The 70,375-nt window shown below is 36.5% G+C and overlaps 6 protein-coding genes and 1 long non-coding RNA gene across 24 annotated transcripts in view; 4 read left to right on the top strand and 3 right to left on the bottom strand.

The window, feature by feature from the left end:
* LOC121967772 (dual specificity protein phosphatase 12-like) overlaps positions 1-2,374 on the bottom strand; it is a 4,853-nt gene extending 2,479 nt beyond the window's left edge. The window contains exons 1-4 of the mRNA XM_042518202.1: positions 1,849-2,374; positions 382-434; positions 161-225; positions 5-83 (exon numbers count right to left, since the gene is read on the bottom strand). Coding sequence (XP_042374136.1) covers positions 5-83; positions 161-225; positions 382-434; positions 1,849-2,255 — 604 coding nt within the window. The 5' untranslated portion in view covers positions 2,256-2,374. The remainder of the gene's footprint in view (positions 1-4; positions 84-160; positions 226-381; positions 435-1,848) is intronic.
* Positions 2,375-35,071: 32,697 nt separating this feature from the next.
* LOC121967771 (G2/mitotic-specific cyclin S13-7-like) lies at positions 35,072-38,041 on the top strand. Its single transcript, XM_042518201.1, has 10 exons — positions 35,072-35,359; positions 35,868-35,979; positions 36,059-36,094; positions 36,188-36,242; positions 36,336-36,560; positions 36,642-36,767; positions 36,849-37,097; positions 37,170-37,328; positions 37,401-37,579; positions 37,658-38,041. Exons 1-10 carry the CDS (start codon positions 35,317-35,319, stop codon positions 37,821-37,823), a joined length of 1,350 nt encoding a protein of 449 aa, XP_042374135.1. The 5' UTR covers positions 35,072-35,316; the 3' UTR covers positions 37,824-38,041.
* A 1,038-nt stretch (positions 38,042-39,079) lies between these two features.
* On the bottom strand, positions 39,080-42,445 carry LOC121967770. 5 transcript variants are annotated; one of them, XR_006107847.1, is made up of 7 exons: positions 41,743-42,445; positions 41,588-41,667; positions 40,657-40,724; positions 40,532-40,582; positions 40,386-40,459; positions 39,584-39,661; positions 39,080-39,512 (listed from the first exon to the last, which is right to left on the bottom strand). It is a non-coding gene; the product is annotated as an uncharacterized LOC121967770 (long non-coding RNA). The 5 variants fall into 5 exon arrangements; XR_006107846.1 differs by having other exon boundaries at positions 39,080-39,507; XR_006107849.1 differs by having other exon boundaries at positions 39,080-39,457.
* A 231-nt stretch (positions 42,446-42,676) lies between these two features.
* On the top strand, positions 42,677-46,442 carry LOC121967769 (proteasome subunit alpha type-4-like). 2 transcript variants are annotated; one of them, XM_042518198.1, is made up of 2 exons: positions 42,677-42,830; positions 45,480-46,442. In XM_042518198.1, exon 2 carries the CDS (start codon positions 45,489-45,491, stop codon positions 46,239-46,241), a length of 753 nt encoding a protein of 250 aa, XP_042374132.1. In that variant the 5' UTR covers positions 42,677-42,830; positions 45,480-45,488; the 3' UTR covers positions 46,242-46,442. The 2 variants fall into 2 exon arrangements, with proteins under 2 accessions (XP_042374132.1, XP_042374134.1); XM_042518200.1 differs by having other exon boundaries at positions 42,686-42,830; positions 45,488-46,442.
* A 386-nt stretch (positions 46,443-46,828) lies between these two features.
* Positions 46,829-52,447, top strand: LOC121967767 (KHG/KDPG aldolase-like). 6 transcript variants are annotated; one of them, XM_042518196.1, is made up of 10 exons: positions 46,832-47,062; positions 47,441-47,495; positions 47,585-47,641; positions 47,710-47,754; positions 49,497-49,580; positions 50,181-50,246; positions 50,497-50,535; positions 50,722-50,799; positions 51,654-51,944; positions 52,032-52,447. In XM_042518196.1, exons 1-9 carry the CDS (start codon positions 46,902-46,904, stop codon positions 51,672-51,674), a joined length of 606 nt encoding a protein of 201 aa, XP_042374130.1. In that variant the 5' UTR covers positions 46,832-46,901; the 3' UTR covers positions 51,675-51,944; positions 52,032-52,447. The 6 variants fall into 6 exon arrangements, with proteins under 6 accessions (XP_042374126.1, XP_042374130.1, XP_042374128.1 ...); XM_042518193.1 differs by having other exon boundaries at positions 46,836-47,062; positions 50,700-50,799; XM_042518195.1 differs by having other exon boundaries at positions 46,838-47,062; positions 47,585-47,620; positions 50,700-50,799.
* A 1,703-nt stretch (positions 52,448-54,150) lies between these two features.
* Positions 54,151-60,216, top strand: LOC121967765 (protein ABA AND ROS SENSITIVE 1-like). Of its 3 annotated transcripts, XR_006107842.1 has the most exons (9): positions 54,154-54,503; positions 55,325-55,424; positions 55,578-55,728; positions 56,304-56,862; positions 59,169-59,244; positions 59,359-59,405; positions 59,495-59,790; positions 59,912-60,004; positions 60,074-60,216. XR_006107842.1 is itself a non-coding variant. In XM_042518185.1 (7 exons), the coding sequence occupies exons 1-7, from the start codon at positions 54,421-54,423 to the stop codon at positions 59,679-59,681; spliced, it is 1,203 nt and encodes a 400-aa protein (XP_042374119.1). In that variant the 5' UTR covers positions 54,154-54,420; the 3' UTR covers positions 59,682-59,826. The 3 variants fall into 3 exon arrangements, 1 of the variants encoding a protein (XP_042374119.1); XR_006107844.1 differs by having other exon boundaries at positions 54,151-54,503; positions 55,325-55,429; positions 59,495-60,004; XM_042518185.1 differs by lacking the exons at positions 59,912-60,004; positions 60,074-60,216 and having other exon boundaries at positions 59,495-59,826.
* LOC121967766 (basic leucine zipper 23-like) lies at positions 60,086-61,674 on the bottom strand. 6 transcript variants are annotated; one of them, XM_042518186.1, is made up of 4 exons: positions 61,574-61,674; positions 61,418-61,474; positions 60,480-61,326; positions 60,086-60,393 (listed from the first exon to the last, which is right to left on the bottom strand). In XM_042518186.1, the coding sequence occupies exon 3, from the start codon at positions 61,130-61,132 to the stop codon at positions 60,503-60,505; it is 630 nt and encodes a 209-aa protein (XP_042374120.1). In that variant the 5' UTR covers positions 61,133-61,326; positions 61,418-61,474; positions 61,574-61,674; the 3' UTR covers positions 60,086-60,393; positions 60,480-60,502. The 6 variants fall into 6 exon arrangements, with proteins under 6 accessions (XP_042374120.1, XP_042374125.1, XP_042374123.1 ...); XM_042518191.1 differs by having other exon boundaries at positions 60,480-61,177; positions 61,574-61,654; XM_042518189.1 differs by having other exon boundaries at positions 60,480-61,177; positions 61,243-61,326; positions 61,418-61,647.
* Positions 61,675-70,375: the final 8,701 nt, after the last annotated feature.

The raw sequence follows: 70,375 nt of genomic DNA, 5'->3' as shown, positions 1-70,375 counted from the left end.
CCACCTAATACTTTTAAGCGGAAGCGCTTATAAATGGGGCTTTCGGTATCAACTTTGAAACCCATTTCTTCAAATAAACTTAACTGCAAAGAGTTGCATGGGATTTAGTCAAAGGCTTTTCTAACACCAGAGACAGGCTAGCATCCAAAGTTAATCTAACCTGATCCAGAAAACCATCATTTGGGCTTACAACTTCACACACTTCACGCAAGGATTCAAGTGCATCTGTAACACAACATGCATCGTATTAGCAAAGATGCATGAGAATAAAGGTCATAAGATGTCACCTCCAGAACATGTGTGAATGGTTGCTGGCATGGAAAAAGTATACATCTAATGATAAAACAAACAAAGAACAAAAAGTCATCCAAAGTTGCAGACCTTCCAACGATTTCTGTTCTGTTTTCATTAAATATGCAGTTATTACAGCAGCACTGCAAAAACAAAAACAACAAATTGGCATTTAATCCATCGGAAGCCCTGCCATAAGTGAAATTATATTTGACAATCATTATTTCAACAAATAATAAGAAATGACACTCTAGAATGGATAGTTCACCAACAATAAGATTTAGAATGCTAAAAATTGTTTCTGTGGCTCAGGAAGCAAGTTGCTTGATAAGGGTTTTTAATTTTATGTTTAAACCTAACGTTCGAATGTTATACAGAATCAGAATACAGTATTCACTATGTTAGGGAATGTGATATTAAATGGTAACCTAGATGCTCACTTTTTTAGCTTGAAAATTTGATGTAATTGACCTCTTCCTCATCACAAAGCTGCTTCTTAACTCTTATACTTGTACGAAGGTTTGTCAGTGTTTGACATGGATGTGTGTTCTCTTTGGTGAATTTATTAGAACATCAAAAGGCTTCAAATGTCATTAACTGTTAGAATGTTTAAGACAACACGAGCTGTATACGTGAACATTTATGCTCAAAAGTGGTGAATTCAGATGAACCTAACAGGATCCTAAATATCCCTTGAATTTCTTCTGTGATTTGTTTTGCTTATACTGCTGTGATCTTCTCCTTTGTAGTAACTAGTTTTCACCATATGATAAGTAATTATTGCAGACTGGATTGTGCCATTCTTTTAAAACAAGGAGTCAATTAATACATCTTAAACAGGAACAGTATCATTTTCCAAGCATCAGGAATTTCACATGATATGCAAGATGACGACATGGCATGTTTTGCAACATTGTAGAAGTTGATCCATGCAAAGGCAGCAATAACTAACAAGAAAAAACAAAGAGGATAATTGAATTTAACTATACAGATTACAGCAGCCAATTGTTTTTTCTGCAATTCTATTTTTTCAATGGACACTCGTCGCTCTACCATTGCGAAGTTACAATAGTATAATCTCGCTTTATTTTCTTCCTTTGCTTGCCAGAGTTATGGTCCCCATAACAATTGAGCACTATTCATTTGCATCCATTGAACAGAAAATTCAAGGCCTTTAACAATAGTAATCTTGAACACTGACATCATTGTTCTAAAGAGTCATTGCAAGACAAAAAAATGACAAAATGATTCAACCTTTGTTTCTTATTTTCATCAATTTTTAGATTTCTAATTTTGAACAAGAACATATCTTTTATAGAACAGAACATATTTATTCTATTGTATCGTTCCACCTTAATCCCATCAAACAGTACACAATTTATTGATTCAACACAACTGGTAAACAAGACATACAATGAAAAAAATGTATGTTAATACAAATCTAAAAGAGAACAAATGGAGAGATCTAAAGTCCAATAGTGTATTCCTATCAAAATGGATAGCACATGTTCTTTGAAAAACTTAGGCAGACGAGCAATCCCAGAAGGAAAGGCATACCTTCGCGAAACACCAGCGAAGCAATGCACCAAAACCGACCCCTCCTTCCTCCCCTGGTCGATAAAATCCAAGCACACGTCTAGGTAGTCCAACAGGTCCTCGTCCTCCGTATCCCTCAACGGCACCCCCATCCTCACCAGCTTCAGCTCCGGCCCGGCATGCTCGAGCGAATACAGGAGCTTCCCCGGCGTCAGAGACTTCCTCCAGGATCCATCAGCGCCGGCGTACACCTCCTTAATCTTCTGAGTGGGGATTGAGATGTCGGGTCGCCAGCCGGAGAAGAAAGAGATGGAGGCGGAGCTGAGGAGCGAGAGCACGTGAGTGACCTCGGCGCTCCCCTTCTGGAGCACTTCGGCGGCGGCCTTGATGTCGCCGAACAAGAGGCGGTTGCGGACCACGTAAGGCATCGTCGGCGATCCTGCTCCCTCTCCTCGCTTGAGGTCGTATTCTTCCTTTTGCTCGTCCAAAACCCTCGCCTTTCGATCGAGAGACAAAAAAAAAAAAAAAGTCTGTCGTAGAGGAACGAGCTAGCTAATTAGATTCCATTTTACTATTATTAATTTTTTTCCATTTAACTTTTCCATACTTTTATAAAAAGAGTTTTTTTAGTTGTCAAAAAGAATATTCTTTTTTATTTATTATCAAAATTATTTCTCATTTCACCCGGAATATTTTTTATTTTGAGATGATAACTAATATAATATAAATATTTTAATTTTAATCGACACAATATCATATTATAACAGTTCCGAGTTATAATTTGATTGTCAACATTAATCAATAGTAAATATTATGATTTTTATCTATTAAAAAAAATATTTAATCAGATTGGATAACGTCGAGCCTGAGATGATCGGTTCGGTCTCACGAAAATTTTCCACCGACCACCAGAATAAATCGAGAAGCACTCGCAGTGGACAGCTCAGTAGTCCAACATCCTTTAGTTGCGTACCTTATATGGAAAAAAAATTCTTATAAATTCGTCATAATTATTATTCGAATAATGAATGTCTAGATGACAATCTGAATACTCTCTCACTACACCAGAATCCGGTGACGATTTTTATCTATTACATATGGTAAAAGGTGATTCGTTCGTCCCCAACGTTCTTGTCAATTTATTTTTAAGTCAATATGAAAGAGATAAATCACGGATGACTACTAATTATTAGTACAAATGTTATGTTAGGTTTACAGATCCTAGGTTGTGTTGATTTATAAAAAAAGCGTTGCTGTTAATAGGTTTAAGAATTAATTGATTCATACAAGGAAAGTATTACAAATATATTTGGGATGAATTGTCTACTGATACGATTATATTATATTATATTATATTATAACAGTTATGAATCATCAGTATTACAACGTAACCTATATAATTTATTTCTGATAATAAATGAAAAGTGTCTTACACCATTTTAATTTTACTCATATAAAAATATCATATATTTAGAAAAATAATCCTTTTATATATATATAAGAAATATAAATTATTATACTGTCGTCGAATTTTAATCAAACGATTGGACTAGTTAAAGTATTGATTCGATCGTGATAGACAAGCCAATTCAGTTTTAAGACATTGATTTCTAGGAGTTACATCATTAATTTGAGTTTAATAGATCAATAAAATTGTTTGGCATTTACTTGACTTGGATATGCTACCCGTGTAGGCATCCGTGCACATTTAATGTAATTTTGTTTAATTTAGATTTTATATATATATATATATATAATATTTTTATAATTTTATATACTTATATAGGTACTTATAAAAATTGAGGTGGGGCAACGTATAACTGTCCCATTAAAATTATACATGGCACCACTCCTGATTATATGTATGTACAAACTTTTCTTCATAAAAAATTAATTTAATTCTTTATATCATATATTAAACTGATAAGAACAAATACTACACTTAATCTTAATCAAAAGGTCACCCATAAATTAGGTAAAGATAAGGGTGCGCTAGATCCATGCAGTAATGTAATGCTAGGATGATGCTCGAGAATCCTCACAATAAATTACTGTAACAGACTCCTCCTTATAAATAATTAATTTAATATCATATTTAATTTTAGTCAAAAAGTCAAGAAAAGTATGATTTTTATACCTATACCTAAGATATTTATAGAAGCTTGCTTCTCTGCTCACAGTGTTGTCAATTCTAAGATGTGTGACTAAAGGGAACTCTAGATTTCTAATTGATTAATGAAAAAATTTATCAATAATACACCACAGAGTTTCGAACTCTAGATTCTTAATTGATTAATAAGAAAAATTCTCAACAATACATTGTAACTGAGTCTCGAACTCTAGATCATTGATTGATTAATAAGAAAAATTCTCAATAATTCACTATAACTAAGTCTTAAACTCTATATCCTGATTGATATATTTGTGAAAATTACTAATAAATTTTAAAATTATTTTTGGTGTAAAAAAAATATTCATATAAAATTATTTTAGACTCCATCAAAATTAATTAGTAATGCAACATATTTTAATAAAATAGTAATATACTAAATACTCATTCGTGCGTGATCACCAAGTACTAAAAATTTTTTATTTTCATTTCTTTTAACATAAATCCTAAATTATAAATCTTAAATCCTCAATTTATTTTGAAATAATAATAATAATAATAATAATAGATAGATAGATAGATAGATGCTTACCAAGAAATTCAGTGTACCTATCATATAAATTTTATAATTAAAAATATAAATTTTATAATTAAAAAAATATCCCAAGTTATGATATAGTGATAGGGTATTCAGATTATCATCTAGATATTTATAATTCGAATCCTAACTAAAATAAATTTGTAAAAAAAATTTCTTCAAATAAAACGCGCAATTAAAAAATACTGAAGTCTTGGACTGCTCCTGAGCGCTTCCTCGATGAAAAACTCCATGCAAGCACTTAATTTTAAAACATTCTCCTTGGGACGGTACATTGAGACATGTAATATTATCATTGAAACTCCACGTGTTAAGCATATCTTTTTCTATGCATTAACCACTTGTATTAATAATTCATCCATAATTTATCTTTTCTAACCACTTGTATTAATAATTCATCCATAATTTATCTTTTCTATATTACTCTGGAAGACGGATTCCAATCACACGCAACTACACGCCTTTTCCAGCCCATCGCCAAATTGGAACAAGTCCTAACTCGGGATATACAAAATGCCACACCGCTTTTTTGTTTCGTGTCAATAATTAAGATTCCAGCCGACACAACTCACACTAATTTCAATATCATATCGACAAATAATGTGGTTGTATATTCTCAAATGATTCTCTTTACCTGGGACTTTCTATCAACTAGCTGATTACCTTTTGGCCCTTATCCTTATCTCAGATTTCGGTGCGTAGCTAATTTCAATGGAACCGAGCGCCCAAGAAAATTGATTGGATGGCGGTGGTTAAGAAAAAGAGGAGATAGAGCTTTTGGCATCGAGCGTGATGCGAAAGGAATGCCACTGCTGCTCCATTCGGCGATGATAACGTGACTGCCTGTCTGGTCCAGATGAGTCGTTGTGTGGCTGCTGCTACTTGCCAATTTGTCCATTGTGTTATGTGACTGATTGCGAGATGATGAATGTCTTTTTGTTTCCATTTCCTACATAATCTTACTAGTTTGCAGTGTGAGCGTGACCTTAGCTTTGCACTTGGCGATTGGTATATATATATCTCCAAGTCGGCAATGATGGCTCTCCCTAGTTTGTTTTGAGGGAGTTTTGTCGGGCGATTAGAGTAGTCCACTGGCTGATATATATATAGGCCGTCAGTCCAATTAATTTTGGATGTGGACGGATTGGTCTTACAAATCGACCAATAGGTAAATTCAGAAAGCCGTAGGTGGATCTTATCATGACACCAAAAAATCAAGAGTTCTAACACCCCCGTCTTCTCTATTTGAACGCAATAACAAAGGAGAGTAAGGGAAGACACGTGTGCCCACTGCTAGGCAACGTGTGCCCACAACCAATGCATGTCCACTAATCTCTCATAATAACTATTATAACTATTATGTTAAAAATATATTTAATATATTCAATCAATATAATTATTCATAATTACATTTTATGGGCTCAATAAAAATATAATTGATCGACCAATAAATAAATATTAAAGATGTAAATTTATTTTAATCTTCTTTTTAACTATAATTCATTTATTTTAATTTGTTATTTTCCTAGTCATGTTCTTTAGACCGAATTATTTATGTTATTAGGATACATGTTAAAGTAGCATACCCTGATTAAAATTTCAAGTAGATATTTAAATAATCAGTTAGGGTAAAATTAATATTAACTTATAATCTCAAAGAACTCACATAGTGGAGAAGTGAAAATTCATTCTCCTACTACTCTCATTGTCGCTATAGCACATGTGGTATGAATCAGATGATACAATATTTTCTCTTTACTAATAAAGAGTGTATGTTTTTTCTCAAATTTAACAACGTACAAATTTTGATATAAACATTCTCAACACCTAATCTTGAATTCAACTCATGAATTCTAATCTAGCCTCCATCAGGTTCAATAAATGATGGGTACATTTACTCAGGTCATTTTCAATTCATAAATGATCTCATTTTGCTATAACTATCAAAACGACCCTAACTTACAGATATGTCTCTATTTACAGTATCATTATTTGTCATATAAATAATGATCTTGCTTCTATTTATACTTAACAACTAGAGATGATTATCCATATGAATAAATTAATCTTAATCTACCACTATGCTCACCAAGACATTACCCAAAAGGTAACAATGACATATAGAATCCATCATGGCATTTCACATTTCTTATTGTCTTTACAGTATGTTATATTCTTCAAAGTCTCAAAAACTTTACATGTCTTTGAATTGATTTTTTAGTCAATGACTTAGTAAAAGGATCGGCAAGCATAACACGTATAGGGATATACTCAAGATTTATCTTTTTCTTATCAATAATATCCCTTATAAAACTATACTCAATAACTATGTGTTTGCCGTTGTTGTGATATTTGAAATTCCTAGAAAAAAACTATAGCAAAGTGATTATCATAGTACACTTAACAGGACTCTCACTATCCTCAATAATTTTCAGATATTTTAGGAACCTTCCTAACCAGACAACTTCTTATACAACTACTGAACATGCCACATACTCAGTTTTCATTATCGATAATGCTACACAAGCTTGTTTTTTGCTGTTCCATGAGTTGACACCACCATTTAGCAAAACCTATAGCTAGATGTAGATTTTTTATCATCAAGGTCCCTTACCCAATCTACATCTGTATAACTTTTAAGGCTCATCTTTGTCCTTGAAAACAAATATAATAATCTAATGTCCCTTTGAGACATCTTAATATCTTCTTTACCGCTTTCCAATGTCTTGATTCTGGATTTAACTAAAAACGACTAAGTCAACAACATAGTTAATATCAGGACGTGTACACAATATAATATACATTAAACTACCAATGTCATTGACATATAATTTTTTCTTCATATCAACTATTTCCTCAAGAGTCTTGGGATATATATTTTCGCTCAAAATAGTATTTTCCACTACAAGTATTTGTTCAATGTTGCAATATGACATATTGAAGTGTTATAATATTTTAGTGATATAAGCCTCTTGAGATAAACCAAAGAGCTTTTTTGATCGATCTCTTATGATCTTTACTTCTAAGATACACTTAGTTTCTCCCATATCTATTATGTCAAACTATGATGTAAGTCATGTTTTGACTTCTATTACAGACTTTATGTCACTTCCAGCTATTAGCATATCATCGATATATAATGATAAGGTGACAAACTTTTTTTTTTTCTTATGTAAACACAATGATCCTTATTGATCATTTTGAAACTATAAGATAAAATGACTTCATTAAATCTTATATTTCATTGTCTTGACATTTTCTTTAGACGATTTATAGAATTTTTTAAGTCTATATATCTTGGACTTTAGTAATGTAACATTCAGTTGTACCATATAGATTTCCTCGTCAAGATTACCATTAAGAAAAAACTATTTTTACATTCATCTAATGTAATTTCAAGTCAAAATATGCAACTATAGCTAAAATGACACGAATTGACATAAATTTCACAATATGAGCGAATGTCTCTTCAAATTGTTGGTGTGGGAAGCATCCGACGATTGCACCTAAGTTTTTGATAATGACAAATGGTTCAAAATTAAGGTTATTTGTGGTCTAATGTGTTTGAATGAGTTTTCAGGAAAGTCCTAAGTGTATTTATAGCAAAAGTCCTAGCTGCGGATAGGCAGGTGGAAAATCCTAGAGGGTGATAACCTTAGGTCCTAGGGGATGGTAACCCTAGGCGGAAAGTCTTGGCGAGTCGAGGGCTTCGGGCAAAAACCCTAGAGTCGGGGACTCTAGGTGGAAAGTCCTAGTGGTCGCGAACCAGGTGAAAAGACTGGACGGGTCCTAGAGCGAACGTCCAACTGAAAGTCCTAAAGCCTCGGGCGCTGAGCAAAAGTCCAATTGGTCTGGAGGACCGGTCTGACAACAGGTAAACTCTCCTGAGTGGAGTAGGTGAGGACGCATTTCCCGGGGAGGGAATAGTAGGCGTTGGTTCGACCTACGATTTTCAGATGAAAATTCGAAATCAGAACCGAACAGTTGGGAGACTGTCAAAATGACTTATTATTTCTTATATACTATTGTGCTAAACTCTTTTGCAGGATATAGTTTGTATTTTGGACTAACACATTTTACAAGGATAAAGCCTCGGATGAACAGTACCCAATGCACCCTCCATGGAGCTTGGAGGCGCCTCGGGTGCGATGCTTGAAGAGTCCATGCAGCAGAGTAGGAGGCTCCCTCCAGGGGTGCTGGAGGCCCCCTCGACGCTGGGTGGAGGGCACCCTCCATGGTGCTCGGAGGCGCCCTTAGGCGGATAAGCAGTGGGTAGTAGGGGTGAGCAGTCAACCCACCAAACCGACCAACCCACTTATACCGACTCGAACCGAACCAAAAAAAAAAATCCGCCGGATATAGGGTCGGATGTACGGTCCTGATATTACATTATCTGATCTAGTAAGACCGGATTGTTTTTTATCCCAATAACCGAACCAACCCGATCCGCGATCACCCCTACTTGTCGCAACTACTGTCGATAAGTTGTTACACGTTGTAGTAGCTACTGCGGATAAGCTACTGCACGTTATAGTAGCTACTGCGGATAAGCTGCTACACGTTATAGTAGCTATTGCGGATAAGCTGCTACACGTTATAGCAGCTACTGACGATGCTGATAAGTTAGAATCTCGTACAGAAGTTCGCGTGTTTGTAGGATATCCCAAAGGAACGAAAGGTGGTTTATTTTATAGTCCTAAAGACCAGAAGGTCATTGTTAGCACCAATGCCCAATTTTTAGAAGAAGACTATATAATGGATCACAAGCCCAGTAGCAAAGTTGTTTTGGAAGAACTTAGAGAGGGCATGTCTACTTCAGTACCAACAGTACAAGATGAAGTACCACAAGAGACTGCAACACATGTCACACATGATACACAACCACAGACAATGCCTCATCGTAGTGGGAGGGTTGTAAGGCAGCCTGAAAGATTCATGTTTTTGGGAGAGTCTTCGGACTTGATCCCGGGTAAACATGAACCTGATCCACAAACATATGACGAAGCACTCCAAGATATAGATGCAGCATCTTGGCAAAAGGCAATGAATTCTGAAATAGAGTCTATGCACTCTAATAAGGTCTGGGAGCTTGTAGAATCACCTGATGGTATAAAAGCCGTTGGATGCAAGTGGATCTACAAAAGGAAAAGAGGGACAGACGGGAAGGTAGAAACCTTCAAAGCGAAAGGGTACACTCAGAAAGAGGGAATCGATTATGAGGAAACCTTTTCACCGGTAGCCATGCTTAAATCTATCCGGATACTCTTATCCATTGCTGCTCATATGGATTATGAGATTTGGCAAATGGATGTCAAGACAGCTTTCCTTAATGGAAGTCTTGAAGAGAACATCCATATGAAGCAACCAGAAGGGTTCATTGAAAAAGGCAAAGAGCATCTAGTGTGCAAGCTCAATCGGTCCATTTATGGACTAAAGCAAGCTTCAAGATCTTGGAACATCCGGTTTAATGAAGTAATCCAGTCATATGGATTTATTCAAAGTCCGGATGAGTCTTGTGTATATAAGAAGTGTAATGGAAACGTGGTGGTATTTCTTGTACTATACGTAGATGATATTTTGTTAATTGGCAACAATGTCAAGGTATTATCAGACGTAAGGGTATGGTTGTCCAAACAATTTGATATGAAGGACTTAGGAGATTGTGCACACATTCTTGGGATCAAAGTTATAAGGGATCGTAAGAAAAGAATGTTGTGTCTATCCCAAGCTTCATATATAGATACAATCCTTGCTCGTTTTAGCATGCAGGATTCCAAGAAAGGTTTCTTACCTTTAGACATGGAGTAGCTCTATCTAAAGAGATGTCTCCAAAGACATCGAAAGAGATAGATGACATGAAAGCAGTTCTTATGCTTCACTGTAGGAAGCCTAATGTATGCAATGCTTATGACGAGACCGATATCTGCTTTTGCCATGGGCATGGTCACAGATATCGAGTAACTCGGACAAGGACATTGGAAAGCATATATTAAAGTACCCGAGAAGGACTAGAGATTATATGCTAGCTTACTGCACGATCCGCCCCCTGGGTTACACTGATTGATTTCAATCGATAGGGATAACAAGAAGTCTACATCGGCATGTGTTTACTTTAGAGGTGGAGCCATTTCATGGAGGAGTGTTAAGCAATGCGTTTTGGACTCAACCATGGAAGTCGAGTATGTGGCAGCAGCTAAAGAAGCAGGATGGCTCGGGAACTTTCTAATGGACTTAGATGTGATTCCTGGTTTGCCCAAAATCATCACAATTTATTGTGATAATAGCGGTGCAGTTGCAAACTCGAAGGAACCACGAGCTCATAAGGCAAGTAAACATATAGAGCGCAAGTACCACCTGATACGAGATATTGTGAAGCGAGGAGAAGTTGTCATCGCCAAGATTGCATCAGCGGATAACCTGGCAGATCCTTTCACTAAGGCCCTTCCGGCAAAAGCTTTCGATCGGCATGTGGAGGGAATGGGAATCAGATGTATGGTAGAAGATATGGCAGCTTAGTCATTAGTATAAGTGGGAGATTGTTGGAGTGTATACTAAAAGCCTAAGCTTTGTAAACATTCATTATGAATAAAGAATCACATTTGGTCAAATTGTCTACATTTGTTTGTAGTTGTTCATATAATTTATATTGTAGATAACATAGTATGTGGTGTCACATGCAGAAGATGATGTTATCAGTACCTTATAAATTATAAACAGTAGCTCACGACTAAAATGGAAAGGAACAAACCATTAGAAGGTCGTAGTGTAATTAGGTATTAGTTTATCTTGACTATATAATTACACTAGTACACTCAGAGTGTATTGAGTAGGACCATTAGAGGTCGTTTCTTTTATACTGACTTTGTAAAGGAACAAAGACCTCAGTTATTATGGAAGTGTGTGCTCTTAATCCTAATATAATAACAAGCACATATGTTTGATATTTATTTCTTTAATTTATCAATGGGTGAGATTTAGTTCGATGAATCAATAAACCCGATAAGTTGGGAAATGGTATCACTTATAGTGTGTGTTGTTGATTATAGAAGGAAACTGTGTCCTAGAGATACTAGGTTGATAATGTCCTCAAGAGGAGCTCATAAAGATTGTCATGTTAAACCCTGCAGGTGGACTTAGTTCGACATAATAATAATGTTGAGTGGTACTACTCTTGGACTTAAATATTAATTAAATGAGTTGTCAGTAACTCACTTAATTAGTGGACATTCGATATCTTAAACACAGGGAGACTAACACACTCATAATAAGAAGGAGCCCAAAAATATAATTTGGGATTGGTGCGGTTGTTCAATGATAGTTCTCTAGTGGAATGAATTATCATTGATAAAATTAAGTTGTGTGTTCGGGGCGAACACGGGATGCTTAATTTTATCAGGAGACCAAAACCAATTCCTCCTCTCGGTCCCTATCGTAGCCTCTTATTTATAGAGTTCTATACCCACCTATACCCACCTTCTATATCCACCCAATAGGGGCCGGCCTAGGTATAATATTGGGTGGCCGACCCTAGCTTGAACCCATGCTAGTAGGGCCGACCAAAATAAATTAAAAAGAGTTTCAATTTTAATTTTTATTATGTGGAAGAAATAATTTATTAAAGAGGATTTAAATTAAATTATCTCTCTTGTAAAATTTACAAAAGATTAAAGAAAGAGATTAGATCTCTTTCCTTATTTGTAGATTGGTGAGATATTTTATTTTCTCTTTAAAATTATTCACATGTTGTAAAATTAAAATTATGGAAATTTCTTTTATTAATCATGAAGAGATTTTTGAAGAGAAATTTTAATTTTAAAATTACCGGAAACAAATAAGGAAAGTTTTAATTGTTGATTGAAACTTGTCCAATTTGCTTCCCATTGATGTGGCCGGCCATCATTGATTAATTGGGGAAATATTATTTTATTTTTCTCAATTAAATCATGTCAAGGGAATTAAGGAAATTTTATTGTAATTAAATTTCCTAATTTGCCTAGGCCAAGGAATATAAAAGAAGGGGTGAGGGTGCCTTCACAAGATACAACATCTATTATTTCTCTCCCTCTTTTGTTCCTTGGTGTGGTCGGCCATCCTCTCCCTCTCTTCCTCTTGTGGTGGCCGAACCCTTCTCTTCCATTGGAGCTCTTGTGGTGGCCGGATACTACTCGGAGAAGAAGAAGAAGAAGGAGAGAAAGCTAGCATCTCTTGGAGCTTGGTTAGTGTTTTGATTTTCTTCCTTGGTGAAGCTTCCTCTTTGTTGGCCGAACCTAGCTAGGAGGAGAAGAAGGTGATTGGTGGTTTCTCGTCTTGGAAGATCGTTGCCCACACAACGTCCGAGGTTAGAAGAGGAATACGGTAGAAGATCAAGAGGTTTTTCTACAAGGTATAACTAGTAATTTTTCTTTCCGCATCATGCTAGTTATTTATGAAAATAATACCAAATACAAGAGGCTTACGTTCTAGAATTTCGAATATGTTTTTCGAAGTTGTGTTCTTTTGTTTTTTTCTTTTCCTTGTGATTTGATTGTTCTCTTTGGTTAACCTAAAGTTATTTTAGGAAATTAAATATTATCTTTCTATAAAAAGTTTTGTCTAGTCGGTGGTGGTTGCTCCCATATCCAAGAAGGCCATGTGCCTCGCCACGTCAGTACTGGGAACCAATTATGAAAAATAATATTTAATGGAATTAATAACTTAAGGAGACTTGGGTCGAACGTGTTAAGTTCCGCAGGAGATCCAAGTCAAAACCTAAAAGAACAAATAGATTAAGTTTTGGATCAAACGTGTTAAGTTCCGCAGGCGATCCAAAATTTAATTTAAAAGAACACATGGTAGCTAGGAAAAGGTTCAGACCTTTGTACAAAATTTTTGTACAGTGGAACCTATAGGTTTTCCGAGTAGCAACCAACAGAAGGTACAATCAAGTCCGAAAGTGAAGTTCGAGGTAACCTGTTACGGCTACAACCAAAAGGGGCACGTCAAAGCTAACTGTCCAAACCAAAAGGAAACAAAGAAGTAAAGGAAGAAGAAAGCACTACAAGTAACGTGGGATGAGTCTTCCTCAGAAGATTCCGATGAAGAGCTTGAACAGACGAGCTTTCTTGCACTTACGGTCCGGGAACAAGTCAACGAATCGAAAATCGAGAGCAAATTGGAAGCCGAGTTCGAGAGAAGCCACGGATCTGTATCCATTTCCGAAGGCCCTAACCCCATTGTAAGAAGTTAATTGCATAATTTAGTTAATTATCTAATGCACAAGTTAGCTAAATCCAATGTCCGAGTTAAATCACTTCAAAAGGAGATAACAACCCTTAAAGAAGTGACTAACCCTAGCTCCTTGACTGACCTTGTTCAGACTGGAACCTCAACTCAAGTCCAAAAGCTTGAGAAAGAGAATTCTAGCATGAAAAATCAAGTCAAGGAACTAAAGAACACGTTGGAACGGTTCACTTTAGGTTCCAAGAATCTTGATCTGATTCTTGGAAAACAGAGAGCCGTCTACAACCGATTCGGACTTGGATTTAAGGCTAAACGAAAATACAAGTCTTATTTATCAATTATAAATAGAACAAATAGAAAAGTAGTCTAAGCATGGGTTCCCAAGTCGAACTTGGTTAATCAAGTTGGACTTGGACAATATTGGGTCCCCAATGATCAAATCCATTACCTTGATAGACCTTATCGAGGCTATGATCTAGGGGGAGCCAATAGAAAAACCATCTTTATTTATAAATAGAATTGTTTGATGCTTGTCTTACTGCTTTTATTATACATGCTTAGATTAGGTTAGATAAGGACCTAGATGTGATTTACACTTGACTAATTAGACCTAGGGGTTTAAAAAAGAAAAATTAAATATCCAATTTCTTTGAAATACTTTGTCTAAAAGTAATGGATGATCTCATACCTAAGAAGGCCTAGTGCCTCGCCACAGCCTGGAAGTCAATCTTTGAAATGAATATTTAAATTGAAAAACCTGAGTCTAACTCAAATGTAACTCAATCTTTAGATAATAACCTAAATCAAAGATAAAATTAACCATATCACAAAAACCTATAAGATTCACTGATTGATAATTTAGAAAAGGATGAGATGAACTTAGGTAAAACTTTAGATTAATCAATTAATAAATCTAATTAATCTAATTAATCAATCTAATTAATAAATCTAATTAATAAAACTGATTAAATTAATTGGATTAGCCCAATTAACCTAATCAATTAATAAACTTAATTAATTAACCTAGTCAACTAATAAATCTAATAAATTAATAATCAATTAATTAATCTAGTAATCGAATAATTAATAAATTAATCTAATATTAAATTAATCAAAACAATTAATAACTTTTATTAAAACAAATCAATTCAAGTCAAATTAAATTTAAATTTAACTTAAATCAATTCAATTTAATTTAGCCTACTTAATTTCTTAATTAATTTAACTTAACTAATTTAATTCCAAATTAATATAACTTAAGTCAACTAAACTTATTTAAAATTAACTTAAAATTACTTTAAAAATTAAATCTGACTTAAAATCAAACTTAAACTTAATTAAAAACCTAAAACTTAACTTAAATTAAAAACAAAAAATAAAAAAATAAAAACACCTTAGGCCGCCTCCCGAAAGCGCCTCCAAATGAAAGGAGGTGCCCTTGGGAGCGGCGGGAATTTCCCGCCAAAAGCTATGGAGGGCGCCTCCCACCGATAGGAGGCGCCTCCCATAACGCGTTGAGGGCACCCTCCATGCGATTGAGGGCGCCCTCAACACCGATTTTTCCAACAAATAGAGACTCTTCTGTCCGTGTTTTTTCATGATTCTAGTGATGCCGAGGCGCCCTTTCAACCCGACCTTCTCCCCCTCAACCCCATTAACACCTCAAGATGCCTCCTAAGTATACCTCATTTCATTATACTGCTTCTGTATTTATTTTCTGTGCATTTTTTTATGTGTGCGTGTATAAAAATAGGAAAAGACAAAATATAGACCCTACTTCTAGTAGTACCCCATCCACCAATGCTAAATTCCCTACTAAGCGGCATAGGCTAGAGTTCATTAGGCATACAATTTCTCTATTAAAGTGTTGATATTTGAGTATATCCTTTTTTGCTAAATATTGTACTCCTATTACCCAGATGATTGAGCATTACCAGCTAGATAAGCTGGTTTACTGTAGTCATGCGGTTAATCATAACTTGTGTGCTCAGTTTTATAACAACCTAGATAGAGTAGATGATCTGACTTACTCCACCAGAGTTGATGGAAAGAATTTTCAATTTTCTCCCACCCTCTTATGCACTAGTCTAGGACTTAGGTCATCTACATGTTCATTTTTGTGTTACCCTAGTAGTGATCTGTCATTTGGTCAGTCATACTCCCATATTACCTTAGATACTATCTATATGTATCTTTTTGGAGAGGAGAGACCACCTGTAGTGACTGAATTCAAGTCACTCTCTCTTAGGGTTCAAGACTATATCATGTATCGGGTCCTGACTGCCTACATTTTGCCGATCGCGTCTCGGAACGTTCTGACAATGTGACATTCTCACTCCTTCTTTTTGTATACCCTCTATCAGCATTTAGATAAAGATATAACATTGCATATGTTTCATAACATTATACGTGCATCCGGTCTTATCATTAAACTCGAGGTCCACATGCCCTATTGTCATATCTTGACATATATCTTTTCGACCTTAGAGATAGACACGACCCAGGGGAGGGTTACTTCCCTTAGTCCGTATGACGAGTTCGGTCAGCGTCAGTTTGCTTTAGTGCATATAGACATTACCGCTCAGGGGGTACTTGTTGGATCGTGATCGTCGATAGAGGGGGGAGGGGGTGAATATCGATAACAAAAAATTGTCGAGTAAAGTACGCAGCGGAAAAGTAGAAACAATGCTAACACAGGTCGATTTACTTTGTTCGGAGCATGTGTCGACTCCTACTCCAAGGCCCGCACACAAGGGTACTTTCGATGGGTAGTTCACTAGCAGTTCGAAAGTTATTACAAACTAAGTACAGAGAAATGCCAATGAAAAATTAAAGTAATACCGACAAAGTAAGAGACTAAAAAAAAGATCAGCGCGTTTGTCGGAGTTTCGTAGTGTCGCAGGAGCACAGGAGAGCGAATTCTGAGTTATGTTGGAGCTTTAGCCTTGACCCTCCTTATATACGAGATTCGGGGGTGCCTGGAACCTTCAGGGCGCCCCGGTGTGACGTAGCTGACCCAATCAAGAGCCTTCATATGGCGTTGACGCGAAGGGGATAAAACTTTGCCTCTGGGCGACCGGGTACCTCCCGCGCGCCCGGACCCAAGTTTTCCAGCAGACTCCTTCCTGCAAGAAACACGTTAGTCCGAGGCAATTATACCTTGCAAAACAGATTATTAGCACAATTCGTTGTTTAACAGAAATGAGTATGACTTAGATTCCGTCTTTCCGAGACTGGAATCTAGTCACGATCTCAACTTAGATTTCCGAAATAGATATAAGTTGGTTCGACACCTAAGTTCCCTTCCCGGGAACGCATCCTCACAGTCACTCCCCTCCAGTGACTTACCTTTACTTACCTGTCAGACGTCCGGTCAGCCCTTCGACCCGTCTGGACTTCGTGCCAGCTATCCGGTCAGCTCGTCGACCTAGCTGGACTTCGTGCTAAACGTCCGGTCAGCCCGTCAACCCGTTTGGACTTCGTGCCAGCTATCCGATCGGCCCGTTGACCTAGCTGGGCTTCGTGCCAGACATCAGGTCAGCCCGTCGACTTGTCTGGACTTCTCCTACACACTCGATTAAAGTGTTAGATCAACAACAAAACTAACTTAACATATTTTGTCATTCATCAAAACCTGGGTTAGACCGTTAGTGTTAACCGCATCAACAATCCTAGCCTGGAGAGGTGGGTCGCAGCCAGCCGCTCCAGTCGAGGATGAGTTTTTTGCTCTAGCCGAGGATGTTGTTCCAGCCGAGGGAGCCGCTCTAGCCACGGGAGATGAGTTTTATGTCCCAGCCGAGGGAGAGGAGTGGTTAGAGCTTACGGATGAAGAGATCTTTGGGCATCCTCCTTCTCTGGCACAATCCTCGACTTCACTGTCTGTCGATGATCGATTCACTCGTCTCGAGGAGTCTTCCGCGCAGTTACAACGGTCAGTCTCGGATGGTTTTAGCACACTCTGGGGGGAGATGACTACTCCTCGGGATGACGTGACTACCAGACTTGAGCAGATCCTTCAGACTCTGCGGGACCCTGAGCGGCCACTACAACCACCTACTGACGATGATCAGACTTGATTAGACTATATACATTTCTATGCATTGTATATGATTGACATGCTATCTATAGACAATTTATTTTGATCTGTTTGATGAGCATACTTAATAAGACTAGGATTTTAACTTTTCAAAAATACTTTCAATTTTTTTTAACTTCTAGGAAAAATATTTTTAAATACCAATTTTATTAGTATTTCAAAATTTGGACTTAGCCTAGGTATCTACTCTCTAGAAAGCCTGTACCCTTAGGTTTCAGCCAGAGTATCTCACACGCACACTAGGATTATCTTGCTTGTGTACACTTAGAATGATGTGAAAGGCATAGGGTATTGTTTGGACTTCAGAATGCTTATATCTATGCATTAAATACTAAATTCATATTAATCAAATTAAGTTGTCCATGCTTAGTCAAACTAACTGAAACACTTATTTGATTTGACTAACTAAGTAAAAATTATTACCTCATAGTAAACAACTAATAACTAACGGCAATTTACCAAAACACGTACTACGGTTAATGTATTTACCAAAAAACGCATCACAGTTTTGTATTTACCAAAAGGCGGAGTTTACCAAAATCAATCCCCAGATTACCCCTCTGGCTAACCTGGCAACCGCCTTTTTCAAACACATTTTTCCAAGCATCCAAGCCGAAAGTAGAATAGAAAAATAATTTGTGGTTCGGATACACGTCTTCTCACCGTCTCTCTCCCTTCGTCCCTCTGTGTGGTGTTATAAACTTGAAAGAAAAAAAAATATGAACCCTGCGCTTGCCATTACTGCTCGTGGTGGTTGGCGATTGCAATAGACCAGTTAGGTTTATGGCATAATTGCGTAAGAGTTGCTAGAGGAGACCAATGACAAATTAAGTTAAGAAGGTCAGCCGAGAAGGACAAACTTCTTGCAAGAGGGAAATGAATAGAAGCACACATTTAAAGATTTAGACATGTATGTATGGATTTTTTTACTGTAAAATAGGGTAGTGAAGGTAAATAAAAAGTACACCATTTGTCTGTGAAGGGTGGCAGCAAAAAGTGGTATTATGGTTAATTTTGGTTGTGTGGGGAATAATATTCAATAACACCTGAATTATGATGTAATAGAAGACTTAATCGATTTAATTCATGTTAGTTTTTGACGTTGATAGTTAAGTTTGGCTAGGGTTTAGTCAGTGGTGGTCCTAGTTTACAAGAAGTATCTGCTTCAAAAGTGGCTTGATATCTATGATATCAGGCCCACGTAGAGCCTGATATCGATAATGTGTTATGTGGTTAAAACTTTGCTTTTACATCAGACCGTTCCTAGTTTGAGCAAAATTACAATTTAACTACAAAAAATGATTATGTAGTTGCAAATTTACTAAAATAGTTTTTTAATTTATTTATCAGGGATGATCATATAACTGACGAAATTCTATATGAGATATGGAATACTCTTGATGCAACTTCTAGCATTGGACATGCAGATAATGTAGGAGAAGTATTCAGAACAAATATTCCATCATCTTCACAGTATACTTGTGTGCATAACACAAATAGAAATACGAGCAGTAATTTCACATTTGATCTAAATGAAGAAGCTAGTATTCAAGAAGATGAGGTTCTGAACCCGTGTGCAACACTTGTTGATTACTATGAGCCTAGTTGGAGTGAGGAGGAAGGGTATTATAACCGAAATGGAGAGGAAATGCAATGCAATACAAATGTACAAGAATTCTTTGCTGATGATATGCAGATTGAACAATATGAAATATCTCAAGAGCAGTATAGTGACTTAGAGGAGGAGTTCCCAATAGCTGATGATCCATATATTCTAAATTCTCGATTGCTCCAAAGGCCAATTGAAGAGGCAACAGATCAGCATGAATTTTTTGTAGGACAGATATTTCAGTCTCGACAAGAGTTCAAGAATCAACTTGTGAAGCATGCCATGGTTAAACATATGAGATATAACCCAGTTGACACTCGGAAAAATAAATTAAAAGCTGTCTGCTTCAATCAACCGTGTAAGTGGAGAGTAGTTGCCAGGGGGGATGTCGAGTTCATTGTTACGAAATATATAAAGGAACACCAATGTGGCACCATTAGGGAAAGTGCTGATCATCAAGCATGCTCTTCATCCTTTGTAGCTTCTTTTGTTGAAGAGCAATTTCTTGCTAATGAACAATACAAGCCAAGTATGATTATAGCAGATATAAAAGCCAGGTTCGGAGTGACCATATCCTACAGAAAAGCTTACATAGCTCGAGAGAAAGCGATGAAGAAAGTTGTTGGAGATTATGATCAAGCATATAGAGATCTTCCACTATATCTGCGTGAGTTAAGAGTCTGAGATCCCGAAACCTATGTTGCACTACACAGGAATGGGGATAATCAGTTCCAACGATGTTTTGGGGTTTTGGAGCTTGTAGGAGAGTATTTAGGTCTTATCTGCGTAAATTAATTGGAATTGATGCCACACACCTAAGAGGCAAATATCCGGTGTGTTGTTGATGGCTACATCAATAGATGCTAATGACAATGTCCTCCCAGTAGCCTTTGGAATCGCTGAAGTTGAATGTGGGTCTGCATGGGAGTGGTTTCTGGATCATACGAAGAGATTCTTTAATGTTGATCCAGAGTCAATGAGTATAGTATCAGATAGACATCGTGGCATTATAGCAGCAGTTAGGAAAGTATACCCTACTGCCCATCATGCTTTTTGTTGCCACCACATGTCTTGTAATATGGTAACAGATACTGGCAGTAGGTCAGGTTTAGGGTTGTTTTGGGCAGCTGCTCGAGCAAACACAACACTACAATATGATCTCATAATGCAGTCCATGCTTGAAAAACATCCAGATGCTCATAAGTGGCTTCAGAACATTGACCCTAAAAGATGGGCCAATGCACACTTTAGTGGGAGAAGGTACACAATGCTAACCACCAATTGTGTAGAGAGTTTAAATGCTTTGTTCAAGGAGACGCGTGAACTTCCGATAAACAGGTTAATTGATAATACCAGAAGAAAGATAGCTCAATGGTTCTGTAACCGTAAGGAGGAAGCGTCGAAATGGTATGTAGCGTTGACACCTCATGCTACCAAAGAAATGCAATCAAGGAGAGAGAAAGCTAGACGATATAAAGTCCACCCCTACTCTCAATCCGAAATGGAAGTAGAGACATGGGGTGCTTCATACATTGTTGATTTGGAGAGTAAATATTGTAACTGTGGGGAGTTTCAAATTTCAGGATTGCCTTGCTCACATGCAAATGCCGTCATAATTCACCGGAACATGGATACACTCCCATATTGTGAGCATTACTTTCATTCACATAATTGGAAAACGACATACATGGATCGTATTTACCCCTGTCGAAGCAAAGAATTTTGGCCTAGGGGTGTCAACAACATTATAGTGGCCTTGACACTTATAAATGGCAACTGGCACGGAGCCATACTTCGAAATCCATGGTGTATAAATTATGTTTGACACCATAAATACCATCTCCCCACCAAGACCTTCATAGGGGACTTGATTTCATGAAAATCCAAGTAGGGGAGGGCTATCAGTGGGTTTTGGTCAAAACCCACTGATGGACCTAGACACATCGGATTGGACCCATTTCAGCGCTAGTGGTATTCTGGAGTTGCAAGGACTCAGAATCTGGTGGCTGTTGGAGTGTATACTGAAAGCCTAAGCTTTGTAAACATTCATTATGAATAAAGAATCACATTTGGTCAAATTGTCTACATTTGTTTGTAGTTGTTCATATAATTTATATTGTAGATAACATAGTATGTGGTGTCACATGCAGAAGATGATGTTATCAGTACCTTATAAATTATAAACAGTAGCTCACGACTAAAATGGAAAGGAACAAACCATTAGAAGGTCGTAGTGTAATTAAGTATTAGTTTATCTTGACTATATAATTACACTAGTACACTCAGAGTGTATTGAGTAGGACCATTAGATGTCGTTTCTTTTATACTGACTTTGTAAAGGAACAAAGACCTCAGTTATTATGGAAGTGTGTGCTCTTAATCCTAATATAATAACAAGCACATATGTTTGATATTTATTTCTTTAATTTATCAATGGGTGAGATTTAGTTCGATGAATCAATAAACCCGATAAGTTGGGAAATGGTATCACTTATAGTGTGTGTTGTTGATTATAGAAAGAAACTGTGTCCTAGAGATACTAGGTTGATAATGTCCTCAAGAGGAGCTCATAAAGATTGTCATGTTAAACCCTGCAGGTGGACTTAGTCCGACATGATAATAAGGTTGAGTGGTACTACTCTTGGACTTAGATATTAATTAAATGAGTTGTCAGTAACTCACTTAATTAGTGGACATTCGATATCTTAAACACAGGGAGACTAACACACTCATAATAAGAAGGAGCCCAAAAATATAATTTGGGATTAGTGCGGTAGTTCAATGATAGTTCTCTAGTGGAATGAATTATCATTGATAAAATTAAGTTGTGTGTTCGGGGCGAACACGGGATGCTTAATTTTATCAAGAGACCCAAACCAATTCCACCTCTCGGTCCCTATCATAGCCTCTTATTTATAGAGTTCTATACCCACCTATACCCACCTTCTATACCCACCCAATAGGGGCCGGCCTAGGTATAATATTGGGTGGCCGACCCTTGCTTGAACCCAAGCTAGTAGGGCCGGCCAAAATAAATTAAAAAGAATTTCAATTTTAATTTTTATTATGTGGAAGAAATAATTTATTAAAGAGGATTTAAATTAAATTATCTCTCTTGTAAAATTTACAAAAGATTAAAGAAAGAGATTAGATCTCTTTCCTTATTTGTAGATTGGTGAGATATTTTATTTTCTCTTTAAAAATTATTCACATATTGTAAAATTAAAATTATGGAAATTTCTTTTTATTAATCATGAAGAGATTTTTTGAAGAGATTTTTTATTTTTAAAATTTCCGGAAACAAATAAGAAAAGTTTTAATTGTTGATTGAAACTTGTCCAATTTGCTTCCCATTGATGTGGCCGGCCATCATTGATTAATTGGGGAAATATTATTTTATTTTTCTCAATTAAATCATGTCAAGGGAATTAAGGAAATTTTATTGTAATTAAATTTCCTAATTTGCCTAGGCCAAGGAATATAAAAGAAGGGGTGAGGGTGCCTTCACAAGATACAACATCTATTATTTCTCTCCCTCTTTTGTTCCTTGGTGTGGCCGGCCATCCTCTCCCTCTCTTCCTCTTGTGGTGGCCGAACCCTTCTCTTCCATTGGAGCTCTTGTGGTGGCCGGATACTACTCGGAGAAGAAGAAGAAGAAGGAGAGAAAGCTAGCATCTCTTGGAGCTTGGTTAGTGTTTTGATTTTCTTCCTTGGTGAAGCTTTCTCTTTGTTGGCCGAACCTAGCTAGGAGGAGAAGAAGGTGATTGGTGGTTTCTCGTCTCGGAAGATCGTTGCCCACACAACGTCCGAGGTTAGAAGAGGAATACGGTAGAAGATCAAGAGGTTTTTCTACAAGGTATAACTAGTAATTTTTCTTTCCGCATCATGCTAGTTATTTATGGAAATAATACCAAATACAAGAGGCTTACGTTCTAGAATTTCGAATATGTTTTTCGAAGTTGTGTTCTTTTGTTTTTTTCTTTTCCTTGTGATTTGATTGTTCTCTTTGGTTAACCTAAAGTTATTTTAGGAAATTAAATATTATCTTTCTATAAAAAGTTTTGTCTAGTCAGTGGTGGTTGCTCCCATATCCAAGAAGGTCATGTGTCTCGCCACGTCAGTACTGGCAACCAATTATGGAAAATAATATTTAATGGAATTAATAACTTAAGGAGACTTGGGTCGAACGTGTTAAGTTCCGCAGGAGATCCAAGTCAAAACCTAAAAGAACAAATAGATTAAGTTTTGGATCAAACGTGTTAAGTTCCGCAGGCGATCCAAAATTTAATTTAAAAGAACACATGGTAGCTAGGAAAAAGTTCAGACCTTTGTACAAAATTTTTGTACAGTGGAACCTATAGGTTTTCCGAGTAGCAACCAACAGTGGCAAATAAATGTTTAAATATTTATAGGTGCTGGGAAAAATATAAAATACAATCAGCCTCCGTTAGGCTTGATATGCTTGGATATCAGGCCCAACGTGGGCCTGATATCCAAGCATATCAGGCCCAAAGTCGCCTTGGCACTTATAAATGGCAACTGGCACGGAGCCATACTTCGTAATCCATGGTGTATAAATTATGTTTGACACCATAAATACCATCTCCCCACCAAGACCTTCACAGGGGACTTGATTTCATGAAAATCCAAGTAGGGGAGGGCCATCAGTGGGTTTTGGTCAAAACCCACTGATGGACCTAGACACATCGGATTGGACCCATTCCAGCTCTAGTGGTATTCTGGAGTTGCAAGGACTCAGAATCTGGTGGCAAATCATTATTTAAATATTTATAGGTGCTGGGAAAAATTTAAAATACAATCAGCCTCCGTTGGGCCTGATATGCTTGGATATCAGGCCCAACGTGTGTCTGATATCCAAGCATATCAGGCCCAAAGTCGCCTTGGCACTTATAAATGGCAACTGGCACGGAGCCATACTTCGAAATCCATGGTGTATAAATTATGTTTGACACCATAAATACCATCTCCCCACCATGACCTTCACAGGGACTTGATTTCATGAAAATCCAAGTAGGGGAGGGCCATCAGTGGGTTTTGGTCAAAACCCACTGATGGACCTAGACACATCGGATTGGACCCATTTCAGCGCTAGTGGTATTCTGGAGTTGCAAGGACTCAGAATCTGGTGGCAAATAAATGTTTAAATATTTATAGGTACTGGGAAAAATTTAAAATACAATCAGTCTCCGTTGGGCCTGATATGCTTGGATATCAGGCCCAACGTGGGCCTGATATCCAAGCATATCAGGCCTAAAGTGGCATTGACACTTATAAATGGCAACTGACACGGAGCCATACTTCGAAATCCATGGTGTATAAATTATGTTTGACACCATAAATACCATCTCCCCACCAAGACCTTCACAGGGGACTTGATTTCATGAAAATCCAAGTAGGGGAGGGCCATCAGTGGGTTTTGGTCAAAACCCACTGATGGACCTAGACACATCGGATTGGACCCATTTCAGCGCTAGTGGTATTCTGGAGTTGCAAGGACTCAGAATCTGGTGGCAAATAATAATTTAAATATTTATAAGTGTTGGGAAAAAATTAAAATGCAATCAGCCTCCGTTGGGCCTGATATGCTTGGATATCAGGCCCAACGTGGGGCTGATAATATAAAAAGTAATATTTCAAATTAATAATAAATAATCTTACACATAAATCGAGGTGATTAAATAAAATAAATTAATGAGATATCAGGCCCAAGTTTCAATCTGCAAAAGCGCACACTCTCCTGCTTCGGTCTTCATCTTCTTCTCGAAGCCATTCAACGCAGCTCCGGGCCAAAACCCACTCTTCCTTCACCGGCGTTCAAGAATCATTTCCGTACGGAGGTCGGTTGCTCATTTAGTTAAGCTTTCTATAACCGGTTAACCTAGGGTTTGTGTGGGTGTGTTAGAATAAGAGCGTAGTCGTTATTACGGGAACTAAGAGTTGTTTTTCTGTGTTTGGTTATACAGTACGTAGGTTCGCAATGGCAACAAAAGAAGTCTCCACAAGTCTGTGTGCTGATCGACCAAATTATCAAAGTTACGTCAACAGAGGAAGAACTAAAAGAATGAACTGGAAAAGTACCATTTGCCACTTCAGAAAGTTTATCTCTTCTGTTAACCCGACTGCAGAACAAGAACAGATGATTCGAGGCACACCTTTTTCCTGGATCCTCGACCTCCCTGATAGTTCTTTTGTAAGAGCTCAGGTACAAAATATGTTTGATAACTGGGATCATGAGGAAAAAAACTTTATTTTCCATGGGAAGAAGCTCAATTTTACAAAGGTAGATGTGGGACTGATTCTTGGCCTACCCGACAATGGAGATATAGTTCGTCTCGATTTAAATGAGGCTTCAAGCGCACTGTACATGGAGTTTTTCCGAGAATCGGATTGTTCTGCCAAACATTTAGAGAAACTGATTAGGAAGTCTAGATCAAACGACAAGCTGTACTGTCAGCTTTTTATCCTGTATTTTTTTACAACTGTTCTGTTTTGTGGGAGTAGCAGTGTTCTCAGAATACCTGTGCTCTCCCTAATTGACTGTGTAGATGATTTTGACAACTTAGCTAGGTTTAACTGGTGCAATGCAGTATACAGTTTCATGGCTCAACAATTAGACTCCATTGGATTGGAGCTTACATTAAGACCAAAACCACAGGTTGCTGATGCAACGCCCAAGGCCCCCTTGCTAAAGGGATTTCCAAATATTTTAGCTGTAAGTCCGATTACATATATAGCAAGATATGTGTAAAGATTATGAATTACTTTTATAATCATATTGTAGGTATGGGTGTGTGAGCACATCAGCATTATTGATCCAGACCATCCAGAAAAATTGCCAAGAATACTACGATGGAGGTGGCCTAACTATCATGTTGACACAGTAAAAAAAATGATAGACCGTGTAACTGCAGATAAAATTTTAGTAGATTTAATTCCGACAGAATCAGAGTTGAATTTACTACCAAACCGGCCTCAGCCATCTGAGTATCTTGAGTTGGTTGGCCAAGGATCTTTACATCAAGCCGAAGAAGGCCAACTCCAGTGTGACGATACCGTAGATTGTAGTTTGTGCAAGGAAAAGGATAACAAAATTGAGAGTTTAAAGCAAGAATTATATAAAGCTTCTCAAAGTTTGGAGGAAGCTAATAAAAACCTGGCAACGGTGATAGAAGAAAAGGATAGTCTAGTAGCAGCAAAGGATATTGTGATTGCTGATATGGAAGCTATGCTTAAAGAAAAGGATCAACAAATAAGTGAACTGCGTAAAGAACGGGATACGAGTGGCAACAAGGCTGACACTATAAATTCTGACGTGGATAACAGAATTTTAACTGTAAAAGACAAAATCATAGCCGATGCCGAAAATAAGATTAAAGAGCTCCAACAAGTCATACAGAGCATATCAGGGGAGCCAAGAGCATCAGAAGGCATAGACCCAGCATCAGAAGGCATAGACCCTAATCTGCCTATAATTCCAACTAATTTTCGGGTAGGCCCCAAAAGAAAGAGAACCCAGAGAAGGTTGATATCCCAATGCACCAAAAAAAAAGGCAAACAGGTTGTTCTTAGTGTCGAACCAGATGCTCCTGCACCATCAAAGACAGAAAATACAAGTTCATCACAGATAGAAACACAATGTCATGAAATTAACAAGGTCAAAACCAAAATATTGAAGGTACGGTCGAGAGTAGGTAAGTTGTTATTTTAGAATCCTTAATGACATAGTATTATTTTAATTATCTCAGCAAGCAAAAACATTTTTTAAAAAGAGCAAAGATGATGTGATAGCCGATGCATTGTTGAAGCTCAGTCAGTTAAGGTAACGTAGTTGCCAACCTAAATTCTTAACCCACATGTCAACAAAGGATTATTATTGGAGTTTAATGATAATTTTTTTATTTTCAATTTATTAAATACCATTGACTGTATACTTGTGTGTAGGGTGACGGTGCAACCAATATGGGCAAATGATAATTTCTCCTTAGATATGCAATCTTTTATGACAATATTTGATTGGACACAATATACCAATGGAGATTGCATAAATGTTTATTGGAATATCCTTGCTAATGAAGCCAAACACTCTAACTCACCATACCACCCATCCATATTTTGTGGGGTTGGATTCCCAGTATGTCCCTTATCTCATTGTAAATTGTTTAAATTATATATTGGATGCAGTCACCATAATAGCTCTATTATTTGTATAGGACTTGTTCGGAATGATGCACGTGGATGCATTGAAACAAACTGCAAAAACAGATGACGACAAGGACATTAGATATATTTTTTGTCCTCTACATAACCAAGATGATCATTGGCATCTAATGGTCATGGACCTGGAGGAACGACAAATAATTCATTATAACTCTCTTGGCACCACAGAACTTTACACTTCTGTTTTTAATCAAATTGTAAGTAACAAATTTCTTATATCCAATAATCATTGTTTATGTATTAATTACTATGGTTTGATATTTGTAGGTGTTGTTTTTTAAGAAGCTGAACAGGTCATACTATCACATATGGCATAAAGGTTTAGAACCATTCTCCGGGAGAGAGTATAAAACGATGCAAGTTATTGGCCCCACACAAAGCAAATCGTAAGTATTAGTGTATGTTCCATAATAATTCTATTTGCCTTTTCTATGATGGATTGTGCATTTGTTTTGTAGGTTGGATTGTGTTTTTTTTATAATGCGCTATGCAGAGAGTTTGATGTTCCGGAGATCTACAGACTTTGTACAAGCTGATATGAGAGCTTATAGATTTAGACTTGGACACAAAATCATGTCTGACAAAAATTTTAAACTATAGAAATAGTGAACAATTGTAATAATTTATTGTAGTAATGATTTATTGTTTGTGTAACTAAAATTTATGGTGAATAAAATTATTGTAAATTAAATTTATAAGAAATGATACCATACCAAGCCACTTTGGGCCTGATATGTTTGGATATCAGGCCCAACGGAGGCTGATTGTATTTTAAATTTTTCCCAGCACCTATAAATATTTAAACATTTATTTGCCACCAGATTCTGAGTCCTTGCAACTCCAGAATACCACTAGCGCTGAAATGGGTCCAATCCGATGTGTCTAGGTCCATCAGTAGGTTTTGACCAAAACCCACTTATGGCCCTCCCCTACTTGGATTTTCATGAAATCAAGTCCCCTGTGAAGGTCTTGGTGGGGAGATGGTATTTATGGTGTCAAACATAATTTATACACCATGGATTTCGAAGTATGGCTCCGTGCCAGTTGCCATTTATAAGTGTCAAGGCCACTTTGGGCCTGATATGCTTGGATATCAGGCCCACGTTGGGCCTGATATCCAAGCATATCAGGCCCAACGGAGGCTGATTGTATTTTAAATTTTCCCAGCACCTATAAATATTTAAATAATGATTTGCCACCAGATTCTGAGTCCTTGCAACTCCATAATACCACTAGAGCTGAAATGGGTCCAATCCGATGTGTCTAGGTCCATCAGTGAGTTTTGACCAAAACCCACTGATGGCCCTCCCCTACTTGGATTTTCATGAAATCAAGTCCCTGTGAAGGTCATGGTGGGGAGATGGTATTTATGGTGTCAAACATAATTTATACACCATGGATTACGAAGTATGGCTCCGTGCCAGTTGCCATTTATAAGTGCCAAGGCGACTTTGGGCCTGATATGCTTGGATATCAGGCCCACGTTGGGCCTGATATCCAAGCATATCAGGTCCAACGGAGGCTGATTGTATTTTAAATTTTTCCCAGCACATATAAATATTTAAATAATGATTTGCCACCAGATTCTGAGTCCTTGCAACTCCAGAATACCACTAGAGCTGGAATGGGTCCAATCCGATGTGTCTAGGTCCATCAGTGGGTTTTGACCAAAACCCACTGATGGCCCTCCCCTACTTGGATTTTCATGAAATCAAGTCCCTGTGAAGGTCATGGTGGGGAGATGGTATTTATGGTGTCAAACATAATTTATACACCATGGATTACGAAGTATGGCTCCGTGCCAGTTGCCATTTATAAGTGCCAAGGCGACTTTGGGCCTGATATGCTTGGATATCAGGCCCACGTTGGGCCTGATATCCAAGCATATCAGGCCCAACGGAGGCTGATTGTATTTTAAATTTTTCCCAGCACCTATAAATATTTAAACATTTATTTGCCACCAGATTCTGAGTCCTTGCAACTCCAGAATACCACTAGCGCTGAAATGGGTCCAATCCGATGTGTCTAGGTCCATCAGTGGGTTTTGACCAAAACCCACTGATGGCCCTCCCCTACTTGGATTTTCATGAAATCAAGTCCCCTGGGCCTGATATCCAAGCATATCAGGCCCAACGGAGGCTGATTGTATTTTAAATTTTTTCCAGCACCTATAAATATTTAAACATTTATTTGCCACCAGATTCTGAGTCCTTGCAACTCCAGAATACCACTAGAGCTGAAATGAGTCCAATCCGATGTGTCTAGGTCCATCAGTGGGTTTTCACCAAAACCCACTGATGGCCCTCCCCTACTTGGTTCTACCTGAAATCATGTTCCCTGTGAAGTTCTAACTGGGAAGATGGTATATTTGGTGTCAAAACGTATTTATACCCCATTTCTAATAAGGTATTGCTCCGTGGCAGTTGGCACGGAACCTAGTGACGTGCTCTGGAAACCTCCGTTGGTCCGAGCCTATTTGATTTTTTAAACAATCCCAACCGTTACCATGATTTCAGTTTTGAGAAGATAGAAATGGTGCGCATTACAACTTATATACATTGTCTCTTTCCACTGATAAGCACCAGCATTGCATTTTGTATTTTGTGATTTATATTTCTGACTAATCACTATGCAATATTATTAATATTCCAGTGACAGTTTCTAATCTTCTCATACACTACATACCACCGTATTATACAACAAAGACTACATACAAAGATATTAAAAGTCCTACACTACGTAATAATTGCATTTACATTCTATACAAGTTTTTGCCTTACAAGACTGGATATTTAATCCAATGTTTGAAAATATTTATCCCTCAAAATTGCTACCATTACATCAATTCTAATCTTTTTCATGTCTCCTTGTTTGAAGTCCATCTTCATATCATATAGGAGATATCGAATGTATTGCATCACAAAGAAGCCACAGTCAACGCTGTAAAGAACAACAACATTGTAATTGTCAATAATTTTTTATCAATTATTTATATTCACACCTTGTGCTCGATTTACCTTGCTTGTTGTTGTGGACATTCAATTGTGCGAGAGACCCATCTATCAAACGGATAATGCCTTTCCAAGTTTGGATGAATAGCAGCAACGTGCTCACGACTATATAATTTAAAATCTGATACCTGAACATTGAAGAGGAAATTTTCATTTTCCATCAACTAGCATTTATATTAAAATACAAACAATATCATTATTATTAGATGCTCACCGCTGCTTCAAATTCATATTTGTATTTACTTCCACTTGCAAGAGAATTGTACTGATTGAACGTCATTGATTTGGTGTCGACCACCAGCAAGTGGAAGTGTGCATTATCACTGCACAAAGGTATAAATATATACCTTACCTCTTCATCTCGTCTATCCGTCTTTATCATGTGTTCGAAGGCAAACTTACTTGACGATTTCATTAATGACTACAAATATGCAAAGTCATACATACATAACCAACTAATAAAAAGAATTCTATTTTTAACTATAATCAAATCAATTCCTTACTGTGAAGAATGTTGAACAATATATTGACTTGTTGTATGTGCTTCCAGACGAGAATGCCCCCCTAAATAAAATTTTACAATACGTGTCGATTACATCCCCTCTTGTCAACATTTCTCCATTCACACCAGATAAAAGGGAATACAAATTTAAACAAAAGGGTGGTTCCTCCCAAACTATATCATTTGTAAACCTACAAAGTAAACAAATCACAGATTATTTTTACAAATTTCTTTTTGATAACCTTAGCCCAAATATGTAATCAGATATGCATATATTATACTTTACTATTCAACTATTTAATTTACGTACTTTATTTCCTCCAAGGCTTTTAACAAGTACGCCACCTCTTCGTCTTGTTTTTTTTTCTTGGAAGACTTAAATTGCTTCTTCACATACTATGCATACAAACAAAAAAGGCAATTAGATAATCCATTATATCTAACAAATTGCAAAGAAATTTGCATATATCGTCTTACAGCAATTGCTTGTTTCCTCATTTTGTCATATTTGGCAAACATTTCTACATCCTTGTCTGCCTCTTCATCAGATTTATCTTCCATCATTTGTACAATATTAATTTCTTCTTCCATTTCATCCAAACCTATTTTTCCTTTCCCCTTGCCCACAACAACATATTCTTTGACAAATTTTTTTCCTTCTCCTATACTTGTAACTTTTTCCGCAGGCTCACTTATATGTATATTTCTACGCTGCCTCTTAGGTAAAGTTTTGAGCCACAATGGACTATCAATTGGAGTATCCCTGTAATCATAGCGACTTCTGTCACGTCCTCTCCTACTTCTTGTTGTAACACCTACAGGTTCAATTTGAGGATCGTCTACAGGCTCGCTATATTGAGATTCCATGCCTTTTTTTTCAACTATTTTAAGTAACTCTTTCACCCTCTCCTTCAATTGCATGTTCTCCATTGTTAGCTCTTTATTTATGTTTGCTTGCATAATGCAATTACAACAATCCTTATTAATCTGCCTTCCTCCTACACTCACTTCAATTTGTGATGCCTCCATTGCATGTGGACTGTCCTCAACGCCAGCAAGGTTCTCAACCAATGATCTTTCATCTTGGTTAGGGATTAGGTCAATCACAACCTGTAAGAATATTAAACCACATGTTAAAACCATACTTTTTAACCAAACTATAGTCAAAGTATTCTAAATTTACCTCTTCAGATGAAACTTGGTTAATCAATTCTCTCACCTTACTAATATGTGAAGGAATATTCCTCCACTTATTTATTCTGGCTCCTTTTATTTTGTATGGTTTTTGGATTGGAACATGCTCCAAAAACCATGCCTGATTCACCATGACAAGGGTTAACTATTTTATAATTGTTCGCAAAATATTAAAAATTTTCACACAAATTAAACACTTACTGCCAAAAGACCAGCAAATCCCTTTAGGTAAGGGAGGTTGGTGTTAGCATGTTTTGTCTCAGTTGATGAAAATATGTCCCCAATCTTAGGTAATTGTGGAGCCATAAATTCATGGATTGCTTCAACCCAGTTGAATCTATCAAGATTCTCAAAATCATCTACTATATCTATAAGACTTAACGGGACCTTATATGTACTAGAAGAAAATAAGACACAAACAAATATATACAAAATATAGAATTTGCAAAATAATAAAACATCATCTTCGACTTCAACGCGATTGCCATAAAATTTAAGCAACTCCTCAATTCTTGATCTAGTAGCTTCTTTTTTGTTTGAGAAGTAAGTTAGAAAAAGGTCACTGGATGCTTTAGCTGAATCAATCGGAATTGAAGCTCCTCGGTCTGCAATACCGAGCAGCAATGAAACGTCTCCTCTTGTGAAGCAAACCGGAACACCTGACCAAGTTAAATTATTATTAGAATTCTACCAACACATACAAAAGTATTAGGAACACCGTGGACATGATACAATGTCATATCAAGAACTGATACTCCATCGTATCAGGCCCACGTTGGGCCTGATAAGATGCCGTATCAGGCCCACGTTGGGCCTGATACGATGCTGTATCAGACCCACGTTGGGCCTGATACGATGCTGTATCAGCCCCACGTTTAGCAAAAGCTTAAATTTTACCATACAACTACTTTGTAATTAAAATACAAATTTATAAATTGTACCTGAGAATCTAAAGGTTTGACTACTTGAATCCCAATTTTCAAATATATTTACCAAAATCCCACGGATGTGCTGCATATCTTCTATGTCCAAAAAAATACGAAAGGGTGACTGTTTGATCAGCACTATGTGTCGGTCATGTAAAATAACACCGCCTCCATGCGTTCCTTTCTTCGTGGATGGTTGAAAAAAACTTTTAAAGTGACCGAGGACACTGTTCCAATGCAGTTTCTGTCCAACATCAACTGAACCCTATACTTTATAAAAATAAAAAAATTTAAATCATACTAGTTCAGCTTCTCAATATCACAGAGTTTGTAAAATGATAACCTTTACAGCTAATTGATGTGGCGAGGATGATGATTCACCCGATCGACGTCTTTGCGCCATTATGATACTAGCTGATTAATGTAATGTAAACCCTAGAATCCTTCACTGATGGCTCACGAACACTCTTGGTTTTTAATTAAACTGAAATGCTAGCTAGATGACGCTTGAGAAAAACTCGAACTGATGGCTCACGAACACTAAACTAGGGTTTCACAAGACCGAGCTGCACTCGCATGTCACGAAGGAGGGAGGTACCCTAATGATCGTTTTTTTTTAATATCTAAGTTTTTTAAAAATGTGGTTCGGATGCCTGGGAATTGATGACTGATCAGATGTGTTGGTTGGCGGTAGGGTTATATTCGGTAATATACATCACTTACCTGCGCCTTTTGGTAAATACAAAACCGTAATGCACTTTTTGGTAAATACATTAACTGTAGTACGCCTTTTGGTAAATTGCCGAATAACTAAAGATTAGACATTTGTCCGAAAGTAGATTCTTTTGTTACTCATGCTAGGACTCTAGGATTTTAATTTTTTTTTTATAATTTTTGACTGATATTAATCAAATATCAAGGGAGAGTGAAAGAATGATTTTTAAATTAAGTCAAGTTAGTATTTTTAAATTAAAAGTTTGTTTTAAACCTTTAGTTTTCTTTTGTGCTTAAATAAATATTATTTTTAAGTTTAATGTTTAAAAATTGATTTTTTTTTGGTGTTAGAATAAAATTATTATTATTTTTTATGTTAAAATGAAATTTAACCCTCATTACAGAAGAATCTCTTATCACCGCATTGTAGTCCGTGAGATCTGATGTCTACGTACTTGTCAAAGAATATTGTTGTTTTTAGTCTCGATTTTGCAAAACCATATAATTTTTTGATTTTCAAGTCAAAAAATCTCAAATCAGTTGACAAAGTAAATTAACTAGGTCCAGATAGATTAATCGAGCCAATCAGAGAGCTAGTTAGAGGTAGATCAATCCAGTTATATTAGATGGGTTAATCAGTGCACATTTAAACCAAGTTCAAAATCCTCTTCACAACTATCTGAATATAACGACGCATAAATTGAGATATTTAAAATTAAAATATTAAAATTTATTATACTGCATAATAATAAATAGGTATATGTTTTTATAAATATAAAATTTAGGTATGAAATTTGAGAATTTAAGCAAGTTGCGATTAAGTAAATTGTCAAAAAACTAATTTCGAGGCAATAAATTTTCAGGCGATTTAATCCATTACTCCCCCCACTTTGAAGGGTCGCCCAACGGCTAATCTTTTTGGGCACCGGGCGTCGTCAGCCGTTGGATTAAAAAGATCCGAAACAGAGGAGTCGACCGTTGGAGCACGATCCTTTTAAAACTGAAACTCTCGCGGAAGTCGATCAACAGTAGTAACGTCGATTCGAAATCACAGACGAGGAGCAGACTGGAGAAAGCGAGAAAGAGGGAGGATCTGGTTTCTTCTCCTTCTCCGGCATCTCTCTGAGTCCAACTGTGGCGTATAATCCGAGAGCGGAAGGGGTAGGGGAGTCCAAGGCGGCTCGCCTCCACTCGTTTCTCTCCTCCGTGTTCGCGAGTCTCTTTCGACAAAGAAACGAAGGAGAAGAAGGCATCGCCGAAGAGGGGGATCTCATGGCTTCCAAGCGTCAGGCGTTGGTGTTGCCGCAGAAGAAAGGTAAATTGCTTCATAAAGATGTGGGATTCGGGTTTAATGAACCCCTTTTTCTCAGTTATCATGCTTCTTTTGGGGGCGGACTATGTAGATCATGCTACTATATGGTAAAGATCTCTTCTTCGGCGATTTTTAAACTTAATCTTAATCAAGACCGTTGTGAATTTGATTTGGTCATCTGCAACCTTTCTCTCAACAAATTGGTGCCATTTCATTTCCAAATTTAGGATAGATATTTTGTTTTTAATGTTTTTTTTATATATAATTTCTGGTCAAGATGATGTCTGAAATGTGTCAAAATTTCCTGTTTTTCTTATAATAAGTCTTTCTCACTTCTCATTTTCTTGTTGTTGGTCCTTGATTTTTGATATTTTCTTATGCATTTGCCCACAAACAAGGTTCGTAGGGTTTCTTTTTTTTGTTTCTCGTTGATTTTTGTCATTTTCTCATGCATTTGCCCACAATCAATGGTTCACAGATTAATATCTTCTTTGGAATTCAATTATCTCAGGTGGGATTCCACCTATGGGGAAGCAGAAAGTTGTCGCTGTGGCAGCAGATGCGAAGAATCGCCGAGCCCTAGAAGACATCGGCAATCAAGTTAATGCCAGAGTTGTTGAAGGGTAGGATCACTTGTGCTTTCCCTTTCTTTCTACTCAAACTTCATCTTACTAAATTATTGGGAATTTCTCATGTCATCAGGAAGATAGAAACCCATGTCAATCGTCCCATTACTCGGTAGTTCAATCAAAACTTTACTCTTTTTGCTAACTTAACTAATATGCTCCCTTCACTTCCTGTGCTAATCGCTTTGTATCAAATATCGTTTAGAAGTTTTGGGGCTCAGCTTCTTGCAAATGAACAAAATGCTGCTGCTGTAAACAAGGTGTATAATAAATCTTTGCTTTGTTCATTCCTTTTTAGCAAGATATGTACCGATAACTAATCTGCAAAAAAAAAAAAAAAAATGCAATTGCAGAAATCTGTAACCATTCAGTCTGATCAAGCCGATGGTAAAGTTTGTGCAAAACCAGCTAAGAAGGTCGCAGCAAAAAAAAAGGAGAAAAAGAATGTGGAGATCATTGTGATAAGCCCTGACTCTAATGAGGAAAAGAAATATGAAGCTGGCATGGTAGATATCACCCGCAAGTCTTCCAGAAAGAAAGCTACTTCTCTTACTTCTGTGCTGACGGCTCGAAGCAAGGTAAAAGATCAAAATTATTAAGCATGCCCACTATGTATCCTATATTTTCAATCTATGTTAGATTGTTTTCTCTTGCTGAAGGTTGCTTGTGAGCTCTCTGACAAGCTGAAAGAATTGGTTGTTGACATCGATGCATCTGACAAAGAAAATCAGTTGGCTGCTGTTGATTATGTAGAGGATATATACAAGTACTACAAATCCGTCGAGGTACCCCATTGTCCAGTGACTCTCAAATTTATTAGAACTCTTATAGATCTTCGATAGTCCTTCTTGATACTCTTGATACAGCATTCATTCAGGCCTTGCGACTACATGGATTCCCAAGTGGAGATCAACGTAAAGATGCGAGCTATTCTTGTTGATTGGTTAATAGAAGTGCACGATAAGTTTGTGCTGATGCCGGAGACTCTCTACTTGACATCGTATATAATTGACCTATATCTTTCGACGGAGATGACTCCGAGGAACGAACTGCAGCTTGTCGGGGTGTCCGCCATGCTCATTGCTAGCAAATACGAAGAACTCTGGGCGCCGGAGGTATGCCAACTAGCAAAGGGATGAATCATTCTTGAGGAATTTTAAACTTAAATCAGCACTGGTTGGTTGCAGGTCAGTGATTTCATCTGCATAGCTGATAGAACTTACACCAGAGAACAGATCCTTAGAATGGAGAAGCGAATTCTGGATAAGCTTCAATGGAACCTCACTGTCCCAACGCCATATGTGTTTCTTGTGAGGTTTGTGAAGGCTGCAGAATGTGACACTGAGGTGAGAGCTTGACACCGTGAATCATGAACAGTGTGCATATCCAGACACTAATCTATGAAATTTAAATCGCAGATGAACAACATGGTGTTCTTTTTTGCCGAGCTAGCTTTGGTACAATACTCGTTGGTTACCCACTGCCCATCAATGGTGGCTGCTGCATCTGTATTTGCAGCTCGGTGCACTCTAAAGAAGAGCCCTCTTTGGACTGAAACACTCAAGTTCCACACAGGCTTCTCCGAGCAACAATTGCTGTATGTGTGATAATTGTTGATACATCGCAGTACGCTAACTTGACAAAGAATTAACGATTGTACTGCTGATGCTTGCAGGGACTGCACCCAAATTTTAGTCAACTCGCATGCGTCGGCTGCAGCTGAGGGGAAGCTCAAGGTGGCATATAAGAAGTATTCTCATGAACATTTTGGAGCTGTGGCGTTGTATCCCCCCGCTACCGAAATGATGGAGGAGCTGACGACATCAAAGACAGTGCCTTGAAGCTGAATGATATTACTAACTTTATTTAACTTCTTTTGTTTTTTCATCTGTTTGGGTTGTGAGTATGATATGCTTCATGTTCTTAATGAAAGAGTCTGATTTCTGCTGGGGGCTGCTATATTTTGTGTTGGTCCTCGTATAGTTTCTTTACTCGTGCATTGTAATGTGGCAAACAGCATTGACCTGAACTACTTGATCATGTTTTGGCCACGGCTCTATTTTTTTGTGTTTAGAGTTTCTGTACAGCAGCATGACGTACATGGTCAAGAACCTTTAATTGTGTTGTATATTACAAAAGTTGTAGGGCAATATGTAGATCGCTTCATTTGAAGATAGATAGTTCTAAGTTACAATCCAATATGCCGCCTAATGTTAATGGTAGTGGTTATTTGTTAATGTATATAGCACAATTTATATAACATCTATCCAATTTATTAATTATTATATATGCAATGCAAATTTTTTATATTTGAATTTCTCTATATGTACGTGTACTTTTATATATACAAGTTTTTAAAAGGTTTATATTTAACTTTTATATATTTTAAAATGTTTTATAAATATAAATATATATTTATTTGAATAAACCGGTTTGATCTTGTAAACCATTAATTAATAGAGCTTAGGGTGCGTTTGGTTCAAGTTATCATATATAACCTTGGTTTTGTGATTACCAGGTAATCACATAACCAAGGTTATGGGGAATAAAATATAATATTTGGTTCAATCCTAAGTAATATAATAAAAACTTGTTTGGTTGGAGGTTTTAGTATATAATCTAGTTTAACATTTACTTTATTACCCCTGATTAGACATTTTTACAACTAAATTAATTTGATATTTGATTAATTTTTTAAAAATCAAATAAAATAAAATATTAATATTAAATTATTATTATTATTATTATTATTAATTATTAATTATTATTTATTATCTATTGTTTTTTATTTTTTATTTTTTATTTTTTATTTTTTATTTTTTATTTTAGACTTAGCTTTAATTCTATATTTACCATGTTTGTCAAATGGTAAACAATTCTCTTTCTCATATTATTCCTCGTCTATTTTTTTTTTTCAACTCGTTCAAATCGAAACGAAGGACATGAAATGTTGTCTTGCAAAAGTACCATTCTTCTTTGTTTGAAGCTTTAGTTGAAACAAATGCTTAAAAATAGCACACTTGTAAAACTCAGCCGACCAATCCATAGATGACAAACTATGGGATGACAAATTGACCAAATCAAAGTTGATCAGTTCTAGCACCTAACAATTAAAGAATTTGGATTGAAACAACTCGAGTATAATTATACAGGATGCAAGATTACATCTTTTAAACTACAAAATCTAACACAACAAATTAAAAAACAGAGTTCAACGTAGTCCGAACTCCAGTTGCATGCAACCCCGTCGCACAAATGACACTTCATCAATTAGAAATTGTAAATTCATTATGGCACACTTTTCATTCCATAAAATTAGTTAAGTCCTCAGTGGCCATCTCCGATCCTCAAGTTAACTCCGATCCTCGTGTCAAATAACTCTGACGAATCCTTAATTCAGATGCTAGCCAACTCACCAACCTCGGTGTAGTAGTCCATCTTAGATCTAAACAAGTGGATGCGGCTTTAAACTGGTCTGTCAAACAACTAGTGCTCATCAAAGAATGGATGAACTAGTGCTTCCAACTGTACTAAAGTAAAGAACTCAGCAGATGCACGAGCCGTAGTATCTAGTGCAAATTTAAGGAATGGCAAAACTCACAGCAGTGCATCTCAGGTTTGGAGAGTATTGTAGAAGTCTAGATACAAGATCGACAGCTTCAGGAGGCATTCGGAGAATCTGCAGTACAATTATAGCCACAAAACAATTATCAAGACTTTTGCGCTACCGAAATCAAATAGTTTCAGCTGAAATAAAAAGAAAAGAAGAGAAGCCTGGTTCTGTTTTCATGTATTTATGTGGTTAAAGTGGTTATGAATCACAACAAAAAGACAGAGAACACAACATGGATTACAGGATTAGTACACACCAGAAGATTTTGGGGTTTAATATCTCTGTGGTCAAGCTCAAAGAAGCTAATAATAGCAGAGAAATTAGAAAAACTCACAGAAACTAATATAAGAAGAGGGCAACAATCAATTTAAGAGACCACGACCATGTTTATGGAAATATAGTAATTTTTCTTTCATCCATCGCAATCAAATTTTAGCTTACCATTTTATTCAAAACAGATCATTACGAAATAGAACAAAATTGAAATCGTGTGAGCAATTTCAAACAAAATTAACTAATGAAGGTGACAGTACATGGACATGTTTGTGAAAGAAAGAACAAATATATAGTATATTATATTAAAAACCAATTAAATAACAAATCTTGAGAACCTAATGTTCGATTAACTTGCCTTGTAAAGCAAGTACTTCAGTTTTTCGAATTAACAGGGAAAAAGAGAAGTGGATATCACATAAATGATGAGTATATTGTATCCAGTGATGCAGCTTCTAGTTTATAAACAGAGTTGTATTGCAAAACTGGTGATGGATTAATTAAAGAACACACTAACCCATGGTGATGTCCATGACCGCCTTTTCGCTGAACCCTCAAAACACCATTGGGCAAACTCATTTCGTCATACATCTACAGAAGAAGAACTTGGACATAATATAACATCTCAAAATCAATGCAAAAAGCTACTGCTCATTAACTTACAAGTAAAATATGCCGTAATGGCACTTGATAATATGCAGCAAGTGGCCCTACCTACATATAAAGCTTATCATATACGTATTGATATTGAGAATAGTTTTGAAAGAAATTGAGAGAAAGTAGAAAACCGATTCTCCGCTGTAGTTCATGTAGGATTGTGGCTTCACCAAGAGAATTGGCACTTCCCCAATGGAACCTGCCATTCCAGACATCTGTTAATGTTCATATTATGCTATATTGTTTAGAATTGTATGTTATCTAGTGCACAGTATTTGAACACAATGCATAACTCTTCAAGTAATTTCAATCTCTTAAACCCTATTATTTTCACAACCCTCGGTTTCACAGAACTAAGAAGCTCAAGCAAAAATAATCCATTCGATAAGTTCTTATCCTGCATCGGTAAAAAAAACACAAAAGGGATATAAATTTGAGATGAATATTGATAATGAATATTAGATGGGTCGAGCAATGACTCAAGAAACCTTAAAACTATCCATCTGAGGAGTTCTGTTTGATCCTTTAACTTATAGTTGAAACACAAAGAAATATAAGGGATAAGATATTTATAGTGATCTTATCATGAATAAATTTCAATGGAGGAATAAGAACCATATAGTCATGGTCTAACATGACTTAGTGATGTTAACTTTGGAGGAACTAAATAACTAATTTCCCTATTTCCTCTTATTTTATAATTTTCTATTTAACTTTCTTTCCCTGATTAAGGACCCAGAATTTGGTACAATCAATATTAAGATTTTCATCTCATAGATTTATTGATTTCAAAAACCATGGCTCTAATTTCCAACTTCAATATTCAATATAAGCCTCCTGAAAGGATTCTGTTTTCCAACAACATATCCAAAATAATCTACAGCACCTGAGAAAATTTAAACTTCCAAAGTTGCACTTAAGATTAGTTTCCTGAAATGACTTGCTTAAGAAAACATGCAAAGCAATTTTGAATGTGGACTTTCCTTAAAATAACTAATATAATTAGTTAAGGGGGAAAAGGATATATGCAAATACACTCAAATTAAACTGAAATGAACTTACCCAGAATAAGCTTCTTATTTCCTTGGACAATGTCATTACCAGCAACATTTACAAGCGAAAAGTTCAACTGTGTGCCAGTCCTAACCCATTTATGCACCACTAAAGATGAAAAAATTGGTAAAGTCGAAACTTTTACAAGAGAAAAGGATTCACACCTTCTTCTTATGCTTGCCTCCCCTAAATTTGGCTGACTTCGAAGACAAAGGCGAGTCTTTCTCCTTCTTCGATGCCTGTTTAGTGCATGAAAATGGCTAGAAAGAGGTCAGGGCCGACTTTGAAGATGGAGGTGGGGCTTTCTCCTTCTTCAGCAGTTGTTTAGTGCATGAAAAATGGTTAGACAGGCGGGGCTTGCCTCCCCCAAATTTGGTCGGCTACAAAGACAGAGGCAGGGCTTTTTCCTTCTTCGGCGCTTGCTAGCGGAGGAGGTCGTGAGTGTGTGGCTCGGTAGCAGCGAATGGTAAAAGGTGAGTATTAGGGTTTCAACTGCCTAAGCCAAAAATCATTTTCCTTCTTCCTCCGCTCCTGCTATCATCGTAGGCTAGGTTGCGTCGCCGCCACTGCTCGCTTCGCCTCAGCCGTTGCTCATTGCTCGCCCCCATTGCTTGCCATTGCTCCCTGCCGACTTCGCTCGCCGCTGCTCGCAGCCGCCTCCGCTCGCCGCTGCTCGTAGCCGCCTCCGCTCGCCGCTGCTCGCAACCGCCTCCGCTCGCCGCTGCTCGCAACCGCCTCCGCTCGCCGCTGCTCTTGCCTCACGAGCCATTGGAGAACAACTTGGGAGTCGTCGTCGTGAAAAAAAATGAAAGGATAATTTTGACAAAAATTGGTTAACCCCCGGAATGGCAGAAAACCTAAGATTGTGGAGGTAATCAGATTCCGGTGTTATAGCCTATTTGATGACGTTTTGCTGATGTGGTGATAAAATTGTATTACTTGAGAATTGATTATAACTTAAATCAAACAAGATTATTAATGATAATCTTGGACAGATAACCAAGATAATTAACGATTACCCTGAATCAAACACACCCTTAGTGTTATCGGGTTTTGGTATGTCATTGCGGTTCGCATCACCGGTTCTATCTGATTCGGACGTTTAATGGCGAGACCCGATAAGAACCCATTAGCGAGCCGTAACCCTTTCTTGATGTCCAAGCAGGTTCGACCGTATTAGTCCTTCTTTCTCCCGCTCCACGATCTGCTCCTCTTCCAGTCAGGAGATCGCAAAGAGCCGACTTTTGTTAAGGTGAAATTTCTGATCTTACTTCTACTATTTCCTGCTTAATGTCACTTTTCTCATCCGTTTTCCCTTTCTCCTCATATAATTAGGGCTTCGGAAACATGTTCGCTCCAATTTGTTCATCATTTTCTTGTCAGATTTTCCTCTGTACTTTTATTATAATGTTAAGCTTGTCGATTCTGCAATTTAATCATCTAGGTGGGTGCATTTCATCTTGAAATATTGTTTGCCTTTGCATGTTTCTGTAGTGGTTATTCTTTTATGTCGTTCTTCTTCCTAATGTTTGCCTTTCTGCGTTGCGTATATGCCCTTTTTGTTTTTTTTGGTACTGTTTGTAATAGTTTCCTTTAATTTTGTAGATGAGTTTACTTTTTGATATTGTTTGTTCAATTTCTATCTCAACTGTAGATTTAGCTATTTGAATGTTCGCTAAAGATGATAGACTTACTTTGTTTTTTTTGTCTTTATTACTATGTTAGTATTGTAGAATTTCTAATGTTTTTCAATGTCAAATATCACTCTTGTGGCTGTCCTCTTACTATTTGTTTCTAATGTTCCCCAATTTTCTTACCCAATAGATCTATTTTATTCAATATTTGTTTGATATGTCACAAATTTATGCTTCAATTCTGAATTTCCATGTTTTTATTCCAAAACTGAATCTTTGCATTGGCTTCATAGTCTTCCCCCTTACATAACGCTAATTGCTAATTGATATAGGTGGTTAATGAATAAAAAGTGTTACTTAAAAATGATTACATATAAATATGCAACCACAAACCAAAACTCTTTTCTTCAAATCTATGTGTATCTATGCCGACCTAATATTTTTTTCAATCAAAAGATATTAAAATATATTCCAGAACATGAAGAAGTGTGCCACTAAACTTGTTTGGATCCCTCTGCTGAAAACATATACTCTGCACCTTTGTTTATTTATTTTATTTTATTTTATTTTATTTTTACTTTTATTGCAAAATCATATTGTGAGATAGATTTGATACTTAAAGAGAAAGCTTGCTGATATCTATATTAGTCTTAATCTTCATGAGGTAACTCACAAATAAGATGGTACCGAAGCATGAGAAATATCTGTTTTGAGCTTAGCACATTAGAGATAATTTGGTCATCGTCCACTCTATGTATAGCCTTACAATGTTAAGCTATCACCTAACCAAAGAATATGATGAAAGAAAGTCGCTTGTGTTTGGTTGGTTGTTTCTAGTTAAATCCAATAGTGGTGATTCTGAAATTGTAGTGAACGTGATTAGGGATTAGAAATTACCCTCCTGTGTATTTTAAATATTTATCTTCACATAATAAGAAAGAATCATTAAATACTATCTGATAGTCTTATTTTTAGATGAAGATTCATCTACTTTGCACAACTTTTCTATTTCTGGGCACATCCTGTCAATAGCATATCAACATATATTAATTAGCTTATAGATCTTGTGGAATCTATTAATAATGCATTTTAAAAGGTAATGTATTATTTGGCCTTGTCACAGACAAACTCCACAAGTTTTCTTCAAAATTACAAAAAGTTGTGTGTTCAGATATGGGGTTGGGCGTTGGTTACTGCAAAATTACTTCTACGTATCAAATATAATTCAAGCATTTTGAAAGAGATTAATCAAAACATAAGGTTATAATTAAAGCTTTGACTTATAAATAAAACCCAGATTTGTAATAGTTACCGATTTATAAAGCATATATTACTTACACAGTTTGACTGTAAATTCTTAAATGGTTATTTTCTTCACCAATTGCATCTTTTTTTTTAGTTAAAATTTTTCCTCTAACCTTCATTTGTTTTTTGTGTCAACGAATCTGTTATCTTCTCATTTTTTTCCCTTTAATGCTATGAGGAAAGTATAAAAAAAAAAAGAAAGAAAAGGGCAGCCCGGTGTACTAAGCTCCCGTCATACAGGGTCCCGGGGAATGATCCATTATACGCAGCCTTATCCTGCTTTTTGCAAGAGGCTATTTCCAGGATTTGAACCCGTGACCTTTAGGTCACAAAACAACTTTACCATTGCTATGAGGAAAGTAGATTGATAATTTTTTCTTGCCTACTCTTCCTAAATATATTGCTTTCTGTTGTCCTAAAAACTAATTTGAGGTAGGTTAGTGAACTGGAAACTAGGCCATTACATGTTCATGTGTTAATGGTGAAGAATTGCATGATGCATAGAAATACACAGAGATATGCAGTCACATGAGATGCTTGAAAAACAGTGCTCATCCAGAGGTTAAGAGATATGCATGTTCATGGTGTTATGACTTTACTTATTTCATGGTAAACAAGCTAAGTCTTTTTTGAACTAGAACATTCATCCTTGGCAAAACTTAGGCTTGACCTGTCTGCTATTGCTGAAATGAGCATGCCACTGTCATGGTACATTTCTTAATACACAGTGATGATACATCTTTAGTGGTCATAGACATATAATTGAAGCATCATGTTTTGACCAATTTTATATTATCTTATTGTGTTTATAGAAGATTTTTCGATGTTATATGTCATGCTGAACTATATGCACTTGATTATTTATTTATTGTTCCCTGTTGCGGGAACTAACTCTAGAGCTACTTTATTTTTGTTCTCTGTTTTTTTGGGTGCCATATTTTCGTTCTCTAATGCTTTAGTAGTTTACAAGAATGTCTCGCCGCTACGATAGCCGTACGACGATTTTCTCTCCTGAAGGTCGTCTCTACCAAGTTGAGTATGCCATGGAGGCCATTAGCAATGCTGGAGCAGCTGTTGGCATCCTAGCACAAGATGGAGTGGTCTTAGTTGGCGAGAAGAAGGTCACCTCCAAACTCCTCCAGACATCCCATTCAACTGAAAAGATGTACAAGATCGATGACCACCTTGCATGTGCTGTTGCTGGGATCATGTCTGATGCAAACATCCTCCTCAACACTGCTCAAGTTCAGGCCCAGCGCTACACTCTTGCCTACCAGGAGCCCATGCCTGTAGAGCAATTGGTTCAGTCCCTTTGTGACACTAAGCAGGGCTACACCCAGTTCGGCGGCCTCCGCCCCTTTGGTGTTTCCTTCCTTTTTGCAGGATGGGACAAGAATTACGGGTTCCAACTCTACATGAGCGACCCTAGCGGTAATTACAGTGGATGGAAGGCAGCAGCAATCGGTGGCAACAATCAGGCAGCACAGTCAATGTTGAAACAAGACTATAAGGATGAGATAACCCGGGAGGAAGCAGTGCAACTTGCTCTGAAGGTGCTGAGCAGGACGATGGATAGCACGAGTCTTACATCCGAGAAACTTGAACTAGCTGAAATCTTTCTAGAGCCTAGCGGGGCTGTGAAGTATCAAGTATGCAGGCGAGAGTTGCTAGAGAAGTTGCTGGTGAAACATGGAGTGACTCAGGTTGCCACCGAGTCCACTTGAGTTTTAGACTTCTTTAGTAAATTGTGGTACGGAAGCTGGATATCGTATGGAATGCTAAATTGAGATGACTGTGTAATGAAAGTTACACAAGAGGTTTGCCTGGGTTGAGAATTTGCTTTATGTAGGGACATTCCAAATTTCTGTGTTTTTAGAATGAATGTTGAATCTGCATTCTGAAATCTGAATGGGTTCTAATGTTAATTGAAAGAGAAAAATCTTAGGATGCGTTTAGTTTACACATTTTTTATTTTTATTTTTTGAAAAATATGTATTTCTGATAAATGATGTTTGATTCGTATTTTTCATATCTATTTTTTTTAAAAAATAGATAATATTTTTAAAAATATAGAATGATGAAAAATTATTTTTTATTTTTTAAAAAATATCTTATTTAAAAAAAAAAATGAAAATGAGACATGCATAAATAATAATAAATGCACCCTTAGTTTCCTATGTTGCAAATTGGCTAATGCATTATACATGCACTTACATGGGTCAATAGACAATTTACACGTGTGATGATGAAAATGTGATTTTAAGGTTTTTGAAAACCTGAGCGGGTTTCCCAAAAAAAAATCCCATCATCATAAGTAGTAAAGGAGAGCAGTAAAGCAAAACTAAGCTCGCCATCCATTCTATCGGAAACCCAGTTAGTGATCCATGGCGCTCGCTAGCTGCTTCTTTCCTCTACCGCCTCCGTCTCGCGGCGCCTGCTCTAGGGCACATTCCGCTGCCGCGGGTACCGCCACTTCTCCTCCCTCCTCCGGAACCCTAGAAGCGATTCTCAGTTCGAGGATCATCGCTTGCCTCCGCGCCCAAGAGTAATCTCTACCCGTGTCAACTTTCTCGTTTGGAAAATCTTCCTACTTTAAATTGTTGTTATTATTGTTCGATCCTCGTGTCTTGGCTCGAGATTTTTGCACATCTGGTATGTTATTTTGAATTCTGATAGCCAGACAATGAACATGATGCGTATTCACTAAAATGCGTATTCGTGGATTTTATACATAGTACTTGTACATATGATAACTATTGGACTGGTTAGTTTTTGAGCCACGGCTATGTTTTTGTGCGAATACTTAAATTGGTTATTTATTTGAGCAAACAGACAAGGACGGTTATTTTTGATCAAACATTTATAGACCTTTTTTTTAGCAAACACTTAAAGAAGGATTAAGCCAATATAATTATATTTTTAGTGCTGATACAGCCATGGAAGCTGCCTGTGCTGCTCTAAGCGGGGGCATATCTGTTGTAAGTCACGTTCAGAAATTGTTTTGCTCTTTTGAGAAACCTTAGCTTCTGTTAGTATGTTCTAATAGGATTTCTTTTGAATGGCGTAGCTAGAGATTGTGATGTCTACTCCAGGGGTATTGGAGGTTGTTCTTTTGTTCCATCATGTGAGAGTTTTTTTCCATTGTTGTATTTAATTTAAAGTATGCCTTACAATCTTGATTATTATGTATAGGTGGTAAAAGAGCTTCTGAACCATTACCCTTCATCAGTTATAGGGGTAAGTTGTTAGGAATTGTCTTATGATGGAATACTACCAGATACAATTTTGAGAGAACTGCATGATTATATTTGCAACTTTTGGATCTTCAAGAATGCTCTTGAACAGGAGCATGCTTTGTAAACAAGTCATTCCATATGATTTCTTGGTGTTATTTCTGATCAGCAACCTTGGTAGTTAAAATAGGGGTTGTCTCTTTTATGGGGTCTCTGTAGGATGGTTCTGTTGTTGAATGCTATAGCTTAAGATAGCCAATTGTCATTCTGGGATTATCTGACCTGTAACATCTATTTTTTAATTTTTTTAAAGAAGAAAACTATCAATATAATTCAGTGTGCATATCTCTGTTCACACTTTGCATTTTTCCAAAAAAAAAAAAATCATATACAATATAGTTCCCAAAAGACCAAAACTGTATTAGATGACACAGGTACAATAGTACTTTGCATCTTGGATGCATATTATGCATGCAACTCCTAGATAGTTTTTTTAAACTATAAAATTTATGATGAACATGGTTAATTATTTATTGTGGCACCCTAGTGTAGTCCCACATGGTGAGCTATCGACTAATAAAGCTATTTTATAGGATTAGATGAGTAAACTACTATTAACTTTGTGGTAAGGATTTTGGAGCAGTACTTCAACCCAACAAAATTATTGGGTAACTTCTCTCATCTGCTTAGGTTGTCTCAATTAGTATTAGGACCTACTCCTAGACAATGTAAGGTGTTGAAAATACTACCAACATGATGGCTAAGCCGCTTTATATGTTATCAATTAGGGATGATTCTTGGTCCCCTCGGATGGGTTTAGTGGCTAGCGCATGAGGTGTTGCCACAATGAGGTCTGGGGTTCGAATCTCGGCAAAGCCGAGGTAAATACCTCCCTTATGTACTAGTCACTATTCCAAAGGCTAGTAGCCGCCCGTGATTTACCTCCTCCGTGTTGGCCTTGGGACGGGTTGGCGGGGGTGCTGGGGGCGAGCGTATTCGTCTTTTGCCACAATTAGGGATGATTCTTGGCTATGGATTTTCACTCTTTTTAAGGATGTCAAACCTTAAGTAGACGAGATTGTGAGTTTGTGACACTCTAGTTTAGTCTTGTGGATAATAAAGAGGATTTATAAGCTTAGATGGGTAAGTTAATATTAACTTGGGTTAAACATTTTGGAATAGTTCTCTTGTTTTGAGGGGTTTGTGAGTTGTGATGATTAGTGTCAAGTCAAGGGAAATCTAATCTTAGATAGTTTGATATGCTAAAAGGGTTACTAGTGTGAAAAAAAAGCCACCTTTGAATCTCATGTTGTCAATTAGGGATGATTTTGGGTTGAGTTGGAATTGTCCTTCATAAAAAAATTAATCCTTAATTGAGGAGAGGGTCACTCCTTAGGTTCATTTTACATGGTGAACTGTGAACAAAAAAAGGAGTTTATAAACTTTGATGGGTAGCTACTATTAACTGAGCATTTTGGAATAGTAGTTCGACTGAGCAAAACTAATGAGTCAGATTCTCATCTTGGTGGATTATGAGATATACCATTAATTGTAAATAATGATAACAATTGAACAAAAACGGCATGTACACATGATTTTCTTTATCATATTATGTAAACATCATATATGAAGTTGCGCTATTTTGCTGATTATTTAAAATGTATTATTGATTGGTCAATAGTAAAATTACAATTAATCATCTGTTTGCTTCTGCTTAAGGCAACCATTTCTACATTTTTTATGTAGGTCGGAACTGTCTTAAATGCTGAGGATGCAAGAAAAGCTGTTAATGCTGGAGCTGGATTCCTGATGAGTCCTGGTACAATAATGGTATGAGTTAATGGGCATCACATGTTAATGAATTAGGTTTCATTTCTATAATGCATTGGATAAATGTTTGGTTGTTGTTGTATTGGAATTGCATTATTCTAAATACTCCATTATCAAGTAGATGGAAGTTTTCATAACCTTCAAAAACTGGCGCATTTTCCCTCTTGGTATTCTCATAGATTTACAAACTTGCTTTAAAAGAGGAGTTGACACCATTAACCGAGATGAATAAGGATCAACAAAAGAAAAGAAGTCTGCTTGTAGTTAGTTGATCCGATCCCTGAGACTCATTTATTGATGGCCCATCTTTTGATATATAGTTTCAGATATTTTTGCATGGTTAAGATTATTGAAATATATATTGGTGATTTTGGCTACTTGAGTGGTAAAATTCATGCAATGGGCTATACCTTCCAGATATTTTCTTAAATTCAGTTCTGTTTCTTGTTAAAGCATCTTTATCTAATACGGTGGCAATTTGATTCTTTGGTTAAAGCATATAAGTGTTTTTTTTTTGTTAATGACGTAACTTTGCCAATAATTCTCACTATTACTTTAGGAATCCTTTTTGAGCAATGCTTCTTTCACTTTTTGTTTCAGGAAATATTAGTTGATCACCACAATAGTAATGTGCTATATATTCCAGGAGCAATGACGCCAACAGAAGTGAGTATGCTTACAAGAACAAACTATGTTCAGCTGATACACATGATATGTAGTTTTGGTCTGTTCTCTGTTTATTTGGACAACTATATTAAACTGAACACATCATAAATAGTTTTGGTTTTTTATTTGTTTTCTCTTTTTTTTTTAATCATTGTAATTTTATGAAGGTCTTCTGCTAGCATATATATACTTTAACATCACTGTTTATTTAGCCTTTTAAGTTTGTCTTCTCATTTGTTGTTGTGTGCAGGTATTATTTGCACATAATACTGGTGCTAGAATTGTCAAGGTGAGTCTTATCCTTTCTTCGATATGTTGGCACATGGGAGGCATTGATAAATCATAGTTCAATAGACAATGGACTCATATTTTGTCTTCTAGCATGAAGATACGATTTTTCACCAATGCAGAAAAGGATGTGTATTTGCTTTGATATGTTTCTCTCTCATTTAGATTTATCCAGTCTCAATCTTAGGTGGCGAAAGATATATTTCTGCAATTAAGAAACCATTTCCCCATATTCCAATGGTTGCTTCGCAAGGCATCACAACAGGTTGTCTACATCAAACGCATAGAATTCTTCACTTACTTTTTAATGTTGAATTCTTCGCCTTTTATTATATTTTTCTGCAACATTAGATTTTCATTCCTTGCTCATCGTATCCAAATGGATAGAATTTCAACAATTTCATGTATAGTGTGTTCTTTATTGGTACAGAAATTTATTTCTGTTATTTGTAGACATTAATATGTGATAATATAGAAGACATGAGAATATGACAATATATCATGAGTCCAATTTGTGATCAGATTCTAAAATGACGCTAACAAGATTATTTGACTTAATATTCAAAGTAATCCTGTCATCTGGTTTCTTTTGCTTCCAAAGTGATTGGTGTTGGTATCCGAAGGTTTATAGGCTCTCTCTGCTATCCGCCTTTTTTTGTTAATTGTCAAAGATATATGCTCTCACATATTCTTATAGAAGTCCTATTTTATGCTCCATGAATCCATATATAGTTCTTATGATCATCCATTTTTGTTATAGAAATGACAATAAAACAAGGTACGGATTGCTACTTTGGTCATTATTTAACATTGCTTCTTATGCAGAACATCCCCAACTTGTTTTAGTGGTCAGTTGAAGTTTTAATTATTTTGATGAACCATAAGTTACATGCGCAACTAGGTGGTGTTTTTTGGATTGTTCTTGAGTTCTTGGGTGATGTTATCATGTCTTTTATATCTACTAGGTTATGCATGAGTTATCACTTTCTGCATTGAGGCTAATAGTTGCATGGTGCTATTTGCTTTCAAAGTAACTTGTTGATCAACATTTGTCCTGTTTGGAGTACTTGCTAATAATTTGGTAATTGAATATTATCAAACCATCTACCAAATATACAGAGACAATTGGAAGATACATAGGATGTGGTGCCTCCGCTGTTGTACTTTCAGATGCTATATTTGAGAAAGAAGCTATGGCACGAAGAGATTTCAAAGAAATATGCCGACTTGCTCGTCTTGCAACTCTTCAGGTTGGCCAATCAGCAAAAATTTAAGCAAAATAAGGGAACAAAAAACATAGCCACTTTTTTGAATCCAAGAACTGCTCAAGGCTAGAATGCTAGTTAAGAGGACTCTGTTTCTTAGAAGGACTTGATAGTTTGCTCGTGCTTTTAACTTACTGCAAAAAAGGTTAGAGCCAGCCAACTTGTATCCTCTTTTGACCTGTACTTTATGCAGACATTTCTTCTGTTAACATTTCATTGCCCTTTATGTCAGGATAAATGGCTAAGAGAGCAACAATCTACATGGGAAATATAAAGATCTATTATGATGATACAGTCTTACATGGAGTTCAATGAGGATATAAGACCATTATAGCTGGCTCCAAGTAATTAGGAACCTTGGTTTGATTGTGCTGTTTGATGTGTATACAATGCAGTGAAATTGGATCTACAGCATATACATGGAACTCTGCATTCAGTGCCCCGCAATTGTAAATTCATCTCTTTCAACTTTGTCTACGCATACTTGCTGATTATGCTCAAAGACACTAGGTTAATGGGCATGATTGTTGTTTTCTTAATCTAACAAAATCTGTGATACTTTGGGTTGGATTATTTCGGCTACAGATGTAATCCCACTTTTGTATGTTGGGCTTGATTTGATTCAATCTTTGCCCCTTGAATCTGTTACCGTTTGTTTCCTTTTGGAAAAACAGAACTCTAAGTTCAAGCATGCCTATCATTATGCACGCTCAATTTCTAATGTCGATTCCTCACACTTCTTGGCGCCTCATTGTTGTGGCAAAAAATCACTCTAGAGAACAATTTCACTTTCTCTTTGTTGACTTTTCATCAGGCGAACAAAGGGGAAAACTACTTAAAGTTGAAGTCTCCTCTATACTTTTAAGAATTATAAACAGCCTCTAGGTCTGATTCACGTGGGAGGATAATCCAGAAGGATAAAAAGGAAAGGAGAGGCCTAAGTATCGGAAAATTTTTGATAAAATAACTTTTAATAGTTTTTAAAAATGTCTTTGTATTTTTTTTTTTGTTATTGTTTTACTTCTATTAGGACGGTAAACTAGTTGAGTCTTGGAGTGTTCAAGTTTATTTGATAAAGTAATCAAATTGTACCGAGTTTAAAATGAACCAAGTCTTTGAATTGATTGTTCAAGTTTGGTTTAATTTATTTTTTATGAGTTTGAGCGTGTTTAAAATTTGACTTAAACTTGATTCGTTTAGATGTTAGTGAGTTTCAATTTAAGTTTGACTTGAGCTTAGTTCGAATTTAATTCATTTAGATGTTATCAATCTTTTAATTTAAGTTTGACTTGATTGTTTGAAATTTTTATTTATTTGATTATTGAGTTTGATAATTTAAATTTATTTATTTATTTATTTAACATGTTGATATGAATTTTATTAATAAATATATAAATATTTTTCATGAACATTATTCATGAATATTAATAAATTGACTATATATATATATATAACAATGATATCCTGCGCGACGCGCACAGTGCGCGACTGCGTCCTGTCGCAGGACGCACAGTCGCGCAGGATATCAACAGCTTTGTTTTTTTTTTTTTTTTTTCATTTTTTGATTTTTTTAATATTTTAAATTTAAAAAATCAATTAAAAAAATTAACATTTCTTTATATAAATTTTTAATACATTAATATATCCCCTCAATATATTACAATACTTAATAAATATTTAAATTATTTTTTTTTAAAAAACCAAATACTATAACCTAATTGGGAAGCCTGAACCCCAGAGATAAAATCTAAAAAAAAATAGCTTTGATACTGTAACTCAAAACCTGAACCCTAGAGGTAAAATCTAAAAAAAAAAATAACTTTGATACTATAACCCAAAGCATGAACCCTAGAGGTAAAATCTAAAAAAAAAAATAACTTTGATACTATAACCCAAAGCATGAACCCTAGAGGTAAAATCTAAAAAAAATAATTTTGATACTATAACCCAAAGCCTGAACCCTAAATAGCTTTGATACTATAATCCAAAACCTAAACCCTAGAGGTAAAATCTAAAAAAAAAAAAACTTTAATATTATAATCTAAAACCTGAACTCTAAAAATAAAATTTTTTAAAAATAATTTAATTATTTGTTTTAATTCAAAAATAAAAAAAAAAACTAAAACCTGATATCTTGCGTGCACAGTCACATATTGTAGAATCATGTGTATATATATATATATATATATATATATATAATATGAATGAATATAAATAAATTCGTACTAATAGATTATTAAATTTGTTCGTCAACGTTTGATTAATTTATCGTCCTAACTTTATTATTATTTATTGTTGACGGATTATTAATGATGGAATTATATATATTTATATTTTGATATCTCTGTGACTACCTTTTCTACAAACGAGCGTTTAACCTACTGAGAGCGGATCCTCTGGTAGTGGTAGAGTCCCTTGCCCGAACGACCCCTGCCCGTCCGATTAGCCCGACAGACCCCCGCCTCGCCAACCTCGTCCATGTCTCGTCATCGAAATTAGGGTTACGGAAGCTCCTATTTCGGATCAGTTTCCTTAAGAGTTTTGATTAGATAACAGGCGTTGTTTCACGGTACCTAGAAGAAATTGGGAAAAGCTGGACTGGTGAAAGAATTTGTTTTCTAATGGATCAGAGGAGGGCGTTGGTTCGCTCGAAGGTGAGAGAGGCGCAGAAACGAGAGAAGCGCATCGATTCTCCACTTGTCAGGTAAAGGATTTGCGGTATAATTACTGCCTTTTTAGCTACTTCTCTTCGGGGCTTTGAGGCGTATTGGTGTTTAAATTTCAATGTGTATTTGATTTTTGTTGTTGTTGTTGCAGGTATGCTGTTAATCATTTGGATTGCATGTATAGTTTTTTGCTTTTATACATTGCTGAAACATCCTTAAAGCCTCCTATTTTAGATCGTCTGTAATCTCTATTTTGGAGCAATAATTACTTGATACTTCTGGCGAACTGCTACTGCTAAATACCCAGAGGGAACTTTAGGACCTTTACGTTTTCTTATGAATGCCGCATTGGTCATCAGTCGTTTCCCCCATCTCCATACCGAAAGAAAAAACTATGCATTTCTGAACTTCTGACTTGTTATATAATTAGAAAAAAATTGATTAAGTTGCATGACACACTTAATCTATGTCTTCAACTTCTGTTTTTCACATAGCTTAGATACGTGCTCAGGTTTTAGCTTTGTCGTGCATAATCCTCCATTTCTAAGCCTTACAAATATGACTGTGTAAGTGTTTTTCAATGACTGTAATATAGGAAAACATGATATCCATACTATATATTAAAAAGTAGTAGATGCAAAGGTTCATAATTGATTTCTGTCAAGGCATGAAGACATCTAGCCATGGTGGTAATGGTCTTTGAAGATGTTGTCAAAATGTTTAGTTTGATATCCATCTTTATCAAAATGGGGGCTTACTTCCATAAGTGTCACCTAAAAAGATCTCTGTCAAGGCATCAATGGGAATTTCTATGCAGATGTATGTTAATCCAATGTGTTATTGGTTGTTCTTCGTATAGGTATAATGAGAATGATCAGCCGGTTTGCAGAGTTTGCAATGTTGTTCTGAAGTCAGAATCACAATGGCCTGCACACCAAATTTCTAAGAAGCATCATGAGGTGAGGTCCTGTATCACTTCAATTATTCTTGGATAAGTAACCATTTTCCTTTTGGTGTTAGATTTTTAATTCAAATCGTATGTGATGCCCACAAGGAAAACCTGTGATGGACCTGATGGTTGGTTATAAGTACCCTTTCACTTTCTCAAGCAGGCTATTGAGAATCTAAAAGCTTCTGCTACTGGATTGTCTCGGGAGAATGTTCCAAGGACTGAAGTATCAAAAGAACAACAAAATAGTAAATTGTCTTCCACATTGCCTGCTGGCTTCTTCGATGATCAAAACTCAAAGAGACAAAAGATTGGTGAGATAACAATTTCTCTCTAATTTCTTAATTATTGCTGTTTTGTTTACATTGGGCAGTTGAATGTGAGGAAACAATTAAATTGATGAGGCAACTGTCATGATTGATAACTAAATTTGACCTTTTGTGTTGCTTAGCTTGACCTCTTGTTTATTGAAATTGTTTGATTCCTAATGATTTTGGAAGATATTTTCTCGAAATGCTGAAAAGTGTATTTAGTGGGTTCTGCTAGTTACCAAGTTGCTGCTCCAGGAATTGTGTAAGGGTGTAATGGATGTAATTTCTGTTTCTTGAGCTAATGGTGTACTCGTATAATGCAAACTGTATACTTCTTGTTCATTAAATTATAATTGTTGTTCTTATAGCTAAACCTTTATGCTTGGGAATCTGCTTAAAGTGATTGATGATTTTTTGTGTGTATTCTTTTAACTTTGTTTTAAGTCTCTGTTCTCTTATTTTAATGTTATTTCTTTGTGGTTGAAACTAGCAAATCTGTACTATTTAGTTTCTCTTAATTTTTACCTAGTGCTTAGTTTAACTATTGATTCTATTAAGTTATTGATTATCATGTCTAGATTCTGCTGGAGGGAAGGCCAAGCCTATTGACACACCGGTACTAGTTGGTTCTGGTTCCTCATATATTCAAGATGTGAAGAAAGATTCATCACCTTCTATCAATCGGGCCTTTGATGTACCACATTCTACAAAAAAGAAAAGCCACAAGGTTTTGGAATCTAACGAAGAGAAGAAAGAGTTTACCAAATTTGCTCAGCCATCCAAAATAGTGGATGGCACAGATGCAGAACTAGAAAATGGGGCTCTTCCACCTAACTTTTTTGATACAGATGCAGAACAAGTTACTAGGGCTCTTCCCCCGAACTTTTTTGATGACACAAGAACAGTTGATGATCAGACCCCCAAACAGTTGAATCGAGAGGTAGAAAATCAAGATGGTTTAGCACTCGACCAGGTTAATACAATTTCAGCTGGCTCCAACCATATCAGTCGAGCATCAAAAAGGATTGATGGGTCTGATGCCAAACAAACTAAAGGAGCATTACCAGAAGGATTTTTTGACAATAAGGATGCTGATCTCCGTGCACGTGGGATTGAGCCTGTTAAAGTCGATATAAAGTAAACCTCTTCTCTAACATTTCTGCCAGCATTATATAATATTCATTCCTTAACTGCTTCACTGCCCCTTTCAATCCGATAAGGGGATTGTCCTGAATTTCAGAAAGTTTGGCATGTTGGATTGTCACCAAAAGTGTACATCTCTGTTGCACCTTTTTGGTGAGATTTGCACTTTTCTTTTGTTGATCCTAGGAACCAGTTAGCAGTAGTTTTCTGTTCAACTAGTATTGATTGCGCGAGTTCGAAGAATCAACTCTTAGCTGCTATCAACTATTGTACATCCCCTCTTTGGACATTTTTAGTACTGTACCAAGATATGCCATGGTATAGAGAATAATTTGTTAAATTTAATAGAGAAAACAATACAGGGAAAGGAGAACATGTTATCTTACATGTGACTGAGAAGCATGGAAAAGAGAAGTATAATGTTAGTTGGTTACCTGTTATTTTGTCATTGACTAGAGCTTAGCTATGAATCTAATACAAGGAACAATTGGGGGTACTGGAGTGAGATTGACAAGATTATTTAAAGGCATAGACAGCTAGATCTCATCTGATTGACTGGCAACGTGAGGGAGGGTTCTGGAACTATGGAAGGGAGATGACCATGATGGATTGAAAGAAAGAAATCTATAAATAGTTTCAGAATTATTAAAAAGCAAGCGTGCCTTTTATTTTTAATGGCCTTCATCTGGTTCACTTGGAAAGGTTTGAATAAAGCATTGTTAATTTATATTTTATACTATTACACTGAGATCCTCCAATTTTAACAATGGTCATTGTTCAGAGCCTTGCTTCTGTTCCCTTTATTGGTACATGTGGTGTCGCCGGAGGGGGACTGTTAAGCCATTAGGGATGATGTCAATCATACATTTGAGTTGTCCTTAAAAAGTATCCCCTCCAATGTTGGCGATGAACAGATTGCACCTGTATCATTCATAAGATTTTGTTTTTCGTACTGTTATTTGTGTTTTGGATTGGAAGAGAATTTTATTGTTCAAGACAACAGAATTTTAGTATTTTACTCTGGGCACACATTTACCTTATGGAAGCATTCGGTAGAAAGCATATCTTGATATTTGTTATATAATAATGTGTTTCCATAAGTTTATTTGTAATGCTAGATGTGAGTTTTGATATTGTGGATTTGTAATAGGATTGATTCTAAACTTTGTGATAGCATTTGAAGCTGTAAAAGTAACCTTAGCTTTGTATGGCCAGTCTCCTAGATCTTGCAATCTGCATTGCTCCAAACCCCATGTACTGGGTTGATCTTCTCTCTTTTTTGACACAGTTGCATCTAAATAATCTCTGCTCTATGTGATAAGTATTGGTTGATCTTTTCTCCTTTTTGACACAGTTTCATCGAAATAATCCTTGTTCTCTGAGATAACTGTCCTCGCAACTATTTATCAAGATTTTTTCAATTCTACATTGGTAATTATTATAGGCAAAATCATTACATATAATGGAAGTTTGCTAGACATTTGGTCTAGCTCAGACTTAGGTCGGGGAAGTTGGCTAGGGACTGAGTCAGAATGAGCTTGTCCAAGTTTGCATATGGTGTAGGCTTGGTATGGCTGAACTGCAATGAGTTCAGTTGGAATAGATTAAAGTTAGTTATGGTGCAAGCAGCTTTCCCGAGGTGAATGGGTTTGGGATGATTTTGGTGTCTTAAAGGTTGAAAGGTTTTTAGGAAGTTCAGTTAAGGCTCAAATGGGGGCATGGTGGAACAATAAGGGTTAATTATGCCAAGTTGGCTTAGAATTATATAGGCAGCAAGAATATGCTGAGGTGGCAATAGTGATAAGTTAACTAGAAATTGCCCAGAGATTTGTCTTGCTTTCAAAAGTTCCTTTATATGGGACCCTTGGCCCCCTTTTTAGGTATTAGAGATCTAACCAATGTAAAAGTTCCACATGCCTATGGTGTCCAACTGAAATAGCCTATATCCTTTTGATGGACATAGATTGATCCCCTTGGCTGAGCCACGTGTTACTTTCTTACTGGTTGCATATATGACACATGGATCAATCCCTGTTATGGCATTAGTTGGTAATTTTGTCTACACTAGGAATAGAAATTTTCATTTCACTTTAATTTTCTTTCCAGTTTAGCTTCATAAATATGCTATAAGAATTATTGGTGGGTGTACACAGATGATCTTTTACTATCAAAACTAGAGTGTAGTTATTCTGTAAATACCGGCTTGGTTGTCAGAATCCTCACGCGCATCTAATTGCCTTCATTTTGAGAACAAAAAGTTGCATGAGCTTGACAATGCAATTTTGGTTGATGCATTGCAGTGATGCATACAAAGAATTTGAGAAGGAAATCCAAGTTAATTTGCAGGTAGTGGATGATCGCCTGGAAGAAGAGGAGGTTAGTTATCTTCCTCACACCAAAACAGTTTTAACCAGAAAACAATTTTTCCTTTAAAGAAATGATTGATTTAATTATATTAGAGGCTAAAATGCATGCATGCATCTTTTGCAGATTGATGCTGCCGAGGAGATGGAGGGATTTCGTTCACTGGAGCAAAAGTTAGATATTTGCTTGAACTTTTGGATTATATTCACCGTACAGTGAAGATTTTGGAAGTTACCTTCTTTGTTTTTCTGAATTATCACAGGGCATACAAGGAGAGAGTGGATGAGATTAAGAAGAAACTTGTGGAGGTGAGGACTGAACGGCTCGCAAAAGCAAAACAACGCCCAGCCTTCATGGGGAAGCAGTCGAGCGATGAGTCATCCAGCGATGAGGGTGATGATGACGAAGATGACAACTTTGCAGTGAATTGGAGGGCACAACATTTATAAACTACCATCTAGTTGGAATTTGTGTTCTCAGTTAGATGCTTAAACTTTGGTCGTATAGAACCCAAAATGATTGTGCTGTATGCTTGATTCTTCTCTGCACAACCTTGAGGTAACCGAAGTAAAAAGTCCTCTCCGTTTTAGAACTCTTGCTATGCCTGATACTTCTTATTTGGTTTGATTTCTAGCTTCTGTATTTTATTCAAAACTTAGAACTGCTAGAAAAATTACAGCCAAATGTATGAAGCTAGTGTAATAGGTCACATAATCCATTGCAAATAGAAGTAAGCTCAAGTTGCAAGTCCACAACCGGAGTAAAATAAACGGTACGTTCGTTAGTATTTGTCCATTTTGTACTCGTATATAATTTGACGATTCAAATTTATGATTTCCAGATGCCAGGAGGATGCAGATGAAACAGATAGAACAATACAGCACTGTCCAAGATTGTGACAGAAAAAATACAAGCAGCTAAAGGAGTACAAAAAAAAAAGAAGTATATGTATCTTTATTGTCTACATACTCAAAATTTCACAGGTTATATCTTCTGTGACATCAATCAAACATTATTCTTGGTAGTATTGCTGGGGCATGGTCGAATTTCGATAAAAATCTTGAATAACATTCTCCCACATGCTGACCAATTATAGTTTTCCAATTTACTTCTCTACAGAGCCGTGTGGGACGTCCAGGATCAACGTACGACTTTCTTTTGCTGCAATCAAACATTATTCTTGGATATGAATCACTAGGGAGTCTATAATATGACTCAAGAAATGCATTTACAAACAAAATTCTGACCTTTGCCTCTTGGCATTTGCATTTCACCCTGTTTGGGAAGCAGATGAAACTAAGCTCCCAAGAGCATCCATGGAGTTCATGGTGATGCGCTTAGTTGAGGGTCCACAACTCGTTTCCCAATCGGTCATCTCTGGGTTTCCGACATTGCAGTGGCCATTGCTGTCGCACTGCAAACCAGGAGGGTTGCACTGCTTCTGAATTGGGAAGCCGCCCAATTCAGCATCAATCTTTCCTCTGAGATCCACCAGGAGGCTTCTCAGCCTGACCACCTCCGCCTCGAGCGCCGCCTGCCCCTGAAGCCTACTGAGAAGCTGCTGGTTCAGCACTTGCAGCTTCTTGACCTCCTCCTCCAGGAAGGCGGCGTGGGCTTTCTTCTTCTCGCGGTACTTCCGCACGGCTTCTCTGTTCCCTAGCGGTTTCCGCGACTTCTTGATCTCGTCTTCCCCAATATTCTCTTCCTCGCCGGCGGCGAACACCTGCGTGTGTGTGTGGTAGCAGGTGTGAGTGTGGGCGGCGGCCGCGCGGCCAGGGGGGTTGCAGGTGTGCGTGTGGGTGCATGTTCTGGAGTTCTTCAAGAACTCATCGAAGCCCTGAGCCATCTCCGGATTTGTCAACAGATAGTGGTTCGAAAGATCCACTTCTCCATCATCCATGCTTGTACCGCGGAATCCAATTCCTAGATCAACGAGCCCTTTCTCCTACCCAAGAAAAAGCACCAATTGGAAACGGCAAGAAAGTTCAAAGAACAGCGGAAAGAGGTTACTTTTAGAACCCTAGTTGCGTGGAAGACCCAAACCCAGCAGCAAGGGACGCAAGATTGTAGCTTTGACGCTCGATCGAACTAAAACTAGATCGAGGAAGCGGCGAGAAGCATCAAAACGAAACCTTGTCGATAAAAACAGCAATCAAAACTGGAGGGTGATATCAAGTAAAGAGACCTGGAAACCCCTCGACCTTTCTCCTCTCGTCTGCTCGGCTCCTTTGAGGAGCAGAATCTGAGAAAGAGAGGGCGAGAACGAAAGTCATCGTTTGAGGTTTCGATTGGATGTGCGCAGAAAACACAAACCGTTACGTCGCACTGATTCCCTTCCCACCTTTCCTTTTCAGCTCTCTCTTCTCTCTACCATCATCGTCGTCGTCGACCTTCCTTTTCTCAATTGATAATCTATTTTATAAACAAGAGGATTAAAAACAAAATCTAACTTAGATTATACGGCTGGTCTCTTTTTTTTTGACAAAAAAAAAAGTCAACAGTTGTCGTATATTTGTGGAAAATGAGAAAACTATGAAGAAAAGATATGTTAAGAAAAATATGATCAGAGGTCAGGTGCGATGTTCCAACATCAACACAACTCACGTTTGCTCCAGTTAAAGCTTTTTCTTCTTCACAACATTTGTTTAGTGCCACAATATCTTTAGAGAAAGACACAGGGTCCTAAAACCATATCATTCAGAGACAGACACACTCTGTTGTCACATTGTTGCTTTCGATATATATATATATATATCAAACAGACTTTATTTTAAGACTTCAGATGGTCATATAAACTACAGTTAGCAGATACAAAGACACCGCCCGCCGATACAAGGGGCCCTGCACCATGCTGCACAACGGGCCCTGCAATCTGAATCCTCTTGGCAACTTGCTGAAACTTGGTCACCACCGGCGTCATCAGCCTTGCAGATCACAATACCTTCAACAACAAAATCAAATATTACTAATGAATATCAAATATTACCATGTTTGTGTTTGTTTACAACAAATCAGGACTAAGAGAGTATGCCTCACTTGGAGTGGTGGCGACTAAGAACATGAGCAAGAAGCATGCAAGAAAAGCCTTGTTAGCCATGAAACCTTCTTTGATGTTTTCCTGAGAAGGTTAAGAGGGGGTTACATGAGTTTATATAGAGCAACAATGGCCTGATTGATGTTTGTAATGCATTCATCTGAATGAGTGAATATCATCTGAATGTTTGTCTCATCAGAGATTGAATATGGAAAATGAGGAAAGTATATATCTTTTCTTAAGTATTAATGATTTTTTTTCCTTTTTAATTTTGTATTCAATTCCTATAGTTAATTCTTACTTAAACGATTTTTTCTTATTTTTTTCCCAAAAAATTAAGGTGAAAAAATATTTATGGTTCAAATTGATTGCTCTTTATGGATTACTTTCTATTAAAAGTTTTTTTTTACTAATATTTATCTATTTGAAAGATAATTTTAAAAGTAAAAAAATGGTGAAATGATTATTTTCAATAAATTTTTTAAGACAATAAATATATTATATATGATTAATAGATTTATTTATTAATTAAAAACATGTTAGTATTATACATTTTGTTACGAATTGATGACTAATTAATACTTTGTTATATTTTCTCAAACTTCTCCAAAAAGTTGTATTAAATAATCATTAAAAAAGTTTAGATCTTTTAGTATTTTGTGAAGTAAAATCATAAATAATGTCTTCAAAATTAAGTTTTTCTAACCCCTTATTTTCAATGCATAAATTTCCAAGTCGTTTAATCTTTCTTGAGACATAGTTCAACATAAGTGCGATTTTATCAATTTTAGTTTAGAATTTTTTTTTCTACTGATGATGTAAGTATCTAGAGTTAGTTTTGATGTGGTCAACAAGGTTAAGTCCTGTTGGGTTTAATCCTTGTGTCTAAGTATGCAAGAGCTTAGGAACATAAGAAATCAAGCGAAAGAAGCAGCTAGCGAGAAGGATGGCACGGGAAGTGAGTCAACGAGCTCGGTGCGTCAGAGGGATGAGGTGCTGTGAAAGAGTACGTTGGCGGACAATAAGTAAGAGCGCAATGTTTCCGAGGGATGAGAAGCCGAAGTAGAAGATGTTGGATCGTGAGAGTTCGATAGAGGGGGGGGGGTGAATATCGATTAGAAAAACAGCGTTAAAAAGAGTTAAGCGCAGCGGAATAAAAAAAACAATAAACAAATGAACACGGTGTTTTTTACTTCGTTCGGAGCCTGTGACGACTCCTACTCGAAGGCCCGTACTCCGTGAGTACTTTCGTTGGGCAATTTACTAGAAATTCGAAATGATAAGTACAAAGGCAGTACAAGAAATGCTAATAAACAGTAAAACAAAGCTATACCGACAGAAGAAAAGCTATAAAGAAAAGATCGCGTTGTCGGAGCTTCGTTAGCGTCGTCGGAGCACAGAGCAGCAGAGCAAGCAGTCTAAGAGTTCTGAATTGATTCTGAAGCTCCACCCCTGGGGCTTCTTTTATATGCTGCTCCGGGCGCCTGAATCCCTTCCGGGCGCCCTGGTGCGACGTGGCAGGTCTAATCAAGCGAACTCCACGTGGCGACGACTCGGCTTGGATAAAATTCACCTCCGGGCACCCGGATCCCCTCCGGGTGCCCGGACCCCTCTTCTCCAGAAAGTCCTTCTCCTGCAAGAAAAGGTTAGTCCGAGGCAAATATACCCTGCAACACAGATTGTTAGCACAGTTTTATAGATAAACAAATTGAGTATGAATTAGCAAAAAGAGTATGACTTAGATTCCGTCTTTCCGAGACCGGAATCTAGTCACGATCTCGACTTAGATATCCAAAATGAATCTAAGCCGGATCGACGCCTAATGTTCCCTTCCTGGGAACGCGTCCTCGCAGTCACTCCCCTCCAGTGACTTACCTTACTTACCTGCCAGACATCCGGTCAGCCCGTCGACCCGTCTGGACTTCGTGCCAGCTATCCGGTCAGCCCGTCGACCTAGCTGGACTTCGTGCCTAAGCGTCCGGTCAGCCCGCCGACCTGCTTGGACTTCGTGCCAACTATCCGGTCAGCCCGTCGACCTAGCTGGGTTTCGTGCCAGACATCCGGTCAGCCCGTCGACCTGTCTGGACTTCTCCTGCACACTCGATCAGAGTGTTAGACAACAACAAATTAACTTAACCTGATTTGTCATTCATCAAAACCTAGGTTAAATCGTTAGTGCTAACCGCACCAACAATCTCCCCTTTTTTGATGGAATGACAACTTGATTAAGTTAGTGAAAACATATGCAAGAAAAGAACAAGTAACAACATGCATTTATGTGGATTTTTAAGTTAGTTTGTATTTTCAGTTTGGTTTAGCTAACTTAACCACCTAATCCTCCTCCTTTGTCATTCATCAAAAGAACAAATGTCAAGTAAGCATAAATACAGACTTCAGACAAAAATAATGTCAAGTTAACCTAGGGGAGTTTAAACGATAGTTTTACCTTTATTTCTTAAAAAAAACTAAGTCTTGAAAAATAGCTTAGTAACTTTGAAAAAAGATTTTTAAGTTTGCAAACATCACTTTCAAAAAGGTAATTTTCAACACTATGTTTTTGTAAATCAAAATTAAGTTTAACCTAATTTTTCAGAACTAGATTCAGGATAATTTTCAAAGTGACATTAAATTAAATTTAAATTGAAAAATGATTTTGAACTTTACTTTTAGTTTTCAAAGGAGTTTTGTAAAACTAATTTTGGTAAAGTAAGATCGCAATTTTTTTTTAAAATAATTTTTAAAACGAAGGAGTTTTCACAATAATTTTGTAAAATTCTTTTTCCAAAATCAAATTTTCAAAGTTCAAAAGTACGAGTTTCAAAACCATGGTTTAAAATACTTGAAAAAGTCAGTTTTCAAAGACTAAGTAAAAAAAAAAAAAGGAAAAATTTTCACAATTTTAAACAAGTTGATTTTGAAGATTGATTTTTTAAACTTTGATTTTCAAAACTAAGTTTAAAATTCAATTTGAAAAACTGAATTAGTTTTATTTCTCCCCCTGAACCTGACATTAAATCAAATGTCTAACCAGTTAGTTACTGACTGACTATCAAAAGATAGCAGCTTTCACTTGGTTAGTCAAGTTAAGTTCAATCTTAACTTGATTAATGTATATTTTGTATTTAACGCCCAGACTTATATCGATGCACTGAAATAAGCATCTTAAGTCTTAGGCAAGTGGCCTATACATCTCACCCCTTTGTATGTTCGTCAAACACAAGCAAGGTAAGCCTAGGGTTTTGGTGAGATGTTCAAAAACTAGTCCTATGGGTACATGCTTTCTAAGGATTTTGAACTAGGCTAAGGCTAAAAATATTTTTAAAAATATAAAAATAGTAAAGTTTTGAAAATGATACATGTTTAACCTATAATTTGAGAACAATCATTTTGAAAATATTTTTGAAATTCGAAACTCCTAGTCTATTAACTCCGCCCATGATGACCAGTCATGGCCGGTCCCAAGCCCGGATAAAGGAGGAGGGTTGCGTTAGGTTGCCAGCCAGCGTCAAACTATGGCAAAATTTCATGAATGAATCCATTAAACTATTGTGCTAATGCTAGGTTGTTCCCCGGAAGGAACGCGTTGCAGGGTCCGACTGTAACGTCTCGGCAAGGACCGCTACATCTCCAGAACTCGGGTGTAGTGATAAATATGCAAGAGTTCGCGTTACAGGGTCCGACTGTAACGTCTCAGCAAGGACCGCTACATCTCCATGAGAACTTGGGTGTAGTGTTAAATAGGCAAGAGTTCTCACACCATAGGTTAGATAAGAACAAATATGATAGGAAAACTAATAATCTAAGATTTGGAACATGGAATATAGGAACTCTCACTGGTAAATCAATGGAGGTAGTAGATATGATGATTAGGAGAAAAATTAATATTTTATGTGTACAAGAGACAAAATGGACAGGTGAGAAGGCAAAGATGATAGAGAACTCGGGTTTTAAGTTATGGTACACTGGAAAAAGTAAAACAAGAAATGGAGTGGGTATTATTGTAGATAGTTTGTTAAAGGATGAAGTTGTAGGAGTAGTTAGAAAAGGGATAGAATTATAACTCTTAAGATAATAGTGGCGAAAGAAACTATGAACATAATTAGCGTATATGCACCACAAGTAGGATTAGATGAAGCTACCAAATTAAGGTTTTGGGAGGACTTAGATGAAATATTACAAAATATTCCACCAAATGAAAGGATTTTAATAGGAGGTGATCTAAATGGCCATGTCGGAGTGAAAAATGAGGAATATGAGAGAGTACATGGGAGTTATGAGTTTGGAACGAGAAATGAGGAAGGGAAAACTATATTAGATTTTGCGATAGCATATGACCTTATATTAGCTAATACATTTTTTAAGAAAAGAGAAGAACACTTAGTCACATTCAAAAGTGGGAATAATAAATCGCAAATTGACTTTCTTATGGTTAGGAAGAAGGATAGAAAGATTTGTAAAGATTGCAAAGTCATCCCTGGAGAAAGCTTAACTACCCAACATAGGGTAGTAGTGTTGGATATACGCCTCAAACATAGTATCAATAGAAAGAAAATATATACAATTCCTAGAATTAAGTGGTGGAAGTTAAAGGATGGGAAGCAACATATATTTAAAGAGATGGTAGAAGTACAAGCATTAGGTGAAATATACGATGACTCTAATACAACATGGGATAAGATGGTATCAAAGTTGAAAATAGTAGCTAAGAGTGTCCTCGGTGAGTCAAAGGGGCATGCACCGCTAAGTAAAGAATCTTGGTGGTGGAATGAGAAAGTACAAGAGAAAGTGAAGGAAAAACGAATAACTTATAAGGAATTATATATTTGTAAGAATGAGGAAAACTTAAAAAAATATACAATAGCCAAGAAAGAAGCTAAGAAAGTGGTGAGTGAAGCAAAAAATGAAACTTTTGAACGGTTATATCAAAAATTAGATACAAAAGAAGGGGAAAGAGATATTTATAGAATAGCTAAAGTGAGAGAAAAAAAAAACAAGAGATCTTAGCCAAATAAAATGTATTAAAGATGAATGTAATAGGGTATTAGTAAATAATGGAGAAATAAAAGAGCGGTGGAAGAGGTATTTTCATCAACTTTTTAATGAAGGTTTAGGAGACCAACTTAAATTGGGTAATTTAATTAGGTCAAATGAGCATCGAAATTTTAATTTTTATCGTAGAATTCAAACTTCAGAAGTAAAATAAACTTTAAATGAGATGCACAATGGAAAAGCCGTTGGACCAGATGATATTCCGATAGAGGTATGGAAGTGCTTAGGGAAACAAGGTATTGAATGACTTACAAAATTATTTAACATGATATTGAAAACGGAAAAATGCCTGATCAATGGAGGATAAGTACTCTAGTTCCCTTATATAAGAACAAGGGAGACGTACAAAATTGTGCAAACTATAGGGGTATTAAACTAATGAGTCATACTATGAAACTTTGGGAAAAAGTAATAGAAAAAAGATTAAGGAAGGAGACCATAGTGACAGAAAATCAATTTGGGTTCATGCCTGGAAGGTCGACAATAGAAGCTATACATCTTCTTAGACAATTAATTGAAAAATATCGGGAGCAAAAACAAGATCTACACATGATATTCATTGACTTAGAAAAGACATATGATAGAGTCCCAAGAGAAATTATATGGAGAATTTTAGAAAAGAGAGGTGTTAGCGTAACATATATTGAACTAATTAAGGATATGTATGAGGATGTAACGACCAGAGTAAAGACTTCAGGCGGAGTAACTGAAGCATTTCCAATAAAGATAGGGTTACATCAAGGATCAGCTCTAAGTCCCTATCTTTTTACATTAATTATGGACGAACTCACTGCACACATTCAAGACACAGTACCGTGGTGCATGTTGTTTGCAGATGATATTATTTTGGTAGATGAGACACGTGAAGGAGTAAATGCTAAGCTAGAATCTTGGAGGGAAACACTAGAAGGGAAATGTTTTAAGCTTAGTAGATTAAAGACGGAATATATGGAATTTAAGTTTAGCAATATTAGAAGTAATGAAACAATTGTTAAGATAGGAGAGGACGAGTTGCCTGGAACCGAGAAATTTAAATATTTAGGATCATTTTTACAAAATGATGGAGGGATTGAGAGAGATGTCTTACATAGAATACAAGCAGGATGGGTGAAATGGAGGGGAGCGTCGAGTGTTTTATGTGACCGTAAAGTACCTCTTAAACTTAAAGGTAAGTTCTATAAAACAGCAGTTAACCTGCCATGTTATATGGAGCTGAATGTTGGGCTATGACTCGAGCACATGAGCAGAAGATGAGAGTTGCAGAGATGAGGATGTTAAGGTGGATGTGTGGACATACGAGGATGGACAAAATAAGAAATGAGAGCATTAGAGAGAAAGTAGGAGTTGCATCTATTGAGGAAAAACTCAGAGAGACACGTTTAAGATGGTACGGATATGTACTTAGACGACCAATAAATGCTCCAGTTAGGCGATGTGAAACTATGATAAACATGCATATAAAACGAGGAAGAGAAAGACCAAAAAAGACTTGGTTAGCAACAATAAAACAAGATAAAATTTATTTAAATATAGATGATGATATAATAGGAGATAGAGCTCAATGGTGTAAAAGGATTCATACAGCCGACCCCACTTAGTGGGAAAAGGCTTGGTTGTTGTTGTTGTTGTTGTTGAAACTCCTAGTCTATTAGGCACATTCTAAGTTTTCTACGCAAATTACTAAATTCACTTTCAGGGAGTGGTTTAGTGAATATGTCAGCTAAGTTTGACTTGGACTCAATGTATTTGAGCTCAATGTCACCCTTAGTAACATGATCCTTGATAAAGTGGTGCCTGATTTCAATGTGTTTGGTTTTTGAATGATGCACTGGATTTTTTGTTAAATTGATTGAGCTAATATTGTCAATAAAAATTTTTACATTTGTGATTTTTAAGTTGAAATCTTTTAAGGTGTGCATCATCCATAATAATTGGGCTACACATTCTCCTATGATTATGTATTTTGACTCAGTTGTAGATAGTGCAACACAGTGTTGCTTTCTACTAAACCAGCTAACAAGTGATGGACCTAGTAGTTGACATCCACCACTTGTGCTTTTGCGGTCTAATTTGCATCCAGCATAATCTGAGTCAGAATATCCTATTAATTCAAAGTTATTGGTTCTAGGATACCAAATTCCTACATTTGTTATTCCCTTAAGATATCTAAAGATTCTTTTGACTTGAGTCAAATGGGATTCTTTAGCACAGGTTTGGTATCTAGCACACATACTAACTGCAAATAAGATGTCAGGTCGGCTTGCAGTTAAGTAAAGTAGACTACGTATTGCACTTCTATAATACTTTAGATCCATTGATTTTCCATTTGGGTCATTGTCTAAGATTGTGTTTACTGCCATAGGTGTTTTTATTTCTTTTGTATTTTCCATTCCGAATTTTTTAAGTAATTCTTTAGTGTATTTATGTTGATAAATGTAAATTCCTTCATTTGTTTGTTTAATTTGTAATCCTAGAAAATAGGTCAATTTTCCTACTAAGCTCATTTCAAATTCTTGTTCCATTAGGTTGATAAATTCTTCTAAAAAGTCTGAGTTAGTTGAACCAAATATTATATCATCTACATATATTTGTGCTATAAATATGTCGTTATTTAGTAATTTAACAAACAAGGTTGGGTCAATTTGACCTTGGTTGAATCCTTTGGATGTTAAGTAAGATGTTAGCCTTTCATACCATGCCCTGGGTGCTTGTTTAAGTCCATATAATGCTTTCTTTAACTTAAAGACATAATCAGGGTGTTCTAGATTTTCAAACCCAGGAGGCTGACCTACATAAACTTCTTCTTTTATTAGTCCATTGAGAAAAGCTGACTTAACATCCATTTGATATAGTTTGAATCCCTTATGGGCTGAATAACTTAGTAACATTCTAATGGATTCTAATCTGGCTACTGGGGCATAGGTTTCATCGTAGTCAAGTCCTTCAACTTGACTGAACCCTTTGGCAACTAGCCTAGCCTTATTCCTAGTAATTTCCCCAGTTTCACTTAATTTGTTTCTAAATACCCATTTTGTTTCTATTATTTTCTTATCTTTAGGT

Source organism: Zingiber officinale, chromosome 3B, assembly GCF_018446385.1.
Source record: "Zingiber officinale cultivar Zhangliang chromosome 3B, Zo_v1.1, whole genome shotgun sequence".
NCBI lineage: Eukaryota > Viridiplantae > Streptophyta > Magnoliopsida > Zingiberales > Zingiberaceae > Zingiber > Zingiber officinale.
The sequence above is the reverse complement of the archived record's forward strand: the minus strand, read 5'-3'. Positions and strand labels throughout refer to the sequence as shown.

Excerpts from the sequence above, each read along its gene's own strand:
- LOC121967766 (XM_042518186.1), bottom strand. The coding sequence starts at position 61,132 with ATGGATGATGGAGAAGTGGATCTTTCGAACCACTATCTGTTGACAAAT.
- LOC121967767 (XM_042518192.1), top strand. The coding sequence starts at position 46,902 with ATGGCGCTCGCTAGCTGCTTCTTTCCTCTACCGCCTCCGTCTCGCGGC. Across the intron at positions 47,642-47,709 it reads TTGTTCTTTTGTTCCATCAT|GTGGTAAAAGAGCTTCTGAA; the intron begins GTGAGAGTTTTT and ends TATTATGTATAG. Across the intron at positions 50,536-50,721 it reads CTGGTGCTAGAATTGTCAAG|GTGGCGAAAGATATATTTCT; the intron begins GTGAGTCTTATC and ends TCTCAATCTTAG.
- LOC121967771 (XM_042518201.1), top strand. The coding sequence starts at position 35,317 with ATGGCTTCCAAGCGTCAGGCGTTGGTGTTGCCGCAGAAGAAAG. Across the intron at positions 37,098-37,169 it reads AAGAACTCTGGGCGCCGGAG|GTCAGTGATTTCATCTGCAT; the intron begins GTATGCCAACTA and ends GGTTGGTTGCAG. Across the intron at positions 37,580-37,657 it reads TTCTCCGAGCAACAATTGCT|GGACTGCACCCAAATTTTAG; the intron begins GTATGTGTGATA and ends TGATGCTTGCAG.
- LOC121967769 (XM_042518198.1), top strand. The coding sequence starts at position 45,489 with ATGTCTCGCCGCTACGATAGCCGTACGACGATTTTCTCTCCTGAAGGT.
- LOC121967765 (XM_042518185.1), top strand. The coding sequence starts at position 54,421 with ATGGATCAGAGGAGGGCGTTGGTTCGCTCGAAGGTGAGAGAGGCGCAG. Across the intron at positions 55,425-55,577 it reads TTTCTAAGAAGCATCATGAG|GCTATTGAGAATCTAAAAGC; the intron begins GTGAGGTCCTGT and ends TTTCTCAAGCAG. Across the intron at positions 55,729-56,303 it reads CTCAAAGAGACAAAAGATTG|ATTCTGCTGGAGGGAAGGCC; the intron begins GTGAGATAACAA and ends TATCATGTCTAG.